The following is a 72,089-nucleotide window of genomic DNA, read 5'->3' as shown; positions in this document are numbered from 1 at the left end:
TATAGAGTCAGGTATAAATTATGATTATGAATGCATTGAAACTTTTATGGATACTGATAAAATTCAAAATATGAGTGCTACTTATGGTCTTGACTCTCAAGTTGTTGCAAATCTTTACAAAGCTTTTGCCTCTCATTTTGAATTGCCTAGGAAGAATTTTGATAAGTATCATGAACCTTTTAAATATGCTTCCATGAAGGATGAAATTGTTGTTAATGATTGCAATAAACATGCCCAAACTTCTGAAAATACTATTTCTTATAAGCATGTTAATTTTTGTGGAATGCATAGACCTTGTGGAATTAATCAAATCGAAGATGAATATTGTATCCATCATGGGAATGAAAAAACTAGAAAGTGGTCTAGGGCTCTAGATGATCTTGGTGAAAAAGTTTGTGCCCTCTATCCTTTTATTTGTGAACTTTGCCATAGAGTGGGTCATTTTAATTTTCAATGCTCCTCCAATGATAATTCGAACCCCATGAGTGCTGCAAATTTGTATTGTGATGATGAAATTACTCCTAATCAGCATGATGAACTTACTTTGTTTTTGAAGTGTGAAGAGTTATCAAGAAAAATTTCTTTGTTAGATATTAATGATCTTGATATTAATGATGTCCTGCATGGGTGTCTTTCTTATTGCATTGATAATTGCCATACAAATAGTTACATACAAAATATTTTAGAAGATGACACTTTGCCAAAGTATGATAGGACCGCTGTGTGTTTTGAACTTATTAATGAAAAGGAGGAATCCTCCCAAGTTTCTTCTATTGTTTCTGGAAATAAAATAGGTTATGTGGAGAAGCCTCCCATCAAGCCTCTCCCTCGTAAAGAAGGGAATGAGGAGAATGAGAAGAAGAAAAAGGGAACGAAAAAGAACAAGAAGAGGGGAAATAAAAAGAAAGAGGTAACAGCATATCCCCGCGTGTATGAGATAACGATAGGTAACCGTAAGTATGTTGCTCCTAATGATTATTATGATAATGAATCTGAGTACAATGATCTTCCTATGCCCTTTACCTACATTAGTGATCATGATTGAGAAGAGCACACTACTTTTGATATTGAAAATCTCTGGGAAACTAATTCTGAAAATGATGATGTTAATAATTGCCATAGTATTAGTATTATCCATGCTTCTTCCCATGATAATTTAGAAAGCTCTAAGCTTGGAGATGAGGTGTTTGAAAATCCTTTTTCTACTGATGATTATATGTTTGATACATCTCCTTCTAGTAACAATGATGGTATGGTTAGAGATGAACATACTGTGAAAGATAACTATTCTATTTCTTATGATGACACTATGCCTCCAATCTTTGATAATTATTATAAAGAATGATATGACATATGTTATAATTATCCTTATGAAACTTGTCATAGTTATGATTGGATTGCCAAAAACAATTCCCTTAGTATGCAACTTGTTTACCATGTTCAAATTCTTGAAAATGATCCTGCTCCAATTACTATTAATGAGAAGAGTTTTTCTTATGCCAAATTTAATGATACTTTTATGCATATGAACTATGATAAGAATGTTTTAAGTGATGGGTATATTGTGGATTCCATCAATGATGCTACTGAAAGTTATTATGAGAGAGGGAAACATGATTATATGCATCTTAATAATATTAAGTTTCCTCTCTTTATGTTGAGAATCTTGAAGTTACTCGTGTTTTATCTTCCTATGCTTGTCACTTTGTTCTTCATGAATGTGTTTATTTACAAGATTCCTTTTCATAGGAAGTGGGTTAGGCTTAAATTTGTTTTGAATTTGCTTTTGGATGCTCTCTTTTGCTTCAACTCTTATTTCTTGGGAGTGCATCATTAAAATTACTGAGCCCATCTTAATGACTATAAAGAAAGCACTTCTTGGGAGATAACCCATGTCTTTATTTTGCTACTATTTTGTTGTGTCTTGGAAGTTGTTACTACTGTAGCAACCTCTCCTTATCTTTATTTTATTGCATTGTTGTGCCAAGTAAAGTCTTTGATAGTAAGGTTGATACTAGATTTGGATTCTCTGCGCAGAAACAGATTTCTTCTTCGTCACGAATTTGGGCAGGGTTCTCTGTAGGTAACTCAGAAAAATCTTCCAATTTACGTGAGTGATCCTCAGATATGTACGCAACTTTCATTCAATTTGAGCATTTTCATCTGAGCAAGTTAAGTTCCCCAGAAAAATTCGTCTTTACGGACTGTTCTGTTTTGACAGATTCTGCCTTTTATTACGCATTGCCTATTTTGCTATGTTTGATGGATTTCTTTATTCCATTAATTTTAAGTAGCTTTGTGCAATGTCCAGAAGTGTTAAGAATGATTATGTCACCTCTGAACATGTGAATTTTTATTATGCACTAACCCTCTAATGAGTTTGTTTTGAGTTTGGTGTGGAGGAAGTTTTCAAGGGTCAAGAGAGGAGGATGATACAATAGGAACAAGAAGAGTGAAAACTCTAAGCTTGGGGATGCCCCCGTGGTTCATCCCTGCATATTTCAAGAAGACTCAAGCATCTAAGCTTGGGGATGCCCAAGGCATCCCCTTCTTCATCGACAAATTATCAGGTCACCTCTAGTGAAACTATATTTTTATTCCGTCACATCTTATGTGCTTTACTTGGAGTGTCTGCGTGCTTTTATTTTCTTTTTGTTATTTTCATTCTCTGAATAAATTCATGCTTATGTGGGAGAGAGACACGCTCCGCTTGTTCATATGAACACTAGTGTTCTTAGCTTTACTTTTAATGTTCATGGCGAAGGATGAAACTGCTTCGTTCATTGTTATATGGTTGGAAACAGAAAATGCTACATGTGGTAATTGGTATAGTGTCTTGACTAATTTGATACTTGGCAATTTTCGTGCTCATATAGATCATGTTTGAGCTCTTGCATCATGTACTTTGCACCTATTAATGAAGAACTACATAGAGCTGGTTGACATTTGGTTTGCATGATTGGTCTCTCTAAAGTCTAGATATTTTCTGGTGAGGTGTTTGAACAACAAGGAAGACAATGTAGAGTCTTATAATGCTTGCAATATGTTCTTATGTAAGTTTTGCTGTACCGGTTCATACTTGTGTTTGCTTCAAACAACCTTGCTAGCCTAGCCTTGTACTGAGAGGGAATACTTCTCGTGCATCCAAATCCTTGAGCCAAAACCTATGCCATTTGTGTCCACCATACCTACCTACTACATGGTATTTTTCTGCCATTCCAAGTAAATACTTCGTGTGCTACCTTTAAACAATTCAAAAGTTATTATCTCTTATTTGTGTCAATGTTTTATAGCTCATGAGGAAGTATGTGGTGTTTTATCTTTCAATCTTGTTGGGCAGCTTTCACCAATGGACTAGTGGCTTCATCCGCTTATCGAATAATTTTGCAAAAAGAGCTGGTGTTGACGTCCGAAACCCACCGGCGGGCAGCGACGGGCAACACCGTAGAGCCGGGAACAACCTAGGGCTGCGGCTGGCCGAGGTCCCTCCGAGCGACGGCCCGCAAAGCCTTCTGGTCACACGTCCGATGCTGATGCAAGGGCGTGCCACCGACCTATACCTGGTCGGGAAGGTGATGGAGATGCCTCGCTTAGTTTCCTGCATGGCATACACGTAAACATTAAATACGAGCCTCGATCGGCTCTCAGGTTATCCTGTGAATCGGCTCAAGGAGCCGATCCACCCATGATTCGTACGGGGTGCACGAATATATGGTGGTCCTGCTTGATCAAGATAAAGCTAATGAGATCTACGACGATTTAGGGTTTTCACCGCATAATCGGATCATCCTACTCAGGATTGGGCCTCGTGGCCACGCACGGTGATCGTAAGCCGATCCTAAACAAGGACTAAAAACCAACACGAGGTTGATCCCCGGAACATCCTGTCTAGGACTAGCAAACGACACCCTACGTGCCGCTGGATCCTCCAGCCCTTTGTAAGGCCTAACTATTGCAGATATTAAACTAATCCTTGATGAACAAGGAGCTATCATAACGGATCAGATCTACTAAATAATGATCAAGCGGGGTGCCGCCCTACACCTAAGATAGGTGTAAGGGCGGCTAGACATGCAAGGGTTGCACTACGATAGCATGTTACGCGAAGAACTATGCTAACCCTAACACATCTATGATAACTACGTTGCTCGCCATCAACAAGGCTTCAGTACGAGCAACGCATGAACAACGTGGAGCTTGTGCTGCCTAGATCGCAAGATGCGATCTAGGCAGCATGTTGCTTACCGGTAGAAACCCTATAGACGAAGGAGTTGGCGATGCGCCGAGATTGATTTGGTTGGTTGAACGTTGGTTGTTGTTTATTCCATAAACCCTAGATACATATTTATAGTCCAGGGGACTTTCTAACGTGGGAATAATCCCCACCGTGCACGATACAAACTCTAACTTTTAATCTAAGCTACAATCTACCATGATTAAAGATACACGGGCAATCTAGCCCAAACTCTTCGTGCGAGGCCGCTTCAGAGATCTTCCACGTGTAATCTTCCAAGCCCATCTCCCTTACGGCCCACCTCCTGATTTGGCCAAAATCTGGTGATAACACATGCCCCCCTGGTTTTGGAATTATCAATTCCAAAATCACTCCGTTTTTTTCTTCGTCGGGTCATGTCATGGCAGAACCGTTGCAGCATCCTTTATCATGATGCCTTGTCTCCTCAACTTCTTGCAAAACTTGATACCTTTAGCACCACTTCCTTGGAAACCGCAATGGCTTTAAATCCCCATTAGGCTCTTCCTTATTAAACTGTGCCGATTGACTAGCCTCCTTCATCCCCTTCCTCTGCTCTAGCTATCGGCACTAAAAACCCTCTTTCCCTGTAGCAATGTCTTCTTCTTCCTCCGTCTCCTCCGGCCTCTCTTTCCAATCTTCTTCCAAAAGCGAGCCAATGTCAGAGCCCGAGTGGAACTTCGATCTCATGTCAGATGGCGACATGCCCCTGACCGATGAGGAGGGCGACCTCCACCTCCTCGTTGAAGGGGAACTGGAGAGCGAAAACGAGGATGACCTCCCCTCATGGAGGAAGCCCACTTCCTCTGATAAGGAAGAGGAAGACGAGGATGCGGAGGAAGAAGAGGAGGAAGATGATTCCTCCTCCTCCGCTGGGTACCCACCGGCGAAGCGCCTCCGTGCTTGGGCAGATAGTGAAGATGACGATGATGACGCAGAGGAAGAAGCTCCGGTCGAAGGCTGGGGCAGCAGTGACGAGGAGTTCTCCGGAAATAGCGCCGGTGACAGCTACGATGCCGACGATGAGGGCAGCGAGGATTAGTGACATAGCATTAGTAGTACACGAGCAATCGGCTCTTCTTTTGTTCCTCTTTGAGCAATCGGCTCTTCATTGTAAAAAACCCTCGTTTGTAAATGAAGAAGTATTTCCAGTCAACTGTTTTGCCGATAGTCAAAGTCACAAAATCTCCAAAAAGAGCCGATGGCATCGCACCGGCCTCTATCATAAAAACACGAGTAAAGTCGACCTAGCCGCCCTTCCAAACGGTAACCTGCGACCTCCATCTGAAAAGGCAAACTCAGATCCCCAAATCGCCGCCCGAGCAGTTCCAACCCAAAACCACCTACACAGATCTCAACCGCACCGCCCCCAGCTCCTTCAACGCATCCCATGGCGGAATCATCCAATACCGACACCACGGCTTCCGGACTGAAGGTAATCCTCAACCTTCTCTCGCCGTTCGACTTGATATGGGATTAATGGCAAACACCTGAATTAATGTTTCGCTCCGCCACTAATTTAGGTTTCAGACATCCTTCTGCCACATCCTTCTCTCGCAAATTCGATGTGCCTCGGTCCTCGTTCTTCCGAGAGTCCCGCCCTGTTAATTTCGTGCGAAGCTAACGGAATCCCCTTCGTGAGCCGGAACCTAGATCCGACTTCTGGGCCGGCCGCTTGCGAGCCTGGCCTAATCCTCCTGAGGATTGGGTGGCATGGTACAATAGAGTATCAAAAACCCATTATGCCACTTGGGAAACCATAGGGATAGCCGATGCCCTGTCATTATCATTATCTCCTCTTGAGAAGAATGAGAACATCCTGAAAACCATCGGCTACTTTTGGTCTGATGCACTGAACTGCTTCATGTTTGGTCATGGCCCTATGACACCGACCCTGCTGGATGTAGCCATGATCACAGGCCTAGACATTGCATCCCCCAGTCCTTCTGCATTCAAACTGCCGAAAGTCCCTTTCACTCTATCCTCTAAAAAAGAGTGTACCAGCTGGGGCGCCTATCTCAATCGTTATATGAAAAACAAAGGTCCCGTGACAGAGAGGGAACACACAGCCTTCCTGAATTTCTGGCTGGAGCACTTCATTTTCTGTGGTCCATCACTTGCTCCTACCAAGAATTACCTCTCACTGGCCTATGAACTTGCTAAAGGCACCCAACTCGGCCTAGGCAAACTGTTTCTTGGAGAGGTCTACCGATCCCTTCAACTGATGTCTGTCAAACTGTTCTCTCAAAAGACAGTTAAAGCCGGCGGCCACTGGTGGTTCATTCGGTTGTGGGCCCAACTATACTTCTAAAACCAAATCCCGGACTTCCCACCGCTGACCACTGCACCTTTCCGGATGTAAATGGAAAGGAAATTCGATGCACCAGCTATGGCCAAGCCCTGTATGGTCTCCCAGGCAGCAGGCTGATCCCCAAGGAAGCAGCGGGGTGGTTTAAGATTTTCTTCCAAGGTTTGGACAACCCCCTGTTCCACCCTTATACTGAATCGGCAAATTTTGAAAACCCAGTCTCTTTCCGATTGGATGACTTTGCCGATGACGCCAGCACCCAGCATTTGTACTCCCTCATGATTCGTCCTTGCTTCCTCCCTGTTGGCATGAGTACCTCGAACCGGATCATCAAGCCCGGTTATGAGTGTTATCAACCGGTAGTGGCAGCCCGACAGCTTGGTCTCGGACGGGTGCCTCCACACTTCTTCTTACACCACCGACGGCAAGTAGAGCTGAGCCGCACGACATTCTTACTGCCCAAAGGTGTTATACCTTCTTTGATGCTTTGGTCATTCCGATTCCCCACAACCTCCGCTTCTCCTTCACTACCGATGGTTTTGAAACTTGGTGGTCCATGTGGAAGACCCACGTCTTCAGGAGGGCTCTAGGACCACTGCTGAGAGAGCTTGATGCCGAGTATGACATCCCTGCAGACCAGGTACCATCACTTAAACATTTCTTGTAACCGCATTATGGTGATCGTCTGTGACCTGACTCTTTCCCCTGGCAGCAACAAGATGGTCCGGCTCCCACACAAGCCGACGGTTCCCCTTTCGTATTCCTTCCTCCGGCACCAGTGGTTCTCTTCTGGCGAGCTCGCCACCCCCGAAGAAAGTCATAATGCGAGGTCGGCCGATTTCACCGAAATCGGCTCCCAGAAGTAAAGCATCTTCGGGGCCGGTTGCCCCCGAGCCTCGACTCAGGCGAGGACGGCAGTGAGGAAGGTGGCTACCAGGAAAACCCTGAAGCGTAAGGCTCCTGCCCAAGAAAGCCCACGTGTAAGTTGGTTCAGACCCTGTCCACATTTATCCACTTTCCAAATCTTTTACAATACGCTCGTATTCTTTTCTACAGACTTCCACCGAAGAAACCTCCAGCAGGGCCGAAGAATCCAGCCAGGGGGACTCGAGCTCGGGCAATTCTGAGAGGTCCACCACCCAGAGCCAGACGGCCTCGCCAGCGCCGGCTTCTAAGAAAAGGTCGATTCCTGAACCCCCTGCTCCCCAAGCCCCAACCAGATCGGGGCCACGCACGAAGCGCCGCTGCGTCAAAAGGGCTCGTAAGAACCCACGAGCCTCTCCATCAAGCCAGGAGGTCTCCAATGTAATTATTTCCCTGGTCACACTTCATGCTAACCCGTTGTCATTTAGATCGGCTAATCACTTCCCCCTGCAGACCGAAGAAACTTCTAGCGGAGACGTTGAGGAGGTACCGATGCCGTCCGTCACCCTGGACCTGGCCACCTCGACGTTCGCGGCTGCCCAAGTGGCTGACCTATCCAAGTCCGCAGAAAAGCCGATCGTCACTACATCGGCTGTTCCTCCTCCCTTGGGAGAGGTATGCCCCTCCTCCTTGGCTCCATTAATTTCTTCATCGCACGCTAAACTCACTTTGTTTGCCCTATCAGGGTTGTGATCTCTCGAGCTTGCTGACGTTCGATCCAGAATCCATCGAGCCAACCTCTTCTAAGGCAAGTGGAGAGCCGGGCCTTAGTACGGTCCATGGTCCACTCCAGCGTCTCAAAGACTTGCTTTCTTCCTCAGCGAGACCACTGATTGACAATTCCGAGGAAGTCAAAGGCATCCTCGAGGATGTCCAGCCCCATCTCCCTATGACACTGCAAGTGAAGCTCTGGCCCGCTGTTACCCTGTCGGTCTTTAAATCAAGGGTGCAATCGGCTCGACAACGGATTACTATTCGCCACTCCCAGCTTCCACTGAGAGCCGATATCGCCGACAAGTGTCGACGGCTCAACGAGAAGAAGGCTGCCCTGGACGCCAAGACGGATACTTACGCCAATCGCGCCGAACTCGAGACCCTGCGCAAGGAGCCGGAGAGCCTCGAAGAGAGGGTAAGGATGACCAAGCAGCTCATCCAAGACAAGGAAGCCCTTATTGCCCGTTACGAAGATGAAGCAAAAGGCCTCACGGCCGATCCGAAGACCGATCCGGCTGAAATTCGTACCACTGAGCGGCCAGGCGGTGACGGGTAGAGACGAGGACGACGAAGCTGAGATCGCTGAGGTAGATCGCATCCATGTCGACGCCCTTCGTGCCCTTGACGCATTCCTCCAGTAGGGGCCTGTTTCGCTGAACTCGAGTGAATCTGCTTCGACTGTACTTGCTACATTTTTTTTTACTGGCCGATTTTCCACCGGCTCCTAATATTTCATTGCCCCTATGTGTCTGTCTGCCTGCTCATGTGCCCCCCCCGAGCCGAATCTGTCAGGTAACTGCGGATATCGGCTCTGCGGTTGTCGGTAGGATCATGCCTGAACATCGGCTCTGCAGTCATGGACCAATGCCGATTTCCCTGCCCTCGCAAACCGATGTAAACCCATACTCCAGTCTTCCGTCACCCGCTAGATTGATGCTGAATGCCGGCGAAAACGTATGGCACGGATAATACGGGGCGGCTGCTGAATTGGCCTCTATTTCGACTGCACTGCTCAAAAGAGGTTCACACCTCGTCGTGCCAGCCGATGTCTCATCACCGGCCTTCCTTTGTTTGGGGCGTCATACCCCCCTTTTGCGGTCGATGCTCGTATGTGACTGGCGTGCCGTCCGCCATCTCAGATGTAGATGGCGATGTGGTTGATGTAGACGCTTGTCCCACCGAGCGTGCCAGAATGTGTTGACGTCCGAAACCCACCGGCGGGCAGCGACGGGCAACACCGTAGAGCAGGGAACAACCTAGGGTTGCGGCTGGCCGAGGTCCCTCCGAGCGACGGCCCGCAAAGCCTTCTGGTCACACGTCCGATGCTGATCGCAAGGGCGTGCCACCTGACCTATACCTGGTCAGGAAGGTGATGGAGATGCCTCGCTTAGTTTCCTGCATGGCATACACGTAAACATTAAATACGAGCCTCGATCGGCTCTCAGGTTATCCTGTGAATCGGCTCAAGGAGCCGATCCACCCATGATTCGTACGGGGTGCACGAATATATGGTGGTCCTGCTTGATCAAGATAAAGCTAATGAGATCTACGACGATTTAGGGTTTTCACCGCATAATCGGATCATCCTACTCAGGATTGGGCCTCGCGGCCACGCACGGTGATCGTAAGCCGATCCTAAACAAGGCCTAAAAACCAACACGAGGTTGATCCCCGGAACATCCTGTCTAGGACTAGCAAACGACACCCTACGTGCCGCTGGATCCTCCAGCCCTTTGTAAGGCCTAACTATTGCAGATATTAAACTAATCCTTGATGAACAAGGAGCTATCGTAACGGATCAGATCTACTAAATAATGATCAAGCGGGGTGCCGCCCCTACACCTAAGATAGGTGTAAGGGCGGCTAGACATGCAAGGGTTGCACTACGATAGCATGTTACGCGAAGAACTATGCTAACCCTAACACATCTATGATAACTACGTTGCTCGCCATCAACAAGGCTTCGAGTACGAGCAACGCATGAACAACGTGGAGCTTGTGCTGCCTAGATCGCAAGATGCGATCTAGGCAGCATGTTGCTTACCGGTAGAAACCCTCGAGACGAAGGAGTTGGCGATGCGCCGAGATTGATTTGGTTGGTTGAACGTTGGTTGTTGTTTATTCCATAAACCCTAGATACATATTTATAGTCCAGGGGACTTTCTAGCGTGGGAATAATCCCCACCGTGCACGATACAAACTCTAACTTTTAATCTAAGCTACAATCTACCATGATTAAAGATACACGGGCAATCTAGCCCAAACTCTTCGTGCGAGGCCGCTTCAGAGATCTTCCACGTGTAATCTTCCAAGCCCATCTCCCTTACGGCCCACCTCCTGATTTGGCCAAAATCTGGTGATAACAGCTGGCAACGGGGTTCCCAGCCCCAATTAATTAACCTTCATTAATAATTCTCTTCACATGTTTTGCTCTGATTCATCAGTAAGCAACTTAATTTTGAAAATAGACACTCCTCCATGGTATGTGAAATGTTGGAAGGCACCCGAGGATTCGGTTAGCCATGGCTTGAGAAAGCAAAGGTGGGGAGGAGTGTCATGTAAATAAAACTAAAATAAATAGACACTCCTTGATGGTATGTGATTGTTGGAAGGCACACGAGGATTCGGTTAGCCATGGCTTGTGAAAGCAAAGGTTGGAAGGAGTGTCACCCAAAAATAAAAATAAAACTACACTAAAGTACATGTGTAAACAAAAGAGAAGAGGGATGATCTACCTTGGTGGTAGAGATAACGTCCTTCATGGGAGCCGCTCTTTGAAAGTCTGTTCGGCAAGGGGTTAGAGTGCCCACTACCATTCGTTGACAACAACAAACACCTCTCAAAACTTTACTTTTATGCTCTCTTTATGATTTCAAAACTTGAAAAGCTCTAGCACATGATTTTATCCCTGCTTCCCTCTGCGAAGGGCCATTCTTTTACTTTATGTTGAGTCAGTTCACCTACTTCTTTCTATCTTAGAAGCAAACACTTGTGTCAACTGTGTGCATTGATTCCTACATACTTGCTTATTTGCATTCATCATATTACTTTGTGTTGACAATTATCCATGAGATAAACATGTTGAAGTTGAAAGCAATCACTGAAACTTATATCTTCCTTTGTGTTGCTTCAAAACTTTCTACTAAGAATCTATTGCTTTATGAGTTAACTCTTATGCAAGTCTTATTGATGCTTGTCTTGAAAGCACTATTCATGAAAAGTCTTTGCTATATGATTCAGTTGTTTACTCATTGTCTTTACCATTGCTTCGAATCGTTGCATTCATCTCATGTGCTTTACAATAGTATTGATCAGGATTATGATAGCATGTCACTTCAGAAATTATCTTTGTTATCGTTTACCTACTCGAGGAAGAGTAGGAACTAAGCTTGGGGATGCTTGATACGTCTCAAACGTATCTATAATTTCTTATGTTCCATGCTACTTTTATGATGATACTCACATGTTTTATACACACTTTACATCATTTATATGCATTTTTCGGAACTAACCTATTAACGAGATGCCGAAGAGCCAGTTCCTGTTTTGTGATGTTTTTTGTTTCAGAAATCCTACAAAGGAAATATTCTCGGAATCGGACGAAATCAACGCCCAATATCTTATTTTTCCAGGAAGCTTCCAGAGCACCGAAGAGGGGCCAGAGGGGAGCCAGGGGGCCCCACCCCACAAGGTGGCGCGGCCAAGGGGGGCGCGCCCCCCTAGTGTGTGGGTCCCCCGTGGCCCCTCCGACTCCGCCTCTTCGCCTATAAGACTCCTCGTGACCTAAAACTTCGACACCGATTGACGAAACTCCAAAAAGACTCCAGGGACGCCGCCGCCATCGCGAAACTCCAATTCGGGGGAAAGAAGTCTCTGTTCCGGCACCCAGCCGGGACGGGGAATTGCCATCTCCATCAACTCCACCGCCATCTTCATCGCCATCGCTGTCTCCCATGATGAGGAGGGAGTAGTTCTCCCCCGAGGCTGAGGGCTCTACCGTAGCTATGTGGTTCATCTCTCTCCCATGTGATCTTTATGTGAACATGAGCTTTGTGATCTAGTTGAATATTATCTATGTGCTACTCTAGTGATGTTATTGAAGTACTCTATTCCTCCTCCATGATGTAATGTTGACAGTGTGTGCATCATGTAGTACTTGGCATAGGTTATGATTGTAATCTCTTGTAGATTATGGAGTTAACTATTACTATGATAGTATTGATGCGATCTATTCCACCTTTCATAGCTATTGTTGACAGTGTGTATGCTATGTTAGTACTCGGTCTAAATTTCAATGGTCTATCATGCACTCTAAAGGTTACTTAAATATGAACTCCGGATGTTGTGGAGCTTGTTAACTCCGGCTTGAGGGAGCTCTTGTAGCCCTACACAATGAACGGTGTTTGTTATCCAACAAGAGAGTGTAGAGTAGTTTCAGTTATGTGATCAATGTTGAGAGTGTCCACTAGTGAAAGTATGATCCCTAGGCCTTGCTTCCAAACATCGAAACATCGTTTATTTACTGTTCCACTGCATGTTTACTCGCTGCCATATTTATTTCAGATTGCTATTACCACTCATATTCATCCATATTACTTGTATTTCACTATCTCTTCGCCGAACTAGGGCACTTATACATTTGACAAGTGTATTAGGTGTGTTGGGGACACACAAGACTTCTTGTATCGTAATTGCAGGGTTGCTTGAGAGGGATATCTTTGACCTCTTCCTCCCTGAGTTCGATAAACCTTGGGTGATTCACTTAAGGGAAACTTGCTGCTGTTCTACAAACCTCTGCTCTTGGAGGCCCAACACTGTCTACAGGAATAGAAGCATGCGTAGACATCAGTTGTGCTACTCTTTATCATACCGGTATCTTATATGATATACCGATAACTTATTATGTTATGTTGGTATGCAACTTTACTAGTTTGTCTCTACTGTTTGCTTTGATCTTGCACAGTGAAGATTCCGGCCTTGTTTCCGCATCCAATCTGATGCACACTTGGTTCTTTTGCTTTGGCTCTGCCTACCTCTCTGGGTGTTTTGGCGTATGAGTCACAAAGTTCTTTTGCCAAGCAAGCATTTTCTTGAACTTAAAAAAAAATCGAATTTTTTCACAAAAAACCAGTACAACCGGGGTTAGTTAAACTTTCCTAGGATTACTTGTTTTCGATTTCCCTTTGGATTTTTCACGTGTTTGGATCCTTCCGGATTATCTTGCTTGCCATGAAGCCGGGTTTCGGACAACAGCAAAGTCGAAGACTCCGGTAGGTTTAGCACGTTACTAAACCGGAAAAGAGATTGTCCAACAACCAAACCGGTATACTGAAAAAATAAACACGTTGCATGCAATTCCGGTAGAGGCAGTCCCCGAGATTTATTCGAGGTGTCGGCATCTTTTATTCATAGAAAATAAGGTACAAAAAAGGAACGCCTTACATCATATCCTCAGAAATAGAAAGGGCGCAGCAACGCTATGTTCCATGGACGATTGGTTTCATCTCCGGACCTGTCTGCCTTTCCCTTCTTGAGATATGTAGTATGAGTGGAGGCCATGAACGCCGCCAATGCCGGTCTCCCCAGCAGTGCATGGTAAGGGCTGTCCAAATCCACCACATCAAATAGTAGGTTCTCGACCCGGCAATTTTCACGTCCCCCAAAGGACACATCCACCCGGACTTTTCCCATAGGTGAGCAGGACAAGCCCGGAACAATCCCGTGGAAAGTTGTGTGGGTTGGCTGCAGCATGTTTTCTGTTATGCCCAGCGTCCGCATAGTGTGCCGGTACATGATGTTTATGCTGCTCCCGTTGTCTATCAGCACTTTGCTGAACTTGACTCTTGTCGTTGGCCCATGCATGATTGGATCTACAACTAGAGCATAACCACCCGGGTTTGGCATTATTTTTGGGTGATCCTTGAACGACCAGGTAATTTCCTGATCTGACCACAACATGTATTTTAGAACTACCAGCATCACCGCGCTCACTTCCATGAAACGGCGATGCATACTTTGCTTATCTGTGGGTTCAGTGACAAACACGACACAACACAGGTGTGGATCTTGATAAATATTCCGGCCCAGAGGTGCCGGTGGGGGTGCTTGGTCATTACCATTTCCCACCTGATGAAGTTCTTGCTGCTGCTGCCGGTTTAGCTGAGGCGACACCGGTTGCGCATTTGCACCGGTAAGCGGCGGAGGTGGTGGTAACCTTCCGGAACCCTGATTTCCGGTATCCTTCATCATGCCTCTCTCCATCAACCTCTTGGTCCAGGAGCAATCTTTTGTCAAATGGTTTGCCGGCCTCGCCGGATTTGGTGTGTGCCACCGGCATGGTTGATCCATTGCAGATTCCATGGTGTATATATCTTCATTTTGCCACGGTTTCTTTTCAACCCATTGCTTCTTTGGACCCGCCCACGGCTGCGATCCGGTTTTTTGTCTTTGGCTTCCGCTGGCGCCGAAATGATCCTGCACCGCGGCCATTTGTTGCGGACCATACCTTTGATCAAAAAATCTTCCCTTATCTTGTTGTGCCGGTTATCCCGGTACTAATCTTGGCGTGGCGGGCTCGTTTGTGCCGGATCAGCCTGAACTGCCGGTTGCATTGGATCTCCCAATGCGTAGCTATCCGCCACACCGATCATCTCCGCCAGAGTCGTTGGCATGTTTCTCTGCAGCTTTTGCCACAGCGGTGAACCTCTTCTGCACCCATTGCAAAACCAAGCAATGTCCTGTGCCTCGATCACACCTTCACAGGAGTTCCTCGTGGAGTTCCACCGGGTCAAGTAATCCCGGTCTGTTTCATTGGAGCGTTGCTGGCACAGAGCAAGCTGCTGAGGTCTGTTTGGCCTCCGTTATGTGCTGCTGAAGTTGCTCACGAAAGCTTCCTCGAAGTCCAGCCAGCCATTTACGCTTCCCTTTGGAAAATTGTTAAGACAAATACGTGCCGGTCCTACCAGAAAGGACGGTATGATTCTCACGGCCCAACACCGGTTTCCTCCGCCTGTGGTGGTACCTCCGCCACCAGCGACGTACACTGCGGTCACATAATCCGCAAGCCAATCTTCCGGCTTAGTGGTGCCATCATATGTTTTTGTATCACGGGGCAACTGGAAGTTGTGAACCGGTGGCTCTTCCCTCATGATCTGCGGGCTAAAGCATTTCGGACCCGGCGGACCCTCAGCTTCGATTATCTCAGAGAGATGCACCCTGTCCAGCCTGTGCCTCGCATCCTGATCTGGCAGGAGCCTTTCCCAACACGCTCTCCCAATGGGTTCCGGTAAACTCCGACCCTTTCCATTCCTAAATCAGCTTCATCATAATGTTCCGGTACCACGGCTCTTGCCTGACGGTACCTTGGTGGTGGAATTTCATCTTCAGCATATGCTGCCCTTGCAGCTCAATAATTTTGCCTGGTTTCACCTCTACCGGCATAAGAGTTTCCGGCATAACCTTTTCCGGCATAGCCACGACCTGCCCATTGGCTTTTTCTACCGGCATCATGTTGCCCGGCCTTTTGTTTTCTGGCAAGTACCGGATCATACACAGTCATTTGCTGCGCATTTGCCTCTTTTTCTCTTCTTCTGTCCGGATGGGGGGACGATGCCTGCCCATGGGACTTGCTTCTGGCATTTTTTGCTGAACGCACTGATTTCGATGCCGCAGCTGCTTGGTTTGCCTTAGCAAGCTCAACATTTTGCTCCTGTATCACTTCTAACAATTCTCTAACTCGATCTTTTTTGATTTGCTAGAGCATCGCCGGTAAGCGAATCACACATCTCTACCCCAGCCTTAGCAGCTTTTATTGTTTTATCCGGGCTGCTGTACTTAGGTTTCTCTACGATGCTCAAGGATGTCGATGTACTTTTTCCGGCAAGAACTTCCTGGCGCAGATCCTGATCTAGGTTGCGAGCTCTAAGCCGGTTTTCCGGTACTCTAGCAGGCTGAGCGCTAACAGAAGCAAAGCCATGGGCATCGTTATACTCACGTAGGGTTAGGTTCAGTTCGCGTTGTGCCCTGATGATGTCCGCACCTCCGGAGAGATGCTTCTGCCGCTGCATCTCCAGCTCCGCTTGAGCCGCTGCCGGATCGATGTTTTGCGCTATGGGCGTTGCCAGCACGCTCATGGCCGCCTGGAGAGGAGTCTCCGGTGGTGCTGCAGATGCACCCGCAACCACTTGGTCACGCTCGGTCGGCGGCTTGGCCATACGCGCGGACTTTGTCTGTCGAGCGCCTTCCACCGCTGCCTCCTTGCCGGCGTCAGCCGCACCAACCACCAGCACCTCCACACTGCCGGCGGCACAGCCGTTGCGCAGCCCACGAGCATCTTGGCGGGTCCGGCGCTACCAGCACCGGCGAGAGGTACTGGCGCACAGGGACGGTGCCGAGGTATACGCGGTGGCTGCCGAACTCGATGATGCGGTCGTTCTTGGGGAACTTACTGCCATTGGAGAAGCAGCCAGCGTTGTCGTTGATGAAGTCCAGCGAGCCGAGGCGGTAGACGAGGCCACTGACCACACGCTCGCCGGAGATGGTGAGGAGGCCCGCCCGAATATGAACTCCAGCAAGCGCAGCTGCTGGCCCCACGGTGGGCGCAAACTATCGTCGTGGTGAACAGATAGATGCCATGGGATGGCTTAAGTTGGGGCCGAATGTGCGCTAGAGGATTCGGGGGAGGGTTTAGGTAACACAAGGGTGGAAATCGGATGGAATACCGGTATCTTATTGATGAACTTGGCCTTAGCCAGAGGTTGAAGAAGCACAGTACAAGCTCTACCTCTCTACTGCTAACTTGCTTTCTGTCTACTGAGAATGCGATCCCCCGCGCAGGGGTGTGCTCCCTCTCCTTATATAGGGGAGAGGGTGGCTTACAAGGGAAGGAAACCTAATGGCATCATTGACTAGACAAGCTACTTTACAAAGCCTCTTTGGCAGCCGGTGACACCGGTATGTCATTAATCAAGGAAGATGACATCCTCCGGTAGCTTTTACGTCATCTTCTGCTTTGGCTTCAGAGCCTCGATTAAAGCTGAACTGCTTCGCTCATCCTTATCCCCTAGTCCTTGAGAGAATCTTTGACCAGACTGCCAATGTGCCACAGTGTAGCCTATGCCGGCACTCCAGCACCTTCTTAACCTATTCCGGCATACCCATCCCGGAATACCAGTATGGTTTCACTTAGCCATGAACTTGTCCTTGTCATCCAGAATAATCTTTGAACCGGTACGTCAACTGCCTAGACAAGGCTAGTTTGCCAAGCCTTTGGCATACCGGGGGTCATCCCCCCAACAAGATGTAAGATACTTTAGTCCTTTTGGTTGTTTGAACTTAAGTAGCCGTTAGGTTTGCATGCTTGACCTTTAAGATTATATGCATTCCGGTACTTTGTGTGGTTCAAATTTGCTTGTTTCGTTTTGCTTTGATCTTGCATGGTGAAGATTCCGGATTTGTTCCCGAATTCAATCCGATGCACGCTTGGTTCTTTTGCTTTGGCTCTGTCTACCTCTTTTGGGTCTTCGACTTATGAGACTCAAAGTTCTTTTGCCAAGCAAACATTTTCTCGAACTTAGAGAAAAAATTCAAAATTTTCCACAAAAAACCGGTATTACCGGGGTTAGTTAAATTTTCTTCGGTTTGTTTGTTTTTTGTTTCTTTTCATTTTTCACGTGCTTAGAACCTTCCGGTTTATCTTGCTTTTCATGAAGCCGGGTTGCGGACGGCAGCTAAGTTGAAGACTCCTTTAGGTTTAGCACATTACTAAACCGGAAAGGAAAGTTTCCAACAATCAAACCGGTATGCAGAAAACATAAACATATTGCATGCAATTTCGGTAGAGGTAGTCCGCGAGATACATTCGAGGTGCCGGCATCTTTATTCATAGTAAATAAGGTACAAAAAGGAATTCCTTACATCACATCTTCAGGAATAGAAAGGGCGAAGCAAAGCTATGTTCCACGAGCGCTTGGTTTCTTCTCCTGACATGTCCTTCTTTCCTTTCTTCGATTCGTGTGCATCAATTAGATAGTAGGCATCATTGTGTAGAGCCTTGCTCACAATGAAAGGCCCTTCCCAAGGAGGTGAGAGTTTGTACCATCCCTCAGTGCGCTGCACTAGACGTAGCACCTTGTCTCCTTCCCGGAATACCCTCGGGTTTACCTTTCGGCTATGATAGCGTCTGAGGTTTTGTTGATATATGACCGATCTTGCCAAAACCATCTCTCTTTGTTCCTCGAGCAAATCAACATCATTTTCTCAGGCCTCTTTTACCTCTTCTTCGGTATAGAGTTGTACTCGTGGTGAGTCATGGATGATGTCGGTTGGTATGACCGCTTCTGCTCCATATACCATAAAGAATGGTGTGTATCCGGTAGACCGCTTTGGTGTGGTTCTTATGCTCCACAGCACTGATGGTAATTCATCAAGCCAACATCCTGGCGTTTTTTCGAGTGACTCAATAAGCCTCGGATTGATACTGAAAAGCACTAGTGCATTTGTTCTTTCAACTTGGCCATTTTCCTGTAGGTGTGCTACTGAGGCTATATCCAACCAGATATTGTTATCATCACAGAACCACTTAAACTCTCCTTCAGAAAAGTTTGTTCCGTTGTCAGTGATGATGCTGTGCGGGTATCCATACCGCAAGATGTCATCTTTTAAGAATTTCACAGCGGTGTGTCCATCACATTTTGCGATTGGCTTAACCTCCAACCACTTGGTAAACTTATCCACCATCACTAGGATATGAGTCATGCTTCCTCTTGCCGTTTTGAATGGACCAACCATGTCCAGGCACCAAACAGCAAATGGCCAAATTATAGGTATCATTTTTAAACCGGATGCTGGGGTATGATTTTGCTTGGCGTACCTCTGGAACCCATTGCATTTCCGGACCAAGTCCCCAGCATCTTCCAAAGTAGTGGGCCAATAGAACCCATGCTGGAACACTTTTGCCACCAACGCCCTGGATGAGGCATGTTGCCCGCACTCTCCTTGGTGAATTTCTATGCGCATCTCTTTTCCTTCTTCCGGTTCCACACATCATTGGAGGACACCGGTAACACTTCTTTTGTACATTTCACCGTTGATGATGGTGTATGCCTTGGACCTTCTTTGGATCCTTCTCGATTCGGTTTCGTCAGCCGGTAAGCCACCGTTGATCAGGAATTCCTTAATAGGTTTTACCCAGGTTGGTGCTTCCCGAACGACGAAGACCGGTACATCAACCTCCATGTAATCCACCATCATGGTTTCCTCCGGTTTCGATCCCGAAGTCCCCGGGTCAGTTGGAGCAGTCCCTGGGTTTCCTCCATCAACGTCCATTGGCACAACGTGGGATTCCGGTACAAAAATTGACTCCGATTCCGGACTGGGTTTGATTGACGGTTTCCTTAGGTCAGCCAAAGCTATTCCGGAAGGAATTTCTTGCCTGGATGAGCTTAGCTTGGACAGTGTGTCTGCAGCTTCATTTTCTGCCCGTGGCACGTGGTGAAACTCACACCCCTCGAAGAATCCGGCAATCTTCCTCACATGAAACCGGTACATAGCCATGTTGGCATCTTTCGCATCCCAATCTCCAGAACATTGTTGTACCACCAGATCTGAATCGCCGTACCAAATGATCCGGTGGACGCCGATTTCTTTTGTGACCTTGAGCCCATGGACCAAAGCTTCATACTCAGCGACATTTTTTGATGCCCTGAAGTGTATCTGCAACACGTATCTCAAGTGATCTCCTTTTGGTGAGGTGAGAACCACTCCTGCACCGAGACACTCTTTGAGTTTGGATCCATCAAAGTGCATCTTCTAGTAATCCACTTCCGGTTTAGGTGGCTTATATTGCATTTCCGCCCAATCAACCAGGAAATCCGCCAAAGCTTGTGATTTTATGGCGTCTCGTCTCTCGTAAACCGGTACATACGGTGACAGCTGAATTGCCCATTTGGAGATCCGGCCGCTGGCATCTTTGTTGCCGATGATTTCCGAGATAGGTGCCTCGCTTACCACCTTCATCGGATGCTCCTCAAAATAGTGTTTGAGCTTAGTGGCGGCCATAAACACGCCGTAGGTCATTTTTTGGAAGTGTGGGTAGTTTTGCTTTGAGAGGGAGAGCACCTCGCTCAGGTAGTATACCGGCCTCTGCACGGTTTTTCCTTCCTCTTCTCTTTCTACCACAACCACAACACTCACCACCCGGTTTGTCCCTGCTATGTAAAGCAACATGGGTTCCCTTTCCAAAGGCGAAGCCAATACCGGAGCCGTGGCTAGCATTTGCTTTAGCTCCTTGAACGCTGCATCTTCTTGCGGGGTCCAGATGAAAGTATCCGATTTTCTCATTAAGGCATACAACGGTAAATCTTTCTCCCCTAACCGGCTTATGAACCGGCTTAGCGATGCCAAGCTCCCGGTAAAATTTTGCACATCCTTAAGGTCTTGAGGTATGCTCATTCTTTCGATGGCTCGAACATTTACCGGATTAACCTCTATACCGCGGCTCGATACCAGGAAACCGGTTAGTTTTCCGGCAGGAACGCTGAAGGTACATTTTGCCGGATTAAGTTTCATCCGGAATTTTTGCAAGTTGTCAAATGTTTTCCTCAGATCACTGATTAAGGTGTCTTTTACCTTTGTTTTTATCACGACATCGTCTACATAGACTTGCACGTTTTAACCGATTTGATCGAATACGCAATTTGGCATACCGCGCTAGTACGTTGCGCTAGCGTTTATCAAACCAAAAGGCATAGTGACATAACAATAAGCCCCGTGAGGGGTAATGAACGCAGTCTTTATTTTCTTTATTTGATCTTCCTTTTTCAGGGGAATTTGATGGAAACCGGAATAAGCATCCAGAAAAGACAACAGTTCACAACCAACAGTGGAATCGATCACCTGATCAATCTGGGGTAATGGGAATGGATCCTTTGGGCATGCCTTGTTCAGGTTGGTGTAGTCAATGCACATGAGCACCTTTGGAGCTTTGGGGTCTTCCTCTTTTTTCTTCTCGACCAACACCGGATTGGCCAACCACTCGGTATGCAATACTTCCACGATGATACCGGAAACCAGCAACTTAGTCACTTGTTCTCCAATGATCTTTCTCCGATCTTCAGCGAACCGGCGCAGAGGCTGCCTCACCGGCTTCGCATCCTTCCGGACGTTCAGAGAGTGCTCAGCCAACTCCCTCGGCAGACCCACCAAGTCATCAGTAGACCAGGCGAAAATGTTCCGATTCTCACGGAGGAAGTTGACGAGCGCACTTTCCTATGCCTCACTCAAGCCGGCACCGATGCGGACGGTGCGCTCTGGGTAAGCTGGATCCAACACGATGTCTTTTGTCTCCTTAGTTGGCTTGAAAGCCGGTGTGCCCAGGTTGCCACTCATTGCCGCTAAGTTTAGCTGGGAGGATTGAGCCAACGCGACTGCAGTTTGAATTCTTCTTTTTTCCTCTGTTATCACCAGCGATTCGGCCAGATTTGATCCGGCAGACGTGGTTTCCAGCGATACTTTGTAATTTCCCACCACAGTTAAGGGTCCATTGGATGCCGACATCTTCACCTTGAGGTATGCGGTATGAGTTGAGGCAATAAACCTTGCCAATTCCGGCATCCCCAGCAGTGCATGGTAAGGGATGTCAAGATCAACAACTTCAAACAGAATGTTTTCAACGCGGCAATTGTCACGCCCTCCGAACAGCACATCAACCCGGACTTTGCCCATTGGCGAACAGGACAATCCCGGAACGATGCCGTGGAAAGTTGTGTGAGTTGGCTCCAGCATGTTTGGTGTTATGCCAAGCGTATGCATGGTGTGCCGGTACATGATGTTTATGCTGCTACCATTGTCCACCAGCACTTTGCTAAACCGGACTCGCGTCGATGGCCCATGCATTATTGGATCCACTATCAAAGCATATCCGCCCGGATTCGGCATCACTTTCGGATGATCTTTAAACGACGAGGTGATTTCCTGATCTGACCACAGCATGTACTTCGGTACTGTCGGTATCACCGCGTTCACTTCCATGGAACGGCGATGCACACTTTGCCCCCTTCGCTCTGTTACGAACACTACACAGCACAAGTCCAGATCCCGGTAAACATTCCGACCCAAAGGTGCCGGTGGCAGTGCTTGGTTGTTGCCATGGGCCACCTGGTGAACCTCTTGCTGCTGATGCGGTCGGTTTGGCTGAGCGAAGACCGGTTGCGCATTTGCCCCGGTTAGCGGTGGCGGTGGCGGCAATTTTTCGAAACCTTGGTCTCTGGCATCTTTCATCATGCCTCTCTCCATCAACCTCTTGGTCCGGGAGCAATATTTTGTCAGGTGATTCGTCGGCCTGGCCGGATTCGGTGTGTGCCACCGGCATGGCCGATCCATAGCGGATTCCATGGTGTATTTTTCTTGATCTTGCCACGGTTTTTTCTCAAAACATTGCTTTTTTGGACCAGCCCATTGTTGTGTTCCCTTTTTTCTGTCTTTGGCTCCCGCCGGCGCCAGAATTGTCTTGCACCGCGGCCACTTGTTGCATCACGTACCTACTATCCGGAAAATCTTCCCTCCTTTTGTTATGATGATTGTTCCGGTACTGATCCGGTCAGGGTACATTTTTTGACGAAGGGTCACCGGCGATTGTTGGTTGCATTGGATCTCCCAACGCGTAGCTATCAGCCACTCGAATCATCTCAGCCAAAGTGGTTGGCATGCTTCTCTGTAGCTTTTGCCACAGTGGTGAACCTCTTTGGCACCCATTACAGACACAAGCAATCGCTTGCGCTTCTATCACGCCTTCGCAAGAGTTTCGTGTGGAGTTCCACCAGGTTAGATAATCCCGGTTTGTTTCATTCTCGCGCTACTGGCACATGGCAAGCTGCTACGGTCTGTTTGGCCTCCGGTACGTGCTGCTGAAGTTGCTCACAAATGCTTCTTCGAAATCGAGTCAGTCGTTTATGCTTCCCTTTGGTAAATTGTTAAGCCAAATGCGTGTCAGTCCCACCAGGAAGGACGGTATGATTCTCACCGCCCAACGCCGGTTTTCTCCGCCTGCCGCGGTTCCTCCACCTCCTGCGATGTATACCGTCGTAACATAGTCCGCAAGCCAATCTTCCGGCTTAGTGGTACCATCGTATGTTTTTGTATCACTGGGCAACTGGAAGTTGCGTACCGATGGTTCTTCCCTCATGATCCGCGGGCCAAAACATTGCGGACCCGGCGGACCTTCGGCTCCGATCATTTCGGATAGATACATTGTCCAGCCTGTGCCTCGCATCCCGGTCTGGCAGGCACCTTTCTCCAACACGTTCCCCCAACGGGTTCCGGTAAGCTCCAATCCTCTCCATTCCGGAATCGGCTTCATCATATTGTTTCGGTATCGCAGCTTTTCCTCGCTGGTACCTTGGTGGTGGCATTTCATCAGCATATGCTGCTCTAGCCTATCGATAATTTTGCCCGGTTTCACATTTACTGGCATAAGCGTTTCTAGCGTAGCCATTTCCGGCATAGCCACGTCCTGCCCCTTGGCTTTTTCTGCCGGTATCATGTTGCCCGGCTTGTTGTTTTCCAGCCAGAACCGGATCATACACAGTCATTTCCTACGCATTTGCATCTTTTTCTCTTCTTCTGTCGGGATGGGGGGACGATGTCTGCCCATGCGACTTGCTTCCGGCATTCTTTGCCGAGTGAACCGATTTTGACGCTGCAGCTGCTTTGTTAATTTGAGCTAGCTCAACATTTTGTGCCTCAATCATATCAAGCAACTCTCTGACTCGATCTTGCTATTTAGCTAAGGCCTCGCCTGAAAGCGATTCACACATTTCTACTGCAGCTCTAGCAGCTTTTATCTTTTTATTCGGACTGTTGTACTTAGGTTTCTCTACCATGCTCAAAGATACCGACAAGCTCTTACCGGGAAGAACTTTCCAGCGCAGATCCTGATCTAGGTTGCGACCTCTAAGCCGGTTTCCAACTACTCTAGCAGGGTTCGCGCTAACAGAAGCAAAGCCATGGGCAGCATTGTACTCACGTAGGGTCAGGTTGAGCTCTTGCTGGGCCATGACGATGTTAGCCGCACCGGAGAGCAGCTTTTGCCGATGCGCCTCCACTTCGACCTGGGTGGCTGCGGCGTCGGTGTTCTGCTCGATGGGCGTGGCCAACACGCTCATGGGCGCTTGCAGCGGGGTCGCTTTCGGTGGCGCGGTAGAAGTTCTGGCGACGATCTCGTCGCGCTCGGTCGGAGGCTTAGCCGTGCGCGTGGACCTGGTCTGCGCAGCGCCCTCCCCTGCAGCTTCCTTGCCGGCGCCTCCTGCGCCAGCCATCATCACATCCACGCTGTCGGCGGCGCGGTCGGAGCACGGCCCGCGAGCAGCTGAAGACCTTGGCGGATCCGGCGCCACCCGCACCTGTGAGGGGTACTGGCGCTCCTTCACGGTGCCGAGGTAGATACGGTAGGAGTCGAACTCGAAGCGGCCCGCGTTGTCGTTGATGAAATCCAACGAGCCGAGGCGCTGGACGAGGCTAGACACCACACGCTCGCCGGAGATGGTGAGGATGCCCGCCCGAATATGAACTCCAGCAAGCGCAGCTGCAGGCCCCACGGTGTGGGCGCCAACTGTCATCGTGGTGGAACGGCAGATGCCATAGGATGGCTTAAGTTGAGACCGAATATGCGCTAGGGGATTCGGGGGAGGGTTTTTGCTACAGGGAAAGCGGAAAAGAAACCGGATTGTATTGATGAACTTAGCCAAAGGCCAGAGGTTGAAGACAGTATGGTAGAAGTCCTTCGCTACTTGCTACTAAACTGCCTAATTTCCCCCCTAGATTGATCTCTCTCTCTCTACTCTCCCTGTGTGCCCCCTCTCCTTACATAGGGGAGAGGGTGGCTTACAAGGGAAGAAACCCTAATGGAATCTTGGATGAGATAAGCTACTTTATAAAGCTACTTTGGCCCCCCCGGCGCCGGTTCTGTCTTTAATCAGGGAGCGATGACCTCGCCCGGTATCTTTTACGTCATCATATGTTTTGACGCCAGGGCTTCGTTTAAAGCTGGAGTGCTTTGCTCATCCTTGTCCTCTAGTTCTTGGTGGAATCTTTGACCAAAGTGCCGACAGGCTACAGTGACCCTGGTACCAGTTTCCAGTTTACCGGTACCTTCCCTTCTGAACTCCGGTACCTTTGCACTTCGGTATACCCTTAGAGCCATTACTTCGGTATACCCCTCCGGGGATACCGGTTCGTGCCAACTCCGGTTAGCTGAGCTTAACTCTAGAATCCGGATTACTCTTTGATCCGGTTTACCACTACCAAATTATGGCTTATTTGCCATAGTCTTGGCCTACTGGGGACCATCCCCCCGACAAAAACATAATAGAACTAGCATCTGCTTCACATTCTTCCCTCCATTATAATCTACCTTACTAGCTATGCTGACTCACTAACAAGGATAATTAGTTGTTCATCAAATATTCATATTTAAGGGTAATTTTATTCTTTTAGTTACCTACTCTAAAGATTCTACCGTGGATCGGCGTGCTGGAGGTAATCACCGTGAATGGGAGGCCACACGCTATATCCCGATGACCTAGATGAGGGCCACTCAATAAGTTCTACTCATACTGGCCATACTATCCGTCACGGACTTGGCAGACCGGTGAGCGGGGAGACGAGGGTATGCAGCAAGTGGAGAGGCAGGGATATGCAGTAATTGTTGATGGGGTGGTGGGCAAGAAGGTCCATGGTGTGGACAAGAACCTATGACCCATCAACATAATTCGTTTTAGTAAAAATCAACTTGTAGCAACGCACAGACATCTTTACTATTAAATTGCTACCCGTCAGTTCGTACGCGTACGTCCTCCGTGTTTAAAGCGCTTCATCGCTTCATCCCGCGAGCACAGACGGGCCGAGGCCCAACAAACTCTGAAACGTTTTTCCCTTTACCCTAATCTTCTTCTGTCTGTTAGATTAGCATCGTGGGTGCCTGGATGGCGCTGGCGCCTGGCACCGACCGGACGGCTCTATGCCGCGTACGCCTACCGCTCTTCAAATAATCCTACGTCTTAGTGGTCGGCGAGTGAATCAACTCAACGCACAACAAGCTAGCTGCTGATGCAAAAGCTAGCTACGTAGAGAGAAAGACAGAGAAGAGACGATGGTGTGCTAACTCAGCTATGTTCACGTGGTTTAGAAAACCGATCGATCAGAATAGTACTAGCTGGTCAAGTACAGCAATGCATGGCCCAAGCCCGATCGATCAATCACCCCATTCAATCTTTCCTCTCGTCAGCATGTCCAAGCTAGCTACTCTATTTCTCGTGTCTCTTGAGCCAATCCATCATAAGCCTTACAACATGGAATGCAATGATTTATGCACCTCAAGCTGGAAGTTTGGGTTTGCTCGGAATTTTGGGCCGGGTAATTCAGGTTTTTACAAGTGACACCTCAAATTTGTCCAAATTTTTGATACCCGATAATTCGGGTACTCAGAAAATATGGTTCGAGTTCAGTAATCCTGAATTACCCGAGCCAAGATGCAAAGCGCTTGATCTAAAGATGGACAATGACGACGCGTCGACAAAATTGGAGGCTTCACCTCGTTGTTGCTTCGTCATAGAGGTCGTCCTCTCGATTGACTGAGGGACTCAAAAGGAGGTCCATCTAGCGGCGCTGGCGGGACAAGAGGGAGGCCGGTGGGGCGCTACACGGCTCCAAGCCATCACGTTTGTGGCCTCAAGGGAGGCGGGCAGTGTTAGTCAAGGGAGGAAGCCAGCGCTGCACTTTTTGCTATCACGGTGGCAACATGACACGGGGGAGGTGCCCGGCCAGCGACCTCATTGCGGGCGCTGGTGGCGAACAGATCTTGGTTCCCACGTGAGTTGAAAAGGAGGTGCGGCTTAATTATGCGGGATGAAGGGCACGGTTGTGCAGAACTTGGGTAGTGGCGTAGCGGGATGCTGGGTTGGAGTGGGTTGTCATGCTGGCGTTTTTCTTTTGTTCATGGGCTAGGATGAAAGTGCAAAGGTCATAACCGGCTACACTAAATTTGGGGGTTGTTTGGATTCCGGAAGTACAAACCTGAATTTCCTGAGTAAATTATGTGTATTTATGTCACAATTAGAGATGGTGGAAGAGATGCACCTATCTGAAATTTCAGATTTAGGCTTGGGGTATCGGGTTTTATGCCCACCATGACATGCACCTATCCTATTTCTTGCGCCCGCTCGGAAGCTATGAGACTGATATGTATGCCTGGTTGGATATCCTACCAGCCTATCAGTAAAAATGGAGACAAAGGAAAACACAATGTGAATGCCATTAAAAGATGAGTGCATATGGCATTGTGTCTATATCAAAATGAATTGAAAATTCGTAGCAAGGCACGAGCACTTTGCTAGTACTTACTAGTATATATATAAAACAAAAGTAGAAACAAAAATGAAATCTCAAAATATTATCACCACAATTTTAGTTCAGAATAGTTTGCTTATGCCTTAGGAGGTATCTTGCTCGTATGTCTGATTTTACAAAAAACAATGTTTTATTATATTAATTAAGTAGTCTTTATCACACCATGCATGTGGTAAGATTTTAATTAGTCATTTTTATCACATCGTGCAATCATTTATGTAGCAAGTTGTTGTCACTATTGGACTAATCGTCCATCGTTTATAAAAACACAAAAGAATTGCATAATCAAATGTCACAAGCATCTGTTTGAATAAAATCATTACAAAGCAATTGCTGAAAGCCGTGAATGAAAAGCAGCAACAAGCTACATCAAATATGAAAAAGGTCAAATTCCGCACCAGCTCCCCTGCTAGCTAGCTCCACCCACCTCTAGCCCGCCGCCGACAACCCCACCGCCGGTAAGCCTCCGCCTTGAGCCTCCTCAGCCTCTCCTCCCCCTCCGCCATGTCTTCCAGCGGCAGCTGCGACGGCCACGGCCACCGCCGCCATGACCGCTGGCTCTCCGACGACGGCTCCATGGGCGACAGCTCGCGCAGCTACAGCGACGTGGCCCGCTCTCCTCCTCGAGCCGCGCCGGCGCCGCCGCCTCCGTCCCCGACCGCGCCGGAGGCCGCTCCTCCTGCTCCTCGTCGTGCTCCGGCCGCCGCGCGCATCGGCCCCCGCTCCGAGATCCACCGCGCCAATGCCAACGGCGCTGATGTCCGCAGAGCCGACGCGGACGGCTGGCAGCAGCCTCGTCGCCGCCACCACCAATGACGCCGTCCCCAAGGCACGAGGGACCGACCGCCGCGCCGTCGCAGCCCGTCTCCGGAGATGGAGGGCGGGCTCTGCTTCAGATGCCTTGAGCCTGGACACGCCGTCCGCGACTGCAAGAACGACGTCCGGTGCCGCCGCTGCCTCCTTTCTGGGCACGGCACCCGAGATTGCACGCCGGAGCAGCGCGCATACGACCACGCTCGAGCCCGCCGTGCGCAGCATGACGAAGCCCCACCCCACCGACGTCGCACCTCCCCGCCTCCGCCGCCACCACCAGCGCCGCGCGCCCAGGCCGCGGCTGCGCCACCACCAGCGCCGCGCGCCCAGGCCGCGGCCGCGCCACCGCCTCTTCCTCGCCTCCCCGCTCCAGCTGCTGCGGCGGCCATGGCGCGCACTGTCGATCCCCTGGGTCCGGTGCGCCCCCCGCTGTGACAACGTTGATGGCGCGTGCTGTTGATTCCTCGAGTCCGGTGCGCGTCGTCCTGTCTCGCAGCACGGAGATGGACGAGGCAGAGCAGGTCCTGCGGCGAGCTATGGTGGCCTCCATCACTGGAACTCGGCCGGCAGTCACCGCCGACCAAGTGGCGCGTGTCCTCCACGCAAGTTTCAACCTGCGGCCTGGCGACTTTACCATCCACCTCCATCAGCCTGAAGATTTTCTGATCATCTTCGCCTCGCAAGAACGCAAGGACCGTCTCTCCGGCGACCACTTCATCGGTGACGCCAACTTCTCGCTCAGCTTCCGCCCCTGGTGCAAGCTTGCGCATGCCGGCAGCGCTAGGCTGGAACACCGCGTCGAGCTCGCGCTCCGTGGCATCCCCGCGCAGGCCTGGCAGGTGTCGACGGTGGAGTCCCTCCTCGCCCATGGTTGTTGGGTTGAGCGCATCCATCCAGACACGCGCTCCAGGGCGGACATGGCCACCTTCCGGCTCACTGCCCGCACCAACGATGTCGCCGCCATCCGCCAACATGCCATCCTCGAGGTCATCGAGCTCATCCCCGCGCGCGCCGTCTCCGAGCCACCGACCGTTCGGACTCTTACCTACCCTGTGTCCATCGAGATCGTCCACACCGAGGTCGCTGAGCAGGCTCCTCCTACGGCCACCACTGCCGACGGAGGGAATGGAGACGCCGGCAACGGAAACGATGCTGCCAATGGTGATCAAGCTACCAGGCGTGGACCTCGCCATCGATGTCGCAAATGGCGTCGTCCTGAAGACAACCCAGATGCTCCCGCCGGACGCGCGGACGGCATGACCCTGGACGCTCCTGCATGCGACATGTACGGTCCACGACGACGTGCCGATGGGCTCGCCATTGATGGCCGCTGGTCTGACGCGCACTGGCCTGCTCCGCCGCCACGCCAACGGCGGTCCCTCGTCGCCGGCGAAAGGTCCATGGAGCCTTGGCCGCCTCAGCATGGCCCACGACGGCAGCGCTGGCCACGTGCCCCTGCCCAAAGTGGACGTTGCTTTTGGTGACAAAAGCGGCAACTCCCTAAGCCCACTCCTGCCAGTCATGCAACGGCCGATACGACCGCTCCGGATCCGAGGCAGGGAGAAACCTCTACCCCGCCAGATGGCACGCACCCATTCGTCGCGCCCTCCTCCACATCACCGATCCAGCCCACCATCGCTGATCCCGAGCCTTCCGCCGTGCCAGAGAGTGGGGACAGCCAGCCCATGCCTGCGACTGCGTCGTCACCCGCTAGTTTGAATGGCTTGTCACCTGCTACACCTCACGACGCCACAGCAGGGCCCCAACTTGACATGACCAACAGCTGTTCTCCTCGGGATCCTACAGCGCTGGAAAGCGAAGTTCCGGACTCCCTCTCGACGGGACCGGCAAACGAGGAAGATCTCTTGTCGGGGCAAAGAGTTGCTGCTCCTCCTGTACGCACCTTGGAGGCTTCTGCCGACCTACAAGCCCCTTCGCCGGACGTGGCCATGTCACCGACCACGCCTCAGGCGTCCCCACGCAACCCTAGCGGCCCCGCCCAGCCCAGCCCATGCAACGTGGCCCATCTCGAGGAGCCCATCTTCATTCTGCGCAGGCAGGCCACCCAGTCCACTTTGCCAGAGCCCAGCACCACACAGGCAACGGAGCCCACGCCTCCTGTCGATGATCCTACACCCCTGCGTTCTGCACCAGGACGTTTTGCCACGCCGCCGATTACCCTACGACGCCGGAGTCGACCTCCTGTGCCCCAGCCATTTACCCTTGGGGACTTCCTCAAAGCAGCTACCAAGGAGCTTGATGCCGCGCTTCCGCCGCCCGGGAGAAAGTCACGACGGCGGCCTCTAAACTTCTCTCCACGCCGAGAACGATCAGCCATGCGAGCAAGTACCGGAGCACCACCAACAGCGGAGCGCAGAGCTCACATTCAGATTCTCCGCACCCTGGGAATCATAAGTGTTGACCAAGTCATTACCGCCGCCGAGATGACCACCTACGATCGTGTCTTCGCTGTGCCCATCTCCCTCGCCGTCCTCTCCGCCATCGCCGCCTTGGTTGACAGGCACATTCCTGCCACGGCTGTCCTTACTCCAGCCGCAGCAAGCGTCGACGTCGCCTGCGAGCATTGATCAGCCTGGACTCGCCCTGCCGTCGATCCCTCTCCCATGGATTGCGGCCTAAAAGTTGTAATCTCTAACGTTAGAGGCCTTAATGCCCGGGCTAGACGCCTCACCGTCCGATCGTTGATTGACACTGCCGGAGCATCCATTGTTTGCCTTCAGGAAACTAAAATGGCTTTGATCTACTCGTCCACTGTCTTAGAGATGCTAGGCCCTGACTTTGATGACTACACCTATCTCCCCGCTATTGGCACTTGTGGCGGCATCCTCCTCGCGTGGAAGAGCAGGGCAGTAACCATTACTGACCCATTGTTCACCACAAACGCGCTGACGGCCAAGGTGTCCACGGGGATGAGCACACCCTGGTGGATTTCGGTTGTCTATGGCCCACAAAGCACTGACGAGAAGATCCAATTCCTGCAAGAGTTGCGTGACATCAGGAATGACTGTCAAGGCCCCTGGATGCTATGCGGCGATTTCAACTTAATCTACCAAGCCGCTGACAAAAACAACGATAACCTCGACCGGCGCATGATGGGAAGATTTAGGAGACTCATCAATGACTTACTCCTCAAAGAGATATACCTCAATGGGCGCCGATACACCTGGTCCAACGAGCAATCACCGCCCACCTTGGTTCGCCTCGACCGGGTCCTGTGCACTGTCGATTGGGAGGAAGCCCACGGGGAAAGCCACCTTCGTTGCCTGGCCTCTGTTATCTCTGATCACAGTCCCCTCCTCCTCAATTGCTGCCCCATGCCTGTGGCACATCATGGCTTCCACTTCGAAGATTACTGGTTGCGGCTTGACGGCTTCCAAGACACGGTGACGGCGGCTTGGAATTCCGCTTGGGACGCTGATCCCTTCCAGAGGCTCATGTTATGGCTGCAAGCTACGGCACGCATGCTATCGAGCTGGAGCGCAAAGACGGTCGGCAATGTCAGGTAAAAAATGGCGATTGCCCATGAGCTCATCTCCCGCTTCGACAAAGCGCAAGAGAGCATACACCTAACTACCCATGAGAGCCAGCTACGGAAGCAACTAAAGGTCTCCTATCTTGGACTCGCCTCCCTCGACCGAACCATTGCCCGCCAACGTGCCAGAATTGCCAATTTGAAGGACGGTGACGCGAACACATCGTTCTACCACCGTCAATGCACATACAGGAAGCAGAAAAACAGGGTTTTCAACCTCACCACGGATCGGGGCGTTCTTACTGACCACACCGAGATGGCTGAGGCTGCTTACGAGCATTTCGACGCTCTCCTGGGCACTGCTGTCACTAGGGAACACACCCTGGACTTCTCCCAGCTCATCGAGCCCCACAACCTGCTCGACCTCGATGCGCCCTTTGACTCTGAGGAGATCTGGAGCGCAATAAAAAGGTTGCCTGCTCGAAAAGCCCCCGGACCTGACGGGTTTACTGCTGAATTCGTCCATGCCTGCTGGGCCACGGTACGAGCCGACTTCGTCGCCGTCTTCCAGCAGCTGTTTGACCTCCGTGGCCGGGGCTTCAGCAAACTCAACCAGGCGCTTCTCACATTGCTTCCCAAGCGCTCCGATGCTAGTCACCTATCGGACTACAGGCCCATAAGCCTCATTCACCTGGTCGCGAAAATCTTCGCCAAAGTCTTGTCGCTCCGGCTGGCCCCACGTCTTTGCACCCTCGTCAGCAACAATCAGAATGCGTTCATCATGGGCCACACTCTCCACGACAACTTCGTGCTCGTGAGACAGTCGGCGAAGCTCCTGTACCATTTGGGCGAGCCGCGGATCCTCCTCAAGCTTGACCTAGTAAAAGCTTTCGATTCACTATCTTGGTCGTTCCTCTTTGAAGCCCTGCGATGCTACGGTTTCGGAGACAGATTCCTCGAGTGGCTGTCGATTTTGCTATCCTCCGCGAGCACGCGTGTCCTGCTCAACGGCGAACCCGGGCCCCCTATCTGGCACCGGCGTGGATTAAGGCAAGGCGACCCCTTGTCTCCCCAGCTCTTCGTCCTTGCCGTCGATGTGCTCGGCAAGCTCTTTAAGCACACCGCCCAGCTTGGCATCCTACAGCGGCTTCATCCTCGGAAAGACGTCCCTCCTATATCCTTATACGCTGACGACGTCGTCCTCTTCTGCCACCCCACGCCTAGTGACCTTGAGGCGGTCAAGGAAATCCTACATCTCTTCGGTCGCGCCTCCGGCCTCAACGTCAACTTCGCCAAGAGCTCTGCAAGCCCCATTCGCTGCAGCCAGGATATGGCCACGCCGGTCCTTGCTCAGCTGGGCTGCCCTGTTGTCGATCTCCCTATCACTTACCTTGGCATCCCTTTGACGCTACGACGGCCCACCATGGCGCAGCTCCAGCCTGTCATCGACAAAATAGCCGGGCGCCTGCCAACCTGGAAGGCAGGACTCATGAGCAAGCCTGGTCGCCTGGCTATGGTGAAATCCGTCCTCTGCGCCATCCCCATTCACCAGCTGCTGGCTTACGCTCCGCCTAAAAAAGCCCTTAAGACGGTGGAAAAAATCAAGCGTGGATTTCTTTGGGCCGGTCGGGCCGCCGCCAACGGTGGGCACTGTCACGTCAACTGGAGCCGCGTCTGTCGCCCCATTTCCCTTGGCGGCCTGGGCGTCCAGGACATTGAAAGGGCTGGCCTTGCACTCAGGCTGCGGTGGCTTTGGCTCTCCCGCACAGACGATAGTCGTGCTTGGAGCGGCCTCGACCTACAGTTCTTCGCTGACGAGCGAGCACTCTTCTTTGCCTCGACCACTATGTGTGTCGGGAACGGCCAACGAGCGCTTTTCTGGGAGGACAGATGGATCCGTGGCAGGGCTATAAAGGAGCTGATGTTGCAGCTCTATGATTTCATCCCCAAGAGGCGTCGCAAGACAAGAACGGTCGTTGTAGGCATGCTCAACAATGCTCTGGCTAGGGACATCCAAGGGCTGCTTGGAATCCACGAGATCGGCCAATACTTGACGCTATGGCACATGATCCAAGACACCGTCCTCAGTGACCAACCTGACCAGCTAATCTGGAAGTGGACGGACTCCGGCATCTATACGGCCAGCTCCTGCTACCTAGCCACCTTCCACGGATCGACGTCTTGTCGCTCCTGGAAATTGGTTTGGAAGACTTGGGCGCCGCCAAAAGTCAAGTTCTTCCACTGGCTGGCAAACATGGATAGATGCTGGACGGCGGAGCGCCTTGCCCGACATGGCCTTCCTCACCACCAGCGATGCCTCCTCTGCGACCAGGCGACGGAGTCGATGCGCCACCTCATACTGGAGTGCCCTTTCACCCGACAGGTGTGGCACGAGGTCCTAGCCTGGCTGCGGATGACTGCCCGGCCGCCGGACGGTGAGCCTAGCCTTCTTGACTGGTGGCACCGCGCAAAGCAGGACACGCCGGTGCCTCTCCGTAAAGGGCTTGCATCTATCACGCTCTTGGTCCCATGGATGACTTGGAAACACAGAAACTCTTGCGTCTTCGATGGAGCTCAACCTTCCATGCACCTCCTGTTACAAAGCATCAAGGAGGAGGTTACGATCTGGGCTAGGGCAGGGGCTCAGGGTTTGCGGGTGGTGTTGCCATCCACTTGGGATGTGCACTGATGTATTCTAACCTTGTATCTTGCCTCCTAGGAGGATGTAAACAACTTTCTATCTTTTCAATGAAATGAAACGCAAATGTCCTTTGCGTTTTCTCGAAAAAAAAAAGGTCAAATTTGCCAGAACCTGATAACTATGCCGGCATTACAAAAACTACGATATACATCTTGTAATAACCAAATTCCAACTTCTATATTAACACTCTCAAAATAGTATTTTGCCTCGTTTTATAAATAAAGCAACCACGTCCATACAATAATAGTTCACAAATACAGGACGACCACGGATAGCATTAAGACCCGAAGCTCCAAGCCTCTCACTAGCATGGTGCAATAATCAATTGAAACTATCATCTGGGTGTGTCAATACCTATTCCAGTCATGTGCGGCACCGTCGAGCATGTACTCGACGGTGGAGGGTACCAAGGTGCCGAAGCTGCAGATGACAAGCCCACGAACGAACGCTCTATCACCAGTTTTTTCCTCCAGGTGCTTCGTAGGGCCTTCAGCTTGTCGGCCACCTGGATCATGGAAGGCCTATCTTCGCCACTAGCGGCCAAGCACATCCTCCCCAGCTCGGCGACTTCTCCGAGCAGTGTCTCCATCCCAGCGTGCACTATGCTCGCGTCAAGGATGCCCTCGAGGTTCCCCTCCTTCATCGCGAGCATGAAGAATGACACCAAGCTCTTGCCTTGCTTGGGGCCGTCGTGGTAGATCGCCGTCTTCCCCGTGATCAGCTCCAGCAGCACGACCCCGAAACTGTAAACGTCGCTCTTGTCCGTGAGCTGCCTCTCCTGCAGGTACTCAGGGTCCAGGTAACCCAGGGTGCCTTGGACCAATGTCATGAACTGAACCTCATCCTTCGGGAGAGTCCTTGACGCCCCAAAGTCTGTCACTTTCGCCATGTAGTTGTCGTCTAGGAGAATGTTCATGGACTTGACATCTCCATGGACAATAGGGTGGTTTGTGGACAGATGCAGATAGGACAGTGCTTCCGCTGATTCTTGAGCAATCCTGAGACGTGTGTCCAGCGAGGGAGGCGGGCTTTCGTAGTTGTTACGACTACCATGGATGAACTCAAAGACAGTGCCGTTCGAGATGAATTCATAGACCAGTATGGGGACCTCCACCTCCAAGCAGCACCCAAGAAGCTTGACCACATTCCGGTGGTTGATCTGTGAAAGTATAATAATCTCCTGTACGAATTCATTGGTTTCGGCAACATTCATGAGCTTTGAGCGCTTCACGGCTACCACCCTGTTGTCCTTGAGAATGCCCTTGTAGACGGTGCCGTGACCGCCCCTACCCAGCTCTCTGCTCTCGTCAAAATCGTTTGTAGCCTTCTTCAGGTCTTCTTGCGTGTATATCTTCAATGTGTCGACTTGTTTTGACATAATTTGATGGTATAATATTTGACCACCATTCTGATCGAAAAATCTTTCCTTCTCTTTTTCCAGCTTCCTTTTCTGATACTCGGCATGCAGAGCGAAGATACAGACCATGAGGAAGATGATGCTGGCGGATATGCCTGAAAATAATGCATGACGTACGGTTAATTACCATCATTTCAACCAGCGACATTGCGCACATTAATTTGGCTAAAAGAACACTTAAGCCTATAGAACATGTGTAAGAAATGCAGAAGAGCTTTTCAATTACTATAATAATAAGTAGTAGTACGAGTGCACAACTGATGTGAAAAATATTATGATCGTTAACTACCTATGGCCATGTTCCGAGCTGTGTAGCCTGTGTTTGTGTCAGCTTTAACGCATTCTATGCTCTTTGGATCGTCGCTGCTGAGTCCTGATAGGCATGAACAGGTGTAGTTTCCATCTGTGTTTTCGCAATGACCTTTGCAAGGATACGAGGACTGATTTGGAGGTTCGCACTCATTGATATCTGTCATTTAATTTCAAGGAAGTAAAGAGAACGTCAACATGAATCCATAAACAATAAAAATCTGATATAAAAGAGTATAGGTTGAAGTTGCAAGTTGCATATGCGTATGTACCTCGGCACCCATCTTTTAGGTAGGGATTACCCTCGTAACCTCGAGAGCAATTGCAGCGGTAACCCGGGCCATTAGACACATCAACGCATGAACTATTCCTGGCTTGGCAAGCATACTGTGGTCCCATCTTGATGGCTTCTGAACAACTTTCATTACCAACAACCCAATCGACTACCAAAGGGACCCCATCTGGGTATTGACTTAAGAAATTACTTGAAGAGTGGACATAGGAACGATCAAACTTGAACGAGTCCTCCTCAACAACAAATGAGTAGCTGCACGGGCTGTAAGACCAAATGGTAGAGTTGTACATATCTGGTACTGGTGTGGTAAAGGTGTAATATTGGCTGATGTTTCCTGCAATGGAGGCTTGGCAGCAACCCATGCCAAGGCACTCTGTGCTATCCTTGACGTCTCCTTCGAAATCGCAATACGAAAAGCATGAGTTGACAGTAAAGTTAGGAAGGTTGCCGCTGTATCCCACGATCATTGCAAGCTCAGAACACCCGATATATGTCAACTTATTTTTGGTGTTGGAAACCTTATGAAAATAATCCAAACTTAAGAAATCCAGATCACTTGTTTTATTGGTGCCGTTGGTGCTGTAACAATTCCATGATATGTATGGGTTCTGAACACGAACCTCGCCAAAGTTAAGATTGATTTCCAATACCTTAACATCAGCTGAGGCCAGATATGCCCCCTTCTTATTGCATGTGACATTAAAGGGTGTTTGTTGGAAGCAGCCGTTTCCGATGCCAAACGGGTACGGGATGCTGACGTCGCCACACTTGTTTTTGCAGTCAGGCCGCGGCACGCTGATGCTCCCAGAGGACTCGGACCCATAAGCGGTTTGCAGGGTTACGGTGGCGAGGAAAAGTAATAAGAGCTTCTGACCTATAAGGCAATAACCAAGAGGTGTATCGATCACGTACATATAAATATATATCATGGTTGGATTATGCATGCTATAGTAATTGATACGAGTCATTTGGCCATTCCTCCAAACACCATTGATAGGGAAAATCCCTACAACTCCCGATCATTTTTTTCCGAAACAGAGCCAAAAGTTTTGCCTCGTCTCGTTATTATTAAGAAGAGAATTGCTTGGTTAATTAGCGAAAAACCAGGCGAAAACCATCCACATACTACGGGGCAACCCTGGCCAACCTGGCTAACCACAAGAAGCACACACACACATCGTCGATAAAAAGACCCTGGCCAACCGTGGAGGTTGCCATGGATCGTCATTGTGATCACTCTTGCTTGAGGCAACGACTCTGATTTCACCTAAGACGTCCACCGACGAAGCTCTCGCAGCGACAGATGCCGGAACCCATGTCGATCCATGCCAAAAAGTCAACCACTGGAGTCAACGATGAGATAGCTCCAACTCCGACGGAGAACATTTCAAGAGAAGACAAGATGAGTTTGCACCAACCAAGCCCCTGCAACTGAACACCCGCCCCAGGCCATAGTCACCACCAGGGCTCCTACTCGACACAGCCGACTCCATGAAGACAAAGCAAGGTATAGGAAACCCCTCAAACACGTTGGTAGGAACCGACTACCAAAACTCATCCATGAACCAGCTCCGCTCGCCACCGCCATCGTTTCCAATCAACATGCCAACAAAATCGCTATCCGCTGGTCCTTCTAGTCGGATCAAGCATGATAACTCGTGCCTTCAAGAGGGGAATGACAAAAAAAAAAAACGCCACCATCATCCGACCCAGTCGGGTCCAGGGTTTCCCCTAGAGTTGCCTCAGAGAGAGCACCCATCGATGCCTCCAAGAAAGTCACAACGTGCATTGACGCCACCGTCCATGGCTCCAGCCATGGTCGAGATGGGTCTTCACCCGGCTATACCTCAAAATTCTTCTACCGAGAGACGCAATCCGACCAATCGACCCTCCTATTGCAACATCCTCAGACCCGTGGCTCCATCCACAACCTCCCTCTAGGCAGTCGCCAACGACTGGCGCATGCAGCCTGCATCGTCCCGACCACGCTGACCGTGTAGTCACTGAAGATGAGACTTGCCACCGCATGGACCTTCCAGTCCTTCTGCCGGCAGCATCCGCCCCACCAGACATCACCGCCGCCTGCAACATCGCACAAAGCAGCACATGGCTGCTCCTGCCAAGATCTTGCAAGCCTGCGAGCGACTGAGCAAGATCGATGACGCAACCACCGCGACTAAGAGCATCTCCACTCGTCCCCCCGAACAGGCCCCCGGCGAGCCATTTTTACATCCGGACGGTGTAAATCGGCCCAGTCGCGCCCCCGGTTCCTCGTTTTCGTCCGGATTTAGCCCTTCATCCATCCGGCGAGCCCACGCCATCCCCGATCCCCCGGGGCGCGCTCGGGGACTCCGGACGAAAGATTTTGGCGTGAAACGTCGTGTGGACCCGCGTAGTCGGCGACAGGAAAACCAAATCCGGATGACAGGGCTGAGACAAGGCGATCCCCTGTCTCCGCTCCTTTTTAATTTAGTCGCAGACATGTTGGCCATTTTAATCGCCCGAGCGAAAGACGATGGCCAAGTAGGGGGACTTATACCTCATCTTGTCGAGGGAGGAGTTTCATTGCTACAGTACGCTGATGATACAATTTTATTCATGGAACATGACCTAGAGAAGGCAGTAAATATGAAGTTAATACTTTGTATCTTTGAGCAATTGTCTGGGCTAAAAATAAATTTTCACAAAAGTGAATTTTTTTGTTTTGGTAAAGCCAAAGAGGTGGAAGATCAGTATACACAGATCTTTGGTTGTGAAGCTGGGTCACTTCCGCTCAAATATCTCGGTATACCAATTCATCATAGACGGATTTTGAACAAGGAATGGAATCCTGTCGAAACTCGCTTTGAGCGAAAACTGGGATATTGGCAAAGTAAGCTTCTTTCATACGGAGATAGGCTTGTTTTGATAAACTCTGTACTATCAAGTTTACCGATGTTTATGCTATCTTTTTTTGAAATACCTAAAGGGGTAAGAAAAAGATTAGATTTCTATCGATCTCGTTTTTTCTGGCAGAACGATCAGCTAAAACGAAAATATAGATTGACCAAATGGAACATTATTTGTAGGCCCAAGGAGCAGGGAGGGCTAGGGGTGGAAGTCTTGGAATTAAAAAATAGATGCTTGTTAAGCAAGTGGCTATATAAACTCCTTACCGAACAAGGAGTTTGGCAGGAACTATTATATAACAAATATCTTAAAACCAAGACCTTGTCACAAGTGACTGCGAAACCATCCGACTCTCCATTTTGGAAAGGACTCATGGGAGTGAAAGACGATTTCTTTTCACGGAGTACTTTTTTAGTAGGTAATGGCCAGCAAGTACGCTTCTGGGAAGACACTTGGCTGGGAGATGCTCCTCTCGCGAGTCAGTATCCTTCGTTATATAATATCGTCAGACGAAAGAACGCTTTAGTCGCTGAAGTTCTCACAAATAGACCTTTGAATTTAGAATTTAGAAGGTCTTTGACAGGAAATAAGTGGGCTGCTTGGATCGATTTGGTCCAATGACTTATGTTTATTTCCTTGTTCGACGAGAAGGATGCCTTGGTGTGGAGGTTAACAACTTCTGGATCTTTTTCGGTTAAGTCAATGTACGCGGACTATATGAATGGTCATACGATTTTTCTTCGTAAATATATTTGGAAGCTTAAGATACCACTAAAAGTTCGGATTTTTATGTGATTTCTTCATAAAAAAGTTATCCTCACCAAAGATAATTTAGCTCGCCGAAATTGGAATGGTTGTAAGAAATGTGTGTTCTGTGATTCATCGGAATCAATAAACCATTTGTTTTTTGATTGTCCCTTCGCAAAGCTTATTTGGAGAGTTATTCAGTTTACCTTTAATATACCCCCACCGACTAATGTCACAAACATGTTCGGGAACTGGTTAAATGGGGTGGGTAAGACCGCTAAAGTTAGAATTAGAGTTGGTTTTAGCGCGTTGATGTGGGCTATATGGAATAGCCGTAATGACATTGTCTTTAACAGGAATACAAATGTTAATTTTTTACAGGTTATCCGTATGGTATCACACTGGATCCACGACTGGTCTCTCTTACTACCGGAGGCGCAACGAGAGCCTATGCATGCTGGATGCCGCCGGCTGGAAGCGGTGGCACAGGCTATTTACAGCCAGGCTGGTTGGCCACCTACTAAACGACTTCAAGATGCATAAACGTGTCACTATACTGTTTCGTTGGCTAGTTTATGTGTACACGGTTGTATGATCTTTGAGTTGTAAAACTTTGATACTTGATATTTTGATACTTTGGGTAATAAAGAGAGCTGTGTGCATCGATTGATGTAGAGGCTGGGGATATACCCCATTTCGAAAAAAAAGGAAAACCAAATCATGTCGATTTTCCCTCCAATTTGCTTGCATATCCCCATTCCCTCCAATTTGCTTGCATATCCCCATTCTCTCCCGCTGAATTTGTCCATTCTCCTCATCTTCCAGTTCCAGTTCCCGGCGGCGTCTTCTCGTCCACCACCGCTCTCCTCCTCGTCTTCTCGTCCACCACAGTGCCGCCGAAGGCGCCGGTGAGGAAGCCGCGGGCGAAGAAGGAGCGGCCGCCGGGCATGACGAACGCCGAGTGGGCGGCTGACGAGAAACGGCGCGAGGTGGAAACAAGCGGCAGGGCGGAGAGGGTGAAAAGAGCCGCCGCCAAGAGGGCGGCGGCGGCGGCCCAGGACGAACAAGCGAGGAAGATCAGCATGGCCATGAGCGGCGGCGGCGGCATGTTCCCCGGCCAATGGCCGACGCAAGGTACAACCAGTTCCCCGTCGTCCTTCTCCCCTTCGATGTACTCGCCGTCGCCGCCTGCCGTGTTCCAAGAGGGCGCCTACGTCCAACCGTCCAGGTCCACGCCGTCGCTGCCCGAGCTTGACGTCGGCAGCGGCGGCCAGTTCGAGGGCACCTCGCCGGCCCTGCGACGAGGGCCGCTCCCGTTCGGTGCGATGGCGGCGCCGAACGAAGAGGAGATCCACGAGATGATCACCTCCGGCTCCATGGCCTCCGCTGCGAGCCCGGGATTCTTCACGCAAGAGGAGGCGAGGGCGACGGCAGCTGTGGCGGCGCACAACGAGCATCGGGAGGATGTTGCCGACGGAAGCCAAGCCGTCGAAGAAGAAGACGAGGAAGAAGAAGAGCCAACTCAAGCCGCCGCCAACCTCGTCGAAGGGGAAGAAGAAGAGGAAGAAGGACTCACCGCCTGCCGAACCGCGTATCAAATGGACGCCGAAGGAAGAGGAGTGCCTCGCCGAAGCTTGGATGACCGTGTCCACGAACGGCATAATCGGGGCCAATCAGTCGTTCGACACATACTGGCTTCGAGTGAGGCAGGCGTACGAGGAACGCAAACTCGTCGATCCCTACTTCAACAAGATGAACATGAACGTGTACCGGGGAGACAAGGCAATGGCCACCCATTGGGGGATCATGCAGACGGCTTGCAAAAAATGGCACGGCATACAGGAGGAGGTCGAAAAAAGGCCGATCAGCGGCCACGACTTGGAGCAAAAGGTATGCTCCGTCGACCCTGCATCACCGAGGTACATCATCGTGAGGCTGACCCGTATCGTTGTGCTCTTTTTTCCCCAGCTGCTCCGTGCTTTGGACATCTACACGGACGACACCAGCCTGCAGTTCAAGTTCCTGAACGTCTACGCCCGCCTCGAGAACTGCGAGAAGTGGAAGGAAACCCGCACGACCCTCTCGAAGAGCAAGACCGAGCAGTACAACCCCGACGCTCCGGCGGCTTGCGTGGCGGAAGGGCGCCCTGAACTCGGCCAGAAGAAGCTCAAAGAGCTCAGAAAGACGGACAATCCCGCCGACAGGATGCAGGCGTCGATCGACAAGTGCTGGGCCGACTTGAGGTCGCACGCCGACGGGAGGAACGACAAGTTCGACGGCAGGTGGCGGGAGATGCTCGCCAACCAAGGCGTCCAGATCGCCTCGCTGAAGACGACGGTGGCGGCGAAGAAGAGGAACACAGACTTGGCGTTCCCGATGGGCGGCGGCAACATGGAACCGATGGACGAGGAGACGAGGAATTGGTACCAGGGCCACCGCAGCGACATCCTCCGAGCCACTCCGGCCAGTCCTTCGTCGTCTCCGCCGGCTCCTACCTCGGCTTCCTCACCATCTACCTCGTCGACTGCGGCTGCTTCAACATCCACTGCCGCTGCTTCCTCATCGGCTGCCGCAGCCGCTTCGGCCACGGCGTGTGAGGAAACTGGTCCGTCGGACACCGCCGTGCCGGCCGGGACTTCCGATGAGCCTGTTTCCGTGTAATTTCCCTCCGATCGCCGATCTGTGGCTGATCCTTTTGCTCCTTTTGCCGATCAACTGGCCGTACTTGTAGCGTCCCGCTTTGTTTGAATTTAAACTATGTCCGCCGAACTCCAGGTGGACGACCGAAAATACGGTACTCCCCACGACTTAATTTCATCCAATCCGGCGGTTGTTTCGTCCGGATTTGGGCGTGGGGAGCGCCAACGAGTGGGGATGCTCTAAGCACGGCCAGCTCGCACCGCGCCAGCCCCGCCATCCAGGGAGCGCCGTGCTAATATCCTCCATGGCGAGCCACCGCGCTCGTGCACCATGCATCCGGCGCCGCCTTGTCATCTCCGTCACACCTTGCAGTAGGGTGGTCCCGTCACCGGTGGCACCCCATGACGATGGCGATTGGAGAGCACTAGAGGAGGAGGCCCCGATGGCTGCTGGGCTTGGCACCCTGTTGCCGCTCTGGAAGCGTCGCGCACTAGTAAAAAACGGGGCTTCAGTCCCGGTTGGTAAGGGCCTTTAGTCCCGGTTGGAAAACCAACCGGGACTACAGAATCGGGAAAAGCCCTCCTCCCCCCCCCCCTCTTTAGTCCCGGCTGAGTTACGAACCGGGACTAAAGGCTCTCCACGTGGGATGTGTGTGCGCGCTGGGGCGACACCTAATCTCTAGTCAAATTATTTACTCGTGGTCAAACTTCCTGATTGGTCATCCATCCTCAAACTGCTCCTGAGTTCCTTCCAAGTACTTTGCACACGTGTTATTGATATTAGTATCATATCAATCCTATTAACCTCTTGGTCACGATATCACACTTATTTATTGTTTGAATTCCAAATAATTACTTTAATAAATAAAAGTAATGAAGTAATAATAATCTTGAATAAATAAATAACAATAATTTTTTTTTTATATTTTTTGCAAAACTTAAAATCTGAAAAAATTATATTTACCTTTGGCAGTTTGAGAATCTAAAAATTGGCTAACCGGATATAGCCGGGTGAAATCGGATGTAACTTTTTGCGTAGATAGATTTTCATATATTAAACTTTTTTCCGAGTTGTGTATGCAAAAGATATTGCCATTTTACCAAAAAATACACTTTTTTGCAAAAGAAGTCAAAATTCATGTTTGTTATTTTTCTTAATAACTAGATCACCTAACCTACCTACATCTTAAAGGATTTTTTATTTTTTATTTTCTATAAAAAAAATTGTATTTTACAAAGCTAAAAAAGACGATCCACTAGGAAGAGGGGTGGAGACAAAAAAAAACCTTTAGTCCCGGTTGGAGACACCAACCGAGACTAAAGGGGTTGCAGCAGGCCTCGCCGGTGCGAGACTCGTTAGTCCCGGTTATTAGTCCCGGTTGGAGACACCAACCGGGACTAAAGAGGCTCGCATTGGCTAGGTTTGCCGCAATCCCTTTAGTCCTGGTTAGTGCCTCCAACTGGAAGACTAAATATACCGTTTAAATCGAAACTAAAACCGTGCGGCGTCCTAGCCGTTCGAACTGAGACTGGTGTTTGGGCAGCTTCTGAACGGAATCCCTATTTTCTACCAGTGACACCGTGACAGGTGCGATGTGCGGGGCAGTTTGCTATTCAGAAATGGCTTTTCCTCCCCCGATCATTTGGAAATATATCAGTAGTTACTTAGTAGCTTAGTCCACTACTTTAAACGATTTGACTCGTCAATCTTCGCATCAAATTTAGTACTAAATAAAGGCAATGCCCAATTAGAGTTAGTGAGTCACGGAGTTCATTTGGCGACTATGTTTGCATGTGAATTCTACCACCATCTGATGGTCCATCTATTCAATCTATATTTATACCATCTCGTGAATGCTTGGTTTTTAGTCTAAATTATGTACTACTACCTCCATACCGGATTAATAGACAATTACGCACTTCCAGCTGTTGCCTTAATCCCTGTCAGTAGGACTAGTTTCTGATTTTGCATAAGTGTCCATCTGTTCGACACAGCTGTTATTCGTCGTCAGTTTAGGCACTTGGCCGTTTTCATTCAGGCTTCTGTTGGCGCTGGCTGCTGCGACTTGTGCGGCACCAGGACTGGGTCTTGTTTGTTGAGCACGAAGCTAGGATCGTGGAGATGGACACGATCGGTAGTGGAGCACGCTGCTTAGGGCATGACCAATGGACTGCTCTGACCTCACACCTTTAATTAGGTTTCGGTGGTCCAAAATAGGTTCGGATGAGAAGGCAGTCTCCTCTTCAGGAAGTGGGATCTTCAGCCTTAAAAGCATGTTTTTTGGAGAGGAAGAGATACATAGTGTCATACTTATGGGGTTCCATCTCTCTTTTTTCTGACTAAAGTTGTAACTTCCATTGAAGATATAAAATTGCTCATGTTGCTTCTAACAACTTTTTTACATGGAGCAACTAGTTGTGTATACCACCATTGCTCATGCCCTTAGCATGTTTTCCTTCCGTATGAATAAAAGCAAAGAGGGACAGAAAAGCTGTAGTTGAGCGCAGTACAAAAACACGTTTTTCTTCCGTGTGAAAAGCTGTAGGATGAGGGAAGTACACGTTACTGCATCATGTGCCTTAGAGCTGTTTGATGAAATGCTTAATCTAGACTTGGTTATGATAATTGTGCTTTCTTTCATGATCGCCTAGCTGTTTCTGCTTTGACTAGTTGCATTTACCCGCTTAGTGGACCAGCAAGGTTCTACTATGGCCAATGTATATCATTTTTTCTTTTGCGAAACACAGTACAATCAAAGACGCTCATACATACGCGCACACACTCACCACTATGAACGCACACACGCACACCCTACCCCTATGAGCACCTCCAAGAGACTGCGTTGAAGAACTGTTCCGGCGGGTCTTGAGATTGACGAAGTCACCACAGGCGCCTCGCTGTCGACGGGAACGTCGCCTCCCACTGAAGAAAATTCCGCCTTTATGAGACATCAAAGTGTCAAATCTGGGATTTAAACTCTGGTGGGCTGGAGGTGCCACTGCCCTCCTAACCATCCAATCTCAGGTTGGTTCTCAATGTATATCATTTCTGTGCCAAATGATGTGCCAAATTCAGTTTCTGTTTGCTTGTACGCCGATAGTGCAAGTCCTTTCATGCTTTGTAAGACATTGTTTCATGTGCATGGATTATTTACCCGCTTAAGGGCATCTCCAGTGGCGCGTCAGCATGGATTATTTACCCGCTTAAGGGCATCTCCAGCGGCGCGACGCAAACGGATGCTGAGCGATCGTTTTCGTCCGCCGTGACCGGAAATACGTCTGGCACCACCTCCAGCGGGGCGACGCAAAGTGACCGGGCCGTCCGCGGAGACGCAAACCTGGCCCAAATATGCGCCAGGTTTGCGTCGCGGCGGACGCTCGGCGGACGCGCAAAGTGTCCGCTCGCTTCCCCACCGGGCCCGCCTGGTAGCGAGTGTGCATCGAAAGCATCGATTCAGGCGGTCAGCGCTTCCGCGTCTGCGCCGCAGCCTTCGCCATAGATTCAGGCTGTCAGCGCTTCCGCGTCTGCGCCGCAGCCTTCGGCATCAATGGGGCGGCTGCCTGTTCTGCGCGCGCACTGGCGGGCGGCGGTTGGGCTTCTGCGCCGCCTTCAATGGCATCGTATTCCGCGCGCGCCCGCCCATAAAAGCCCACCGGCCGCGCCGCTACTTCGCCCACACCTCCACAACCACCACCACCGCCGCAGCGCCATGGGGAAGAAGAATGACTTCGAGGCCTCCGGCAGCGGCAGCAAGAAGATCCCGCTCCCCGTCTCGGTGGGGAGGCTCATGCACGGCAAATGGATGCCGTGCGGCGACGCCCTGGTCCGGCGTGCGGCTGCACTGGTGGCTGGCGGCTCAGCTGCCGCCGGGTGCCTATCCCTCCGGTCACTGCGCGCGAGCTCGATCGGACCGCGGAGATCCGGCGCAGGAGGCGGTATCTGCCGGCGGACCTCCGCGATGATCCGGCGTACGCCATCGACTCCGAGCTTTGGCGTACGTGCCTGTCCACCGAGACGGACAGGAGACGAAGGGCAGGCTTCATGGGCGACAGGGATTACCCCTTCGGCCCTGCACCGGCGGCTCGTCGTGAGCAGGCGCCGACGCGTCGTGAGTAGGCGCCGATGCGTCGTCAGCAGGCGCGGACGCGACGTCAGCAGACGCAGCACAACGACGCCGAAGACGACGATGAAGCCTACGGTGTGTACGACGACGACGACGACGACTACGTCGAGGCGCTCGCGTACCATAGCGAGGAGGCGAAGGACGACAGCGACGTCGCTGTCGTCTTCCACGAATGGCAGCAGGCCTTGGCGGAGGGCCGGAACTTCGAGTTCCCGGAGAACATGACGGACGACGAGATGGCGAAGGTCGCCGTCCTCGTCTCCGAGCACGACGCGCCTGTGCGGCCGCCGCTGCCCCGCTACGCCACCGGCGTCATGCCGCCGGGCTCGTCGGCGGATGAAGCACTTCGACGGGCGCTCCTGGAGTCGGCGGCGCCTCCGCCACCGCCGCCACAGCCGCAGTACTGGGCGCCTCCACCGCAGCCACAGCCACAGTACTGGGCGCCTCCACCGTAGCCACAGCCGCAGTACTGGGCGCCTCCACCGCCGCCACAGCCGCAGTACTTGGCTCCTCCACCGCTGCCACAGCCGCAGCCTCCTCAACCTCCAGCACCGGCAGCGCGCCCGGCGTACGCTCCCCCGGATGCCAACTGGCCTTGGGTCGTACCGGACTTCATCGTGATCGACAGCGACGACGAGCAGCACAGCGGCGAGGAGCAGTAGGCGTTTTAGGTTTATTTTACGTATGTAAACTATGTTTCATGTTTAAAAAAAAGGACTCGTCCTAAAAAATGCGTCGTGCCGCTGGAGCCACCCCCGACGCAAACGACGCGCGGTCGATTTCGACCAAAAGGGTCGTCGCAAACGGACGCGCACGGACGCTAAAATGCGTCGCGCCGCTGGAGATACCCTAAAGCAAGGTCTATTTGTGGCCAACGTGCATCTTTTCAGTGCCATATCCAGTTTCTGTTTGCTGCGTATTGTGAAATGCGTGTACATCAATAGTGCAAGTCATTTGATGCTTTGTAAGATTTTGTTTGACGTGCATCGCTAATGTATGATATCTGTATGTTTTGGCCTTTTATTGCAGCGTTACCAGTGCAAAAATTCGTTTGCCATCTGGTTCTGCACTTGTAGATGTTTGGATGCCTATGAGTAAATCATGCGGGGAAAACTGTGGATTAGATTTCCTCCCTTCCATTCTAAGCGTTGTGTCTCTACTTGTCGGAATTCCTCGTTGTCTCCATCTTCATCGAGCTCTGTGATGCAGCCATGGCTTTTCGTTGGTCCGGAGTTCAGTGGCTCAGCTTTATTCTCAGATTTGTTTTACCTTTTGCAGTTTGGGTTTGATATGATAGATGCATTTGCATAGTCTCATGTCATATCCATGACCACACTTCACTTCAAAGCACTATTTGGTGAAGGTTTGGATCCATCCATATGCTCCCACAAAGATGTTTCTCTTTACTTTTTGACTAATGTATACTCTGTTTTCAAACTGCATGGAATTGAACTGAAGGTTGTCTTTTCCATTGATGCATGGAATTGAACTTTTTGAATTTTGAATTTTGCATTTACTGCTGATGATATCAGCAGTTTTGTCATTTAGTCTACATTCACCATATGCGCTTTGGGTGATTTTGACATGCATGCATGCACATGCTCCCAGCATGGATCGCTTGAGCTGGGAAAACCAGTTCCGACAAGGTTCCGTCCGAACATTCAATCGCCCGCTCAATTTTCCAATCCTCAGGGCGGCAGCTACGTAGCTCTGTCCCTTTTTTTATTTGTGGGGTACATGTAGTTTGATTCATAACTTTTCAAAACTAGTAACACAATTTTCGCTAACTTGGTAAAAAAGTGGGCTGACATCACCAAGATTCGGTTAAGCATGTCCTCTTCTACTTTGCCCACCTTTCCACCCTACGGAAGAAGATTTAAGCTTGTGACACGTACGTGGCATAAAACTCTTTTGTTTGTTGGCTTCCAGTAATGAAAATTATTGGGGGTGATCCTCTCTCTTTGACAAAAAATAACTAAAGAAAACCGCTGCCGAACATGAAATAAGAAAACTTTGAAAATGTAGCAAGTAGCTAGACAGAGGAGAAAAAAATTACCAGTATTCAGGGACCAATCCATGATTGGAGCGTCGGCCGCCGGGTTTGTCTCTCAATAGCAGTATGAGATGTGTGGGGGCATGTGAGAGAGAGAACAAAAGAGATAATGTTTATATACAGTAGTATGAGATGTGTAAGATGTAGTCAAGTCTCCCCTAATAATAATCAAAGTCGTGAGGGGGAGCTGACTGCAAGTCATCGCCTTGATTAGTATCAAGGTTCAATTTTCCGCAATACGTACGCATGCTTTCAGACTGGAAGTTGGCATCATGTTAGGTCATGCAACTGGCAGCTAGCTAGGTGAGTGTAGACTACTGCAAAAGGGCAAAGACCTCACCTCTATTGATCTTTCCCTTTCACTTCTTTAATTCTCAGGCACGACGTGATGTGCAGACCTATCGGGGCAACTGATGAGATGGAACATTGGAATATTGAACAGTTGGTAATCAGATTCGGTCTCTGTAGAAAGGTATGCTGTGAAAGGGAACGCCAGCCGATGGACCCAAGTACGTACGTATTGGATCCCCGATCGACGCCGACGCCATGTGCTACTAGGTCGCCGTGCGGGCGCAGAGAGAGCAACGTGGACCCAGAATATTCACCCCCGTCCGGTCCTATGTAAGACCATCTTCAGCGGTATCAATTAAAAAATGTTCGGACTCCGGTCCTATGTAAGAGCATCTCCAGTGGCATCAATAAAAAATATTTGGACGCACCCATATTATCTTTTTAGGGGGGTCTAGATACCATGTTCAGACCGATGAGGTGACATAGATGTCGCCTAGAGGAGGGGGGCGTGAGTAGGCGGTTTAAAACTTTTACAATTATGGCTTAAACAAATGCGGAATAAAACTAGTGTGTACTTTGTCAAATCCAACACCTATATAGTATAGTTCACCTATGTGCACCAATAAATTATGCTAAGCAATACAAGCAGCTATGTGATAGCAAGATATATAATTTCAAGCACGAAGACTATCATAAAGTATGTTGTATAAGTAAAGAGATCGGGTATAGGAATAACCGAGTTGACGCGGAGACGACGATGTATCCCGAAGTTCACGCTCTTGCAAGTGCTACTCTCCGTTGGAGCGGTGTGGATGCCAAAGTACTCCAAACGCCACGAAGACCTCACCGTATTCTCCTCGAGCCTTCCCGCCAAAAGGGAAGTTCTCGATCTACTATGGAACCTTGAGGGTGGTCACCGAACACGCACAAAGTTTGGGGCAATCTCCACAACTTAATTGGAGGATGTAAAAAACCGCCACGAAAACCTCACACTTGAGAATTCTCCGCAACTTAATTGAAGACCCAAGAACACCACTAAGGGTGTGTTTGGTAGCCCAGGTCACTCTAGATTGTCTATCTCTACTCATACATGTTGAACCTATCTTAGTTGGGTTGAGATTTTGTGGCATGTTTGGCACGTCGTATCTATTGAGATATGTTGAGTTGAGAAGTTGTTTGGTAGGCTATGTCTGTTTAGACATGGTTAGCTAAGATGATTTTATAGCATCCCATAAATGAGAAACTGAAATTGCAAACAAGCCCAAGTTTCTTACACATAGAACCTTACATAGAAAAATCAAAAGCAATCCGATCCTTAGCAGTGTGCTCGTCGGCATGTGTCGGCCTTGCTCCTGTGCATTGGCGCCGGTGAGAGGAGCACGCGTGGAGGCGCTAGGAGGCAGAGGTCCGTCCGGTGCAAATCGAGGTCGGGAAGACGCGTTGCAGATGGGGGCGAGGTCGTCGGCCTGCTGCCGGCGGGGCGGGACGACCGCTGTCAATGGGGGCGAGGTCATCGACCTGCTACCGGCGGGGCAGGACGGCCGCTGCGGATTGGGGTGAGATCCTCGACCAGCTGCCGGCGGGGCGGCCGCTGCATATGGGGGCAGGGTCGTCGACCTGCTACCGGCGAAGCGGGGCGACCGCTGCAGATGGGGGTGGGGTCCTCGACCAGCCGTGGCGGGGCGGGGTTCCATGGTTGGCTGAGCGGGAGGGAGGAGCGGGAGCTTGGGGAAATGAGAGAAGAAAAGGTGGGGGCTGGGGGTCTGGGGGTTTCGGCCGTGCCCGCACAGTGTTTAGCAGGATGAGTCGAGCCTAGGCGTGTTGTGAAGCTCGATTTGAGCTTCTCAATATGGACCGAGCCGGGCTAACAAACAAGAAATGGCTAGTTGAGCTAGGCTGAGGTGAAATTATCTGAGGTTGGTCGGGCTACCAAACACACCCTTAGATCACTAATCCGTCTAGGGTCCAAAGACCCAAGAGGAACAACGGTACATGATGAGGACATCCCTACTAAACTACTACCTACGTCATTACAAGATGAAGATGAAGTTGTTGTGAAGCTCAAGTCCAATGAAGTTAGGATTGGACCCATTACAAGGCCTCGTGCGAAGCTACTTAAGGAACATGTGAATTCACTCCTAAATGGTACTTTGATCAATGAGAACTTTATACTGCCTAAGTCCTTTTACTTATGTATGATCAGGTACGAAGATGGAGCAAGCATCGCACGAGGAGAAAATGAGTAGCTCGACATGGAGCTGGACATGAAGACATTCCATGGACGCGCGAGGGAGGAGAGGCAGGCATGCGCGGAGGAAGAGAAGGTCCAGACCGGCGCCACGCCCGGCCGAACCGGCCACCACGCCGGCCGGCCTGGCCCCAGGCCCGATCATACTGACTTGGATCATATTCTTGGTCCCTTCAATATCTCTGTCAAGGATTTCCCGCTTGGGTATGCCACTATCGCTGCAGCAACTTTGAAAGGGAAACTACCGAGAGCTGCTCGAAAAAATAGATGCCCTCCTTGCTGCTTGGAAAGGCTCCCTCATTTCGCGAGAAGGCCGCCTTGTTCTGCTTAAAAGTGTGATGTCATCTGTAGTTATATACATAATGACAGCCCACATAGTACCGGCCTGGGTGCTAGATCAGATTGAGAAGAAGTACAGAGCTTGGATGTGGAGGGGTGAAAGAACTTGTAACGGCGGACACCGTCGTGTTAAATGGTCGATCGTCTGCAGACCCAAGCAACTTGGTGGGCTGGGTGTACATGACTTGACAAAATTTGGCCGTGCCCTGAGACTGCGATGGCTTTGGTCGGCTTGGAAATTGCCAGATAAACCATGGGTTGGCTCTAGGCTTCCCTATGATGAGTTCGACAAGGAATTGTTTGCTGCCGCAACGGAGATTTCCATTGGGGACTGGCATGATAGCTGGCTGATGGGTGTGTCTCCTAGGTAGATTGCCCCCTCCCTATTTTCCATTGCATCTCGTAAAAACAGGACAGTCAAGAATGCGATGAAGGACAACAGGTGGTTCTCAAACCTGAGTCGTGGCCTCACCTTTGATATGCAGCATGAGCTTCTGAACCTTGCTCGTCTGATTGATGATGTGCAACTGTTACAGATAACATACGATGGCGTGGTGAGGCCTCCGGGGAATACACTACCCGCTCTGCATATCTCCTACAATTCTCAGGCTCTATATCATCAGTTTTTGCACCTCCATCTGGCAATGTTGGGCTCCTGGAAAATGCAAGTTCTTCATGTGGACGGCTTCCCTTGATCGTATTCTCACGGCAGATGTGTTGCAGCGTCGGGGATGGGAAAATAATTACTTCTGCCCACTTTGCTTCATGAATCTCGAGACGCCATGGCATCTCCTTACTGAATGTGCTTGGCTGAGGAGGGTTTGGTCAGCCTTGGCGACATGCTCAAACTTGCCAGCTTTGCAACCCGTGTCCTGGGAGGGCACCACAACACTCTCGGAATGGCTGAACCTTTGCCGTCTTGGCACTACGGCGGATAAAAGGAAAGGAGCGCAATCTCTTATACCCCTGGAAGCTTGGGAGATTTGGCAGGAGAAAAACAGCCGAAATTTCCAGAAAGAGGAGCTCTGTATGGAAGCTTTGATAGCGCGAATTAGAGATGAGGCAGCTCTTTGGAATATGGCTGGAGCAAAGATCCCTTTTGATCCGGGTTGAGTTGTGCGGGTCTTTTTTTTTGTTTTGGGTTACTTGAGCCTTGCCTTTATTTTTCCACCCTTCTCTTCTTTGTACCAAACTTTCTATCTAATCAAGGAATTTAGCAGCTCTCATGCTAACATTCAAAAAAAATATTTCAAGTTGAAGAGGCATTGTGGTCGGCTAGTTGTGTTGTCGTCTATTCAGAAATGCACTGTTGCTATGTAGATGCTTACCTCTGGTCTATGGAGCTGCAGATGATCAGACTGATGACTTGCATGGGTGAGCCACATGCCTTGCTGACATGTAATGTTTCTTTTTTCTTTTTGCTTCCGTGGTGGCAACGTTTACAAAAGAATACCGGAGAGGACCAAAGGCTCAAGGCACAACATGATTGATGGCTATAGGAGGGCAGGCTAGAAGTTTCTCCGGGATGAAAGCATCGGTTGTTTGTACGTGAATGGAACAATTGTTCATATGCTTTGCAAGGGCAATATAAAGGTCATGCAGGTGAGGCAATGCTCGGGAGTGCAACTATGAAGCCAATGGTCACCACTAGGATAAGGATACTATCTAGCTAATTGTTCAGTATCCTCCTTGGGCTAACATTTGTGAAGATATTTTCAACGCACGAGTAACAAGAAATCTCTCTTTGCACAACAACAAGAAGGTGCGAGGAGGGACGTAGAACGGGCATTTGAAATGCTCCAAGGTCGTTGAGCAATTGTTCACCATCCAGAAGGACTTGGTCTTCGCAACTACGGGAGGCCATGGACAATATGATCGCAGGGATGAGCATGATCTAACTCGCCAATCTTGATATTGATTTAGAATTTTTGTACGTGTATCTGCATCAACAATTTTAAGACAATTTAGTTGAGCACACGTGGATACATCAAGGCAACCAATGGTGCTAGCTCTCTATTTACAAATTTGGATAATTTGAATTTAAACTACGTGATTTTACTTACTTGAATTTTGCTGATTTCATCTGCACTCAAATATTTGCGCTAGAATTGATATTGCTAAATAAGTAGTTGTTAAAAATCGGATCGTGAACATCGAGTATGGCAAGTGGACAAATGGTAGACCACGCCCTTGGGAAAACAAGGCTGATGGCTTAGAGCATCCCCAGCCGTCTCCCCGATGAGGCCTCCACCTTTTTTTTCCGGATGGACGAAAACGGCCCAATCGCGCCCCCGGTTCCTCGTTTTCATCCGGATTAGGCCTTTCATCCGTCCGGAGAGCCTAGGCCATCCCCGGCCCCTCGGGTGCGATCGGGGACACTAGTGGAAAAAAGCTCATCTATACCAGTTGGTAAGGGCCATTTGCACCGGTTTCTCAACCGGTATAAAAGATCCGGTACAAAAGGTCCCCCCCTTTCATACCGGTTCCTTACGAACCGGTATAAATGGCGCCTCCACGTGGGCGCCCAGGAGAGCGCACGGCGAGGGAGCTTTCGTACCGGTTTGTAAGGTACCAAAGGTTGTCTGCCGCGGTAGAGAAAATGCAGAAATCTCTGCCGCGGCAGAGAATTCAGGGTTTAGGGTTTTAGGAGGGGTTTAGGGGTATCGGAGCGTTTCGTATCACGTCGATGCACCAGAAACGCGTTTGGGTTTACGTAGTACATGAAGATCAAGGTGATGCATATCAAGTTGGTGCATATAATATAACACACATGTAATTGCATAAGTAGTACTCTTCGATGCATATCAAGTCGATGCACCAGAATAAAGTAGTACATGCATGAAGATCGATCTTCATGCGTAGTGGTACTCTCCGAGGCATACTATCTATTACATGTACCATAGTGGTACACTCCGGGTCGAACTATATATACACAAAGCAATCGAGGAGCGGGAGAAGATCTTTATGCATAGTGGAACTCTCCGGATGGTGGTATGACTTCCCGAAGGAAAAATCCCGTCAATTCCTCGCCAATTGCTTTGAAGCGCTCCTCGATTGAGATCTTCTCCCGCTTTCTTCTCAACTGTAAAAGAATAAGATACAAATGAATACATGAAACTCAGCATAACTTATGGTAACAAAATAAATTTGTGAATATTGTTTTCGTACCTCTCTATTTCTTTCATTATTCACTCTCTCGCTGACAATTCTGTGGATGTACTCGCAAACGTAGTATCCACATAGATCAGTCCCCTGTGCTTGTTTCGCGCATTTCTGTACAAGAATATAATTCAGTCAAACAATAATCAAGTATGATAAAGGTGTGTGGACCTAGGTAACTACTACTTACTTTGTCCGCACGCCATATCAGCTTCGGTGCCTATTGAAAGGACTGATCTTCCTTGATGAAAGTTACCCATACGCTGCCCGACAAAAGAAAATGCACAAAAGAGTTATCAATCAGTTGATATCAGGAAATTCACAAAAAAAACCGATAAGAATTTGAAATACCTTTTGAGCATAAGAAAACAAGACTTGTATAGTATAGGCTCTTTGGTTGGTGAGTCAAAGACTTCAACTTCTCCTTCGTACATTTTAATGACGATAAGAATAAAGTGAAACCTGCGCAAGTTTAAATATGTAGTGTCATAAGAGAGTAACACTCATTGGAAGTTGTAAGGCCAAAGTATTATCATTTTGTCACATTGTCGCTTCAAAAACCTTAGAAAAGTCTCCGGTGTATCCCTGTTATAGAGGGGTTCTTCTATGGTCCTGACATGCATTGTGTCCGGGTCAATGAACTCAATGTCCATGATTTCATCCCTTTTGCATTCGAGCATCTTCGATCTGCATAACATAGCGCACAAAAGATTATAATTTGCAGATAATGAAGGAGCTGAGCTAAAGACTTCTCAAATTATATAAATAAATCACTTACGGACAATAGCAGCGATGATAGATTTGTCGAGGGCCCGAAGATTGTATAAGCTGGAAAAGCTCGCGAAGTCAACGCTCACGAGTATTCTTGGAAGTAGTGCTCTTCCTTAACTCGCACCATGATAGTCTCGATCCCTCCCTTTGTGGCAAGTTGGTACCACGTATGCAAGTTACGCATTCTTGTTGGTAGCTTCCTGAGATTCTCGACCAAATCTTTCCCTTGAACATATTTATATTGTACTTGAGCTAAGGGGTAATCGGTGTATTGTCAAGAACTTTGAACGGCCTTCTCGTCATACACCACGAGATGGGGGGCCGATTGAACGGGTTGTTGTCCGAGCTGGTAGACTTGGTGTATCCCTTTTATCTCCTTGACACCCGATTGAACGGGTTTTGTCGCCTCGATCATGTTGCCATACGACCTTTCAATAGAACGCCTATAGTCAGATGGCGGCGATGGTACAGGGTCATATAGATTCTCAACGGTACACACAACTTTCACCGGATCTAGTGTCTTCTCAAAAGGTATCTCTGGCACTTTCGGTGCAAAAAAGGCTTTCAGCTCGGACCAAACGGTTTCCCTGTTTTCCTCTTCACTTTTTTCCCAAGGTAACTTCTCAATGGGCGGCTGTGGTTTATCCTTTCTAGATCTCTTCCGAGGCGGCGTACCGTTCCGCTTAACGGGCGCTGTCTTGCACGGAGAATCTCGAGATGGTGGACTCACGCTGGGGTCCCTCTCAGGTACGTGTGGACTTGGCTGCTCACGAGGACTGCTACCAGGAGGAGTCGATGGCATTTGCTGCTCATGTGGAGGAGTCGGTGGCCTTTGCAAAAGGACGACGTACTTCTTCGGCCATAGGGCGAAACCGTGCTTGACATTGGCCAGTGTCCTCTCATCTTCACCTCTAGGAATATCAAGCTCCACTATTTCAAAACCCGGAACAACTTCATCCACCCCGACACGAACACAACCAGGTGGAATGGGCATATGATGGTGCATTCCTCCATCTTCACTTGGGTACACATAGCCGACCGCCACCTTAACGGACGCGATCTCGAATAACATATGTAGCGCGCAATCTGTCTTCTCCGTGACATAATCCACGGGGTAGCTTCCTCCACATCCGTCAAGATGCGAGGAACCGACACTGCTTCTTCGCTGAGATGGGGCAGCATCGGCTTGTGGATCCTGTACAAACATCGGTTGATCAGGTTCCCTCTGATTTTTCTCAAGCGCCTCCACCCTAGTTAACAATTCTGTTAACGTGTCGGCGTCCTTCTTCTTCTTTCGCGAACGGCTTCTATAAGTGTCAGCGCTGTCCGGCCACGCTTCCTTCATGGTGAGACCTGGGCGAGCTCGTACCCGTCCAACGTGTTCAGGGTTCCCCAGAGCGAGTGTTAGCTCGTCATTCTCTCTATCGGGAATGTACTCTCCCTTTCTGACCTTTTCAATTGCATCTACGCGCTTCGGTACGATTGCCTCAATTTTTTCCTTCCATTTTCCCTTTGCAACGATCAGCCCTGTATTTGGGTCCAACCCTGCCCCATGCGCGAACAACCAGAACTTGGACCGTTCGGGCCAGTCCCATGTCTGTGGAGTGATTCCTGCATCCATCGGTTTATTCTCAAACGTTGTCCACTTCGGAATGGCGAGTCTTGTAGCCACTGACCCCAAATGATGCCAAAGTTTCTTCTTTGCAGCATTTTTCGTATTTGTCTCCGATCGGGACACAAAAGTAGACGATTGCTTATACTCCTTAAATGCGGGCCGGTGATCTTTTATCTTCACTAGATTATCATCGAATACTTGGATCTTCATTCTTATATTTGCCCCATAAATTTTTCTTCCAGTGTCCGGAATTGTATGGCCATCTTCTTCCATGTCCATTCCCTGACTTTATTCTTCTGGCCTTCTGTCATGTCTTCCGGTAGGCTGAATCGTGTCAGTAGAGTGTCCCAAAGAAAAGTTTTCATCGCGTCGTTGACATAACTATCTTGAGTCCCCGCTTTCTTCAGCTTATTCCACTCTTGAATGCTGATCGGTACATGGTCCCTAACAAGAACTCTGGCTTGATTTGTAAATTTGTGGCAGGACTCTTTGGGATGCTCCGGTTCACCATTAGCCTTAAATGCTGTGAGGGCTAACCTGCCCTCACCCTTTAACACTCTCGTCGGGCCTCGTTTTGTTTTAACAGACTTGCTCGATGATGCAGAAGGCTAAAAGAAAAAATTATTCGTTAATAAGTGCAATACAAATAAATGAATGCATCTAGGGATCGATGAACATAGACTAAGTGATACATAGATATACACCTAGCCGGAGTTTGTTATCGACACTTCGTTGTCTCTTCTAACTTGTTCAGACTCAAGTCCCTCGCTGAAATCATTCAGAAAGTCTTCAAACTCGTTATCATCTCCATCGGCTTCCGTACCACGGGCACTCTCATAGATCAATTTCTGCACCGCTTCTTCCCCCTCCTCATCTCGGATGAAGGTGTCGTCCGCCATACCTCAATGTCACTGCAAAATTAAGAAAGCAATTATATTTCATGATCGTATAACAGATTGCTAGATGGATAACAATTGAAATGAATAAAGCAAAAAAACCTAACCCTAACACTCGGCGCTCTTCCTCTCGCTCTTCTCTCTTTTTCTCGACCCTAACCCTAACACTCAACGCTCCTCCTCTCGCTCTTCTCTCTATTGATGTAATTTTTGTTTTATGTAATTTAAATGAAAGAAAAATAAACCGAAAAGGGCTAATGGAGGACCTCGTCACGGTGTCTACCGGCGTCACCTACGAGCGCCGCAGCATCGAGCGGTGGTTCTTCAAGTACGACAAGACGACGTGCCCTGCCACTATGCAGTGCCTCGCTTCCTTCGACCTCACGCCGAACCACACCCTCAAGCGCATCATCTCCACCTGGCGCGACCGCGCCTCCTCGCCGTCCAGCCCCACCGACACTCTGGCGCCTCCACCGCTCTCAGAAAATGCGTCAGTAGACCTGGTGCTCAAACCGGAGTGCATGAGGCCCATGGTCGCGCTGGTCCAGCGCGGCAGCGCTGAAGCGAGGTTGCACGCCATGTCCATCCTCGACAAGGTCTCCAAGGCCAGTGGCGGCCGCAACTGGGCCGCAGTCGTTGACGTAGAAGACATGGTGAAGTCCCTCCTGGACCTTCTCTCCGACGGGGCCTCCTCGAAGCTCAGCTCGCGCGCGCTCGACATAGATGTCACAGCGTGCTCGCCCTCCAGTGGGCGAGCTCGCCGCGGCAAGGACGTGGTGGAGGTGGGACCCGTGCGCGTGCTCGTGGAACTTCTCCCGGACGCCGACCGCCACGTAACCGAGAGGACACTCCTCCTCCTCAAGCGGTTGTGCAAGTGCCCCGAGGGCTGCGGCTCGCGTTCACGGAGCACGGGCTCGCCGTGGCGGCCGTGTCGCGGACGGTTCTGCGTGTGTCCGGGCTCACCCTGGCGCACGGCCTCCACCACCACGCGGTCACCACGCCGTGCACGTGTGCCTCGGCATAAGGTCGAACACCTTCCGGGTGTGACCTGGCCGGCGCCGAGGCAGAGGGAGCGCAGTAGCTTCTGGACGGCGACGGCAACCTTCTCGGCGACGGCAGTGGAGCGCGCAGGCGAGGGGAACGACGACGGTGCCGTGGCGGAGGACATACCTGCACTGGCGCGCGGAGAGAGGAGAGGCCAGCCTGGTGCTGTGTGCGGTCGACGGTGACGGCATGGTGCGGCGTGGCGCTGACGAGGGACGGCGGCGACGGCGTGGACGACGGCGACGGCGAGCGCGCGGAACTCGGCGACAGCGACGGTGTGGTCTGCGCGTGTGAGAAATTTGGGGATTTGGGGGAAGTTTGCCCGCGCGGCTAAGTGAAATAGAGGGGAACACCCTTTGGTACCGGTTGGTACCACCAACCGGTTTTTTTTGTTTTTCTTTTTCTTTTGTTGTTTTCTTTTCTTTTGCTGTTTTCTTTTCTGTTTCTTTTTCTTTTCTTTTTTTCTTTTCTTCTATGTTTCTTTTCTATTTCTATTTCTTTATCTTTTCTGTTTGTTTTTGTTTCTATTTCTTTTTTTCTATTTCTTTTCTGTTTCTTTTCTATTTTTTTATTTCTTTTCTGTTTCTTTTCTGTTTCTTTTCTATTTCTTTTTCTGTTTCTTTTCTATTTCTTTTTTCCTCTCTTCTATGTTTCTTTTCTTTTCTTTTCTATTTCTATTTTTTATCTTTTATGTTTGTTTTTGTTTCTATTGACGGCGTGGTGCGGCGTGGTCTGCGCGTGGGAGAAAAAGGCGGGAAAGAAAGGGGCGGGAATAAAATTTTATTACGATTGAACTCGAATTAAAAGTACATAGCTCAACTAAAAATTAAGATACATGGCCAGATTTGACTGTTGGAGTCATTCAGTCATACTCGTGCCTAGCCCTATAGTACTCGCCACTATAGTCGTCGTACTCGTCGTCATCATCGTCACTGGCATCGGGTCGCGGTAGTCGAACCTCGGTGGGAGAGCACGTATGGGCTGGGACTGAGGGTAGCGCAGGCGGGGGCCACGGTAGGCCATGACAGCCTGGAGAGTCCGGCCGCACCACCACAGCCGACGGCCGGCCTCGTTGAAGTTCGAGGGAGGTGGGCCACCCTCCTCGTGCCTGGCAAGCGCCCTCTCACGCCGATTGATGAAGAAGCTTTCCCAAGTCGGGCTGTAGTTGGGATGCCACTGGGGATTCCTCCGCTGCTCTGGCGTGAGCTCGAAGTAGTAGTGGTTCGTGATGGCCATCTCGCGCGCCACACCTAGAGGGACTGGAGGGACCGGTACGCCTCCGACGCTTAGCAACCAGCCGGTCGGGACGCGGTAGCCCGGCGGGCGGGGGTAGTTCGAGGCGCAAAGCGCCTCCGCCTCCCGGGGGTTAGAGATACGATGGAAGCCATGGGAGAGAATGATGTGGTTTGCAGATATGAGTCTAGATGTGATATGTAAATGGAGGCCAAGCCTACATTTATATAGTGAAAAAATGGCGGGATGACGGAGGCGGGAAGACAGAGGCGGGGACCGGTGGAAAGCGCATGAAGAAAATAGGCAGGAACGCAATGGCGCGGCAAACCTTTAGTACCGGCTGGTGGGTGCAACCAGTACTAAAGGTGGTTTTTCTGTCATGTAACAAAACTGTCGGTGGGATAAGGACGCGTGGGTAACCTTTAGTACCGGCTGGTGGGTGCAACCGGTACTAAAGGTGGTTTTTCTGTCATGTAACAAAAGTGTCGGTGGGATAAGGACGCGTGGGTAACCTTTAGTACCGGCTGGTGGGTACAACTGGTACTAAAGCTGTCGGCAGGATAAGGACGCCCTGCTCGATGAGATAAAGCATGTAGCGCACGACGCCCTGTCGGAGGAAGAAGACAATGTAGAAGCGGCGTCGTGCCTATAAAACAAGCATCGATACGCCATGGCAAGCAGCTCAACAAGCCAACATGGATGGAGAGTTTCATCACCATGGATGGAGGAAAGGGTTGGGAAATCTCCCGTGGCGGAACTTGTCGAAGATTCCCTTGGTGCACACGCCCTTTGGCATCTTCGAAAGTTCCGCCTCGGAAAAATTTCCCTGCAAGCCCGTGAAAGACTCCATCTCCTCTAACAATGTTGGGGAAAGGGTTGGGAAATCTCCCGTGGCGGAACTTGTTGAAGATGCCCTTGGTAAACACGCCCTATGGCATCTTCGGAAGTTCCGCCTCGGAAAAATTTCCCTGCAAGCCCGTGAAAGACTCCATCTCCTCTAGCAATGTTGGGGAAAGGGTTGGGAAATTTCCCGTGGTATAACTTCTCGAATATGCCCTTGGTGCACATGCCCTATATATGGCATATTCGGAAGTTCCGCCTCGGAAAAATTTGCCTGCAAGCCCGTGAAAACTACTTAACTAGTAAAACAAGCCAACCATCTCCATTGTTAATATCTTATATACAGTAACATCATTACAGAAAAGTGATTTCCATATTGAGATACACAAGTTATGATCCCTATCTAGCTAGTCTTCTGAGTTTTCTTCGTCTGTTTCCCTTTCTTCGACTGCGACGCAACCATGGACAATCTTCATTGTTTAAGATGATGCTTGGGTCATTTTTTACCTTGAAGGGTGGAATATCATCAAACTTATTATAATCTGCTGACATGTCTGTCTTGTCCTCTACTCCCACGATGTTTCTTTTTCCTGAAAGAACTATGTGCCACTTTGGCTCATTGTATGATGTGTCCTCTTGCCTTTCTTTCCTTTTTTCGGTTTGCTAGACATGTCCTTCACATAAAAATGACCCACTTCACTGGCTAGGACGAATGGTTCGGTGTCGTACCCTAGATTCTTGAAATCCACTGTAGTCATTCCGTCTCTGCTGAGTCTACTCGTACCCCGTCGTTCGGGTTGAACCATTTGCACCGGAACAAAGGGACCTTGAAATTAGGTCCATAGTCAAGTTCCCATATCTCCTCCATGTACCCATAATATGTGACCTTGTTCCCATTGCCATCTTCCGCATCAAAGCGGACACCACTTGTTTTGGTTGGTGCTCTTTTTGTCTTGGGCGAAAGTGTAAAATGTGTTCCCATTAATCTTGTACCCTTGAAAAGTCGATATAGTAGAAGATGGTTGCTTGGCCAACAAGTACAGCTGCTCGTCATCGGTGACATTCATGAGACGTGTTTGCAACCAACCGCCGGAAGTCTTCATGTGTTCTCCATCAATCCAATCTTCACGTTGCTCCGGGTATTTAGAGCGTAAGATATCCTTGTGTTCCTCTTTGTACGGAGCCACCAAGATGGAATTATGTAGAACTGTGTAATGTGCTTGAGTGAAAGAATGTCCGTCCATACATGTTTCTTTCTTTCCTAGCGTGCCTTTTCCACGCAGTCTCCCCTGATAGCGCGATTTAGGAACACCGATCGGCTTAAGGTCAGGAATAAAGTCAACACAAAACTCAATGACTTCCTCTGTTCCATAGCCCTTGGAGATGCTGCCTTCTGGACTAGCACGGTTATGAACGTACTTATTTAAGACTCCCATGAATCTCTCAAAGGGGAACATGTTGTGTAGAAATACAGGACCGAGAACGCCAATCTCTTCGACCAGGTGAACTAGGAGATGTGTCATAATATTGAAGAAGGATGGTGGGAACACTAACTCGAAGCTGACTAGACATTGGACCACATCCTTCTGTAAATTTTGTAGAGTAAGTGGATTGATCACCTTCTGAGAAATTACATTGAGGAACGCACATGGCTTCACAATGGGTACTCGAACATTTTCCGGCAGAAGCCCCCTCAATGCAACCGGAAGTAATTGTATCATAATCACGTGGCAGTCATGAGACTTTAGGTTTTGAAACTTTTTCTCTGACATGTTTATTATTCCCTTTATATTCGACGAGAAGCCAGACGGGACCTTTATGCTACTCAAGACTTCAAAAAAGATCTCCTTCTCCTCTTTCGTAAGAGCGTAGCTAGCAGGACCTTGATACTTCTCTGGATTCAGGTTGTTTCCTTCGTGGATACTTTGCTGGTCTTGCCGTGCATCCGGTGTATCTTTTGTCTTCCCATACACGCCCAAGAAATTTATCAGGTTCACGCAAAGATTTTTCGTCACGTGCATCACGTCGATTACAGAGTGAACCTCTAAGAATTTCCAGTAGGGTAGCTCCCAAAATATCGACTTCTTCTTCCACATGGGTACGTGTCCGTCAACATCATGCGGAACATATTTTCCGCCGGGACCCTTTCCAAAGATCACTTTTAAATCCTTGACCATATCATATATAACTTCCCCAGTAGGGCGGGTAGGCTTCGTTCGGTTATCTGCCTCACCTCCGAAATGCTTTCCTCTCTTTCTTACGTGATGTTGTTTTGGAAGAAATCAACGATGCCCCAGGTACACAATCTTGTTTCCCAAATATATAGTGTCAGTCTCACCTAAACAGTGCGTGCATGCATTGTATCCCTTGTTTGACTGCCCTGAAGTGTTACTAAGAGCAGGCCAATCATTGATGGTTACAAACAATAATGCCCGTAGGTTAAATTCCTTTTGTTCGTGCTCATCCCACACAAGTACACCTTCGTCACGCCACAATTGTAAAAGTTCTTCAACCAATGGCCTCAGGTACACATCAATGTCGTTGCCGGGTTGCCTCGGGCCCTGGATGAGCACTGATATCATAATGAACTTCCGCTTCATGCACAACCAAGGAGGAAGGTTATAGATACATAGAGTCACTGGCCAGGTGCTATGACTGGAGCTCTGCTCACCGAAAGGATTAAAGCCATATGTACTTAGACCAAATCTTAAGTTCCTTGCGTCATCTGAAAATGACTTGAACTCTCTGTCGATTTTTCTCCACTGCGACCCGTCAGCGGGGTGTCTCGGCATCACATCTTTCTTACGGTCCTCTTTGTGCCATCGCAACAACTTGGCATGCTCTTTGTTTTGGAACAAACGTTTCAACTGTGGTATTATAGGAGCATACCACATCACCTTCGCAGGAACCCTCTTCCTGGGGTTGGACTCGCCCTCAACATCGCCAGGGTCATCTCGCCTGATCTTATACCTCAATGCACTACATACCGGGCATGCATTCAAATTCTCGTACTCCCCGCGGTAGAGGATGCAGTCATTGATGCATGCATGTATCTTCTGCACCTGTAATCCTAGAGGGCGGACAACCTTCTTTGCTTCGTACGTACTAGAGGGCAATACGTTCTCCCCTGAAAGCATCTTCTTTATTATTTTCAGCAATTTTTCAAACCCCTTGTCAGAAGTACCATTCTATGCCTTCCACTGCAGCAATTCCAGCGTGGTACCCAGCTTTTTCTGGCCATCTTTGAAATTTGGGTACAACAGTGTCTTGTGATCCTTTAACATTTTCTCCAACTTTAACCTCTCCTTTTCACTTCCGCAGCTTATCTTCGCATCAAGAATGGCCCGACCCAAATCGTCATCGGGGTCATCAAAAATCGGCTCATCAAAAATGGGCTCTTCTTCAGCTTCGTCTCCCCCCATTCTACTATCACCGTCTTCAGTGAACATAGGATAGTTGTCACTATCCTCTTCTTCTTCGTTGTCTTCCAATATAACCCCTCTTTCTCCGTGCTTGGTCCAACAATTATAGCTGGGCATGAAACCATTCTGCAGCAGGTGGACGTGAATGGTCTTTGAGGTAGAGTAATCCATTGTATTCTTACAGGAACTACATGGACAATAGATGAAACCATTCGACTGCTCGTTTGCCTCAAGCAACGTTCCAGAAAATAATGCATGCCATTTAATGAAGTCGGGATGGCACCGGTCACCGTACATCCATTGTCGACTCATCTGCATTTTATATGTATATCAAAAATCATTAATTACACAACATCGTGGATATATGAGTGAAAAACTTAATTAATATTCAAGTTCATCACATAAAACTAAGTTTTTTTATAAAAAAGAAGAGGCTCACCGAGGTTGTACGGTGCCGGCTAGGGGACGACGCTGGCGATCGACGGAGGTGAGGATGGGGATGATACTAATTAAAACCTACAAAATATACCATAATTTCAGCTCAAATTGCATATACAAAAATAAAATCCCTAACTTAGGCATTTCATCGAACACCTTGCTAGCACTAGAAAAATAGTATGAGTTAAAACTATCAAAGAAATGAGCTAAATTAGGAACACCGGAAGGAAGGATGATATTGCTAACCCTTAGATAGATGGGTGCCGTTAATCTTGTTAAAATGGTGGAGAAAAATGAAGATTATTGGAGTGTGAGAGGTGCAAAATATTTGGAAATGTGAGAGGAGAGAAGGAGAATGACAAAAATGAGAGATGCATCCAGGGGTCGGGCGCGGCGGCACGCGGAAGAAATAGGGCAGAGACCCTTTAGTACCGGTTCCTAAGATGAACCGGTACTAAAGGTCCAGCCCTGGCCCCACCTCCGCCTGAATACTGTGCTGATAACCTTTCGTACCGGTTCGTGTTACGAACCGGTATAAAATGCCCGCAACAAACCGGTATAGATGTTCCTCGCCCGCCTGGGCAGAGGAACCGGTACTAATGCCCCCTTTAGCACCGGTTCGTAAGTGAACCGGTACTAAAGGCTAAAACGGATGCCCATTTTTCTACTAGTGGGACTACGGAAGAGAGAAAAGCTGGGACGGGCCCGCTCTGTCGGCGAGAGAGCAGAGGAACCCCACCACTTTGTCGACGCAAATCCCTCCTCCCCTCTCGTTGCTCTGTCGCCGCCGGCACCACCCCTCGCCAATCCGCCGGCCTATTGCGTCAACTCCGCTGTTCCTCCACCCAGCAGCCTATATTCCGCCACCTGTCATTCCTCCTCTGCCTATTTTCCGCCGTCGGGCAGCTCCCTCGCGACGCTCCTCGTCGATACACCCGACAGGTGTTCGTCCAATTGCCTGTCCGGGCATGGACTCCGACGAGGAGGAGAAGCAGATGTTCGCCGAGCTTCTTGAAGAAGAAACGGCAGCCGTCTCCCAAGACGAGGAGCACCTGCTGATCCTAGCTTGCCTGTCCGGCTTGTACGCCGAGTCGGTCATTGGTCGCCGTGGTGGGTCGGCACCAGGTCGCCGGAAGTACAACCCGAGACAGTGAATGAAGGACTACTGCATGCTCTACGCCGACTACTTCGTCGATAATCCATTGCACGGTGAGGCTGTTTTTAGGCGCCGTTTCCGGATGAGCCGGAAGCATCCGGTTCCTCCGAGTGAGCTAGCTGCACCATATGACAGAGAGGGTCCTCTTGGACAGCCTAACCACCAGGTGCTGGCATCGTGGGATGCGTTCATCGCTATGCGTCAGGAGATTCGAGACTCCACAATGCATCAACAGCTGCAGGATGATCTGGTGGAGCACATATGGACGCTTCGAGGAAAAACCAACTAGTTTCCAATTGATTTGTTTGAAAACTTGTCTTGTTTTATTGAACTGTAAACGCTTATTTGTTATAAGCCAAATGTTGGCAAAACTGGTCAAATTCACCGAATTATGCACAAAATTTGGCATCTAGGGACGTTTTCCTTAAAAAATCGCCGAACCCTGGGTGTCTACCGGGGAGACGGCTGGAACTTCGGCGCTGCCCGGACCAAACTTTCATCCAATCCGGCGCTAAATAGCGCCGAATTTCGGCCCGGGGAGCCCCAGTGACTGGAGATGCTCTTAGACAGAAATGTGATGGAGTTAAATTAAACTGAGGTGTTTCAGCGTAGCAGAACTTTATTGGTATTTTGACTGTTAAAATACCAAATACGTATATTATTATTATCTCTACTAATCTTAGCCATACAATCAGATCATCCAACGACTCACCTATGTTCCATGTTTGATGGGAGCGGACAACACCGCTCTAAGGGCATCTCCAACGTGGCGGGAACGGTCCAACCGGACAAAAACGCGGCCCAGCGCGTGGACCCATCCCAAAAACAGATGGCCGACGTCCGGGACGACCCAAATACGACCCAAATCTGGGATGAGTTTGCGTGACCGCGGATGCCGATTGCTGGCCGCCCGCGTCCGCCCCTTGTCCGCCTCTGGCCCGCGTGTCATAGAGAGATAGTTTTTTCTTCATTAAAGTTAGCCATTACATTTTTTTCTTAAATCTACTACTACTAGTCTAGCTACGGATGGGGCCGGCGGTGAGTCTACTACTAGTCTAGCTACGGACGGGGCCGGCGGTCTCGTCGGCGACTCTCCGCCGGGGCCGTGGATTTCACTCGACGCGGGCGTCCTGTACGCGTGAGGATTCCACTCTAGCTTTTATCAGTTGGGTGGCTCCGTGGCGGCCCTCTTGCGGCGTTTCACATAGGCATCCCCAATGGGCCTACCGAAGATGGTACTCGGGGTTTACTGAAGGTCCACGACCCGAAGTTTATGAAGCTCGGAAGCCCAATTAAGAGATAGTTTGGAAAGATAGAGTTGTATTAGGAATACTCAACTTGTAACTATTACGGGACGAACTCAAAGAGTCTCCCGAACTTTGTAACTTGTACATCACGAAACCCTCGGCTCCACCTCCTATATAAGGGGGAGTCGAGGGAGAAATGGGGGATCGATTTCATTGTCAACACAGCCCTAGTTTTCTAGCAGTCGAGTACTTTTCCGGCTGAACCCTCGAGATCTACTTGCCCTCTACTTCCTGCTAAAACCCTAGTCTACAATCTGTAGGCATTGACAAGTCGATACCTTGTCAATTGGCATCGACCGTGGGGATTAGAGGCGACAAGAAGTTGATCTCGATGTCACGCTCAACATCGTCGACGTCTTCAGTGGCAAGCAGCGCGTTGGACAGAGGTAAACAGATCGAAACTGGTCTAGTCGATTTTATTCCTCACCCACCCTCCCGTTTGGATCATATGCGTATCTGGAGGAGCCTATGGAGATGACGTTCGGAAGGTTCCACTTCCGCGTTGGAAAAGAAGGATCGCATCGTCTCGAGGTTCCGGTTTCGTTCGGATCGTCGGCAGTCGGTTCCGATCTTTCGGAGTCATCGTCATCGTTCGAGATAGGCGACGAGGAGATTTCGCCGCCACGCTTCGTCAAACTATGGCAAGCGAAAAACTCGCCAAGATCTTCGGCAGCATGTCCTTCGAGTTGTCTATGGACTCCAGTATAAGAAGCGACTCAGACAGCGTCGACAGCTTCAGCTTCATCGACAAATCTACTTTTGTTGGGGAAGTCTTCGCCGATCTCTACGACGGTGTCACCAATCCCAACAAAGGTCAAAGTTAAAAATACCATCAAATCTATGTAATTGTAGAAGCAAGTCGCCCACAAGAGGAGACATCAGAGGCTTTCGATGATGCGGGAAATCCGTACATCGATCCCGATGTTCTTACGCGAGGTTTGGGAACCAAATATGTTGGACCTGCAACACGACAGATGGTACAATTTCCGCAAGCAGTTTGGGACCGAGTTGCAAAAGCTATCGACGGCACGGAGCCGATGACTACGGCCGCCATAGCTGAAGAGTTACAAGCATACCAATATAGACTCGCCCGTGCTAGACGAGAACTCGAAAAACAGAAAGTTGCGCTGGATAGGAGGCAAGCCGCGGCTTCCGAGTCAAGCAGGAGAAGAGCTGTGTTGAGTCGACAATCAGGCACTTCGGGAGGAGATAGTCACAGAGAAGCTCACAATAGGGCAAGGTCTCGGTTGCAGCATATACCTGAGGCCAAGGGGGAGAACCTAGTCCAAAACCTCGACATGTCATTTATGTTGATAGATACAAGGGGGAATATTATTTCAAAGACACCAGAAGCTGGGTATATGACGACACAGGCTTTCATCCTGGCGTCCAGACCACCTCCCGGAGATCCGAGAGAAGCATTGTATAACATGGCCATGGCAGGCTGCGGAGTCATGGGAACAGCGTTCGCGGGCACAAGCATGCCTCCCGAATGCTCTGCAAGGCAAAATAGTCCACGACCTACAACAGTAGTGCAGGACCCTCCGAGAACGAGTGGGGCAAGAGATACAGCAACGCAGGCAAGGGTTGATAGAGCGCGGCATGAAAGAAGAGAACGTCGGCACACACCAGAGGTTGACGAGGAGGATATGTGTGGGCTCCCGTGCTTCACGCAGCGAGTTCGTAAAACTCGGGTCCCATCCGGGTTTAAGCTACCCAATAATTACAAAAAGTTCGATGGCCTGCAAGATCCTGAGGATTGGTTAATCGACTACCTGGAGAGGGTGAAACTGATGGGCTGAACCAGAGCAACGACCATGCAAAGCATCCAGATGCACTTGAGTGGAGCAGCACGGTCATGGATAAAAAAGCTGCCTCCTGGTTCCATCGACAGTTGGGAAAATTTCGAGGACATATTCGTGAAGAATTTCTTGTCCACGTGCAAAAAACCCGCATCACTGGAGCAGCTAAGGGCCTGTAGACAAAAGCATGATGAATCAATGAGGATGTATATACAGAGGTGGAACATCATCAAAAACTCGGCAAAAAACATATCTGACGAAAGAGCAATAGATGCATTTGTTGCTGGAATCTGAAGGAGGGACTTCGTCGAGGATTTGGGAAGAACCAACCCGAAAACAATAGCAGCACTCATGGAAATAGCGAACCGCTGGGCAGATGGAGAAGATGTGAGCGCAACCGAAACTTTCAAAATAGGCAACAATTCTCTCGACAGTTCTCAGACTATGATGCTCCCGGCCAAATATCGGCTGACTTCCGAGGAAACAACGGGGGAAATAATCGAGATGATTATCAAAAGAGTGTCGAGCACCGAAGCGATTACAAGGATGGCTCCCGTCCCAACAGGCAAAATAATGTACCAAGGTTTCAGAGGCCGTATGTATCACCCGAGGATCTCTTAAACGGATCATGCCAAATGCACTTTTTCCTCGACAACAATGGAAAGAGGCAGTCAGGGCATCTGCAAAAGGACTGCCGAACTTTTCTAGCACTACATCGATATGCAGCGCATACCAACGACGTTGTGCAAGAAACGTAAACCCCTGTGGTCCAAGGAGTGAGATTCACCTTCCACCTCCACCCGCAATCACGGACGAAAATCGGCACCAGTTGCAGTTGACGGTAGCTCCACAACCAGGTCCCTATATCGACACAAGTGGTGCGGTCTTGATGATTCAAAAAGGCAGGCCATCCAACAAAGCTCCGAAAGTAATCTCGCGACAAGTTTTTATGGCAGAGAAGATGCTTCCACCAACAATCGAGTACCTAAACTGGCCAGGACAAGACATCGGCTTCACCATAGCTGATCACCCGCAACAAGTTCCACGACCAGGACAGTCTGCTTTGATCTTACCAGCGGTGATCGCGGGATTCGATGTTTCACGAGTGTTCATTGGTGGCGGGAGTAGTTTCAACCTCATGTATGCAGATACACTGAGGAAGATGAACATATCCTTGGCAAACTTGTTACCAACTGATACGTGTTTCCATGGTATCACACCAGAAAAGCCGAGCTACCCATTGGGAAAGATCAATCTCGACGTTCAGTTTGGAACCCGAGAAAATTACAGAAGAGAGAGGTTGGAGTTTGAAGTCGTGGATTTCCCGTCACAGTATCATGCTTTGTTGGGGCGACCCGCCTATGCCAGGTTTATGGCAGTACCACATTACACATACTTGTTGTGGAGACTCCCTGGACCCAAAGGCCCAATCATAGTGAAAGGCAGTTTTGCGCTAGTTGATAAGTGTGACAAGGATTTTCATCGACTGTCAGAAACTTTCGGGATGCAAGCAGAGTACATGGCGTCAAGGCTAACAACTGATTATGACGTGTTGCCAGACGGAGGAAGGCCGCTCAAGGATCCAACCTTTGACACCCCTAAAAACTCCAAGGAAGTACATATTCACCCAATAGATCCCAAGAAAATGACAGCTATCGCAACAAACATGGACCTCGCATAGGAAAGCGCGCTCGTCGAGTTCCTCCGTGAGCACTGGAAAATCTTCGCATGGTGTCCAGCTGATATGCCAGTAGTACCCAGGGAACTTGCCGAGCACCCCCTAAACTTGGATCCAATGGCTAGACCAATCAAACAACCTTTGCAGCGTTTTTCGGAACCAAACCGCAAAGCTATGCTATCAGAAATTAATCGGCTCAGAGAAGCAGGATTTATCAAAGAGTTACGCACATAAGCCACATGGGTAGCAAACCCAGTGCTGGTCCCGAAGAAAAACACGGAGGTCCTTTGCATGTGCGTCGACTTCACGTGTCTTGATGTCTACGCACGCTTCTATTCCTGTAGACAGTGTTGGGCCTCCAAGAGCAGAGGTTTGTAGAACAGCAGCAAGTTTCCCTTAAGTGAATCACCCAAGGTTTATCGAACTCAGGGAGGTAGAGGTCAAAGATATCCCTCTCAAGCAACCCTGCAATTACGATACAAGAAGTCTCTTGTGTCCCCAACACACCTAATACACTTGTCAGATGTATAGGTACACTAGTTCGGCGAAGAGATAGTAAAATGCAAGTGATATGGATGAATATGAGTGGTAATAACAATCTGAAATAAATATGGCAGCGAGTAAACATGCAGTAGAACAGTAAATAAACGGAGATTCGATGCTTAGAAACAAGGCCTGGGGATCATACTTTCACTAGTGGACACTCTCAACATTGATCACATAACTAATAAATAAATGCTACACTCTACACTCTCTTGTTGGATAACAAAC

General features: G+C 49.6%; 1 protein-coding gene and 1 pseudogene across 1 annotated transcript; one reads left to right on the top strand and one right to left on the bottom strand.

The window, feature by feature from the left end:
- Positions 1 to 34,723: 34,723 nt before the first annotated feature.
- On the bottom strand, positions 34,724 to 49,152 carry LOC124655068 (wall-associated receptor kinase 5-like). Its single transcript, XM_047194035.1, has 4 exons — positions 49,083 to 49,152; positions 36,605 to 37,501; positions 36,313 to 36,492; positions 34,724 to 36,118 (listed from the first exon to the last, which is right to left on the bottom strand). Exons 1-4 carry the CDS (start codon positions 49,102 to 49,104, stop codon positions 34,941 to 34,943), a joined length of 2,277 nt encoding a protein of 758 aa, XP_047049991.1. The 5' UTR covers positions 49,105 to 49,152; the 3' UTR covers positions 34,724 to 34,940.
- Positions 49,153 to 58,655: 9,503 nt separating this feature from the next.
- Positions 58,656 to 59,422, top strand: LOC124657463 (annotated as a pseudogene).
- Positions 59,423 to 72,089: the final 12,667 nt, after the last annotated feature.

The sequence above is a fragment of the Lolium rigidum genome, chromosome 5, assembly GCF_022539505.1.
Source record: "Lolium rigidum isolate FL_2022 chromosome 5, APGP_CSIRO_Lrig_0.1, whole genome shotgun sequence".
Classification (NCBI taxonomy): domain Eukaryota; kingdom Viridiplantae; phylum Streptophyta; class Magnoliopsida; order Poales; family Poaceae; genus Lolium; species Lolium rigidum.
This window is presented reverse-complemented; position numbering and strand designations above follow the sequence as displayed.

Coding starts and splice junctions, on each gene's coding strand:
- LOC124655068 (XM_047194035.1), bottom strand. CDS start 49,104: ATGGATTGGTCCCTGAATACTG. Junction 37,502..49,082: donor GGATTGGTCCCTGAATACTG/GTAATTTTTTTC, acceptor ATTGCCTTATAG/GTCAGAAGCTCTTATTACTT. Junction 36,493..36,604: donor CCTAAAAGATGGGTGCCGAG/GTACATACGCAT, acceptor ATTAAATGACAG/ATATCAATGAGTGCGAACCT.